Genomic DNA, 72,089 nt, shown 5'->3' on the forward strand with positions numbered 1-72,089 from the left:
CGGCTCAAATCTTCTTGAGATAGGTCAGAGGCATCTAGGTAATAAGAGAAAAATAGCGAAACAATAAGATGGTGATTTGGTTAATTGAAAGGAACCATAGTTTGCAGGGAAGGGAGACGCGTTTGCAACTCGGCGCTCAGCCTCAGCATAGCCGTCAGGTAGCAAGAATTTGTGCACGTGCCTGGATCCTCTTATTCCCATATCATCTACTCCCTATTCCCCATACCGCCACATCCACGAGCTATAGATATTTGGGGGAGCAGACCACTACTGCTTCTATGCTGAAGGTACTACAACTGGTAAAACGACATCATGAATTAAATTTTATGAAGAAAAGTAACCTTTAGCAAAAGAAGGTATTTAGTCTATGCAGAAATCATACTACTGTAAAATACATGATAAATATATGATAATGCCTAGTCGAACTGATGCATCTAGGAGCTACAAATGGCAATAGGACAGTACTAAAAGGACATACTATTCAATTCCAGTCTCTAGAGAACAAAATCACATTGCTCCTATTTTTTCTTAAAATAATAAAACAGTACTAAAGAGCCGATATTTAGAATCTGAGCGCTCACCATTTAAATGAGAATCTAAGCAAAATATGGGAGTGCATGGAGGTCACCATTTAAGTCAAATAGGTAAAATCAACCTTCATAACAATGAAATAGAAATTCTATTTGGAAAGGGTGTTTCCGGGAGCTTCCCACCACTCTGCTTAATGAACAGGACGATATTGTCCTGAATCATCAGCTAAAACATTGTTAACTGGTCATTATTGCTAACTCAAAAGAGAACTGAAGTAAATATAGTGTATTCAGCAAACCCAAATTATAAGGGTGCAGTACAGAAAAATTGTATGCCAAACGGATTAGAAGTTATATGCAAATATTAAGATAATTACACTTGTCGGGGCCGAATGGAGAGTCAGCAAGAGGTAGCAGCGCGTTTGTTGACTTCGATGCACCTAGGCATGTATGTCAGCTCCAAGAATGAAGTACACCACCTGCTAACCTAACGGCGCCACTCTTCCAAGGTTGGTGTTTCCACGCCAATAGTCATCATATCTCTAATACTTGCTGGATAACATAAAGTAAATGCCTACAGTCACAACTTGTACTAAATCATAGGAAACAGATTAAAGAGAATTAAGAATATGTTCATTTTCTCTCAACTATCAAAGATGGCGAGATTGCATTCAGCAACATGAGCCGTAGTTAAATTACATTTAAAGCTTTTCCTGCTTAATGGCAAATAACATGCCAACATTAATTTAAACGTATGCATAAGGAATCAACAAGAGCCAGCACTGCAAATATTTCACGTGAAGAGTAAAATAGAAGGGCTAGTGTGAAAGAAGAGTACTCACCCAAATGGATATCTGGCCTTGCAGCGGTTGTTGCATCAATAAGGACCGTAACTTTCTCATAGTCCAATGCCACAATGTCGTAAACAGTCTGCCGGATGCAATTTTTCTATCTTGACATGGGTTGAGAAAAGATAATCAGGAAACTAAAGCTGCTAACTGAGAACACAACCAACAAATCATCATATTCCCTGAAATCCCTGAAAATACCCTCCTTCACAGACATATAAAAAATTCCATAGGGTTGTCATATGGATCATTGATGGTGCCAACAATAATCTAATTATGATGAGGATGACTTAGCTATATCATTTGTGCTGCCAACCTAAAGAATATGGTCTGCTTAGTAAGATATCCATTAATAAAAAAGGAGGAGGAAGCAGAGCACATCACACAAGCTTGCATATATATAGACAGATGGATTGTGCGGAGCTCACCTTGGCATGTTGGCATCAGACGTGTTTATTGTTGCTTCGCAGGTGCGCCGTTAGCCGCCTCTCCAGGCTGCTGCACCGTGCAAGCTCACCAGTATCACAACAATAGAATAGGGGTTTGACCACCTACCCTGAGCATGCAAGGCTCCATCTTAACCCATGTACAGAGGGGATTTTTTTCGGAGCAGATGTACAAAGGGATGAATAACGGAAATATGGGAGCTTACCAGCAAAATTGTTTGCGCCTGCAGTTGCATCCTTCAAACGAATATACTGTAGAATCAAAATTGAATCAAGTCAATCAGAAATCAAGGTTGGGGGATGAAAAAAAAAGCTTCAGATGTGAATGTTTTCAGGTTTGAGGAGCTCACGTTTGGCCCTCTGCTGATGCTGACCATGTGTAGGGACAGAAGAGTTCAAGACATCGCTCGGGGCCGCGAAGGAGAGGAGGTCCTCGAGAGGCGGAGTGAGCTCGTGGGGGCGGCGCCCCTCGCCTCGAGTTCGTGAGGCGGCGGAGCTCAGGGCGGAGGCCGGAATCGAAGTTGGTGTCATCTACTCCTCCCTGGACCACCAAGGCTTGGAGGGGCGACGGTGCGCCGGGGACATGGGGTGAGGGACAGGCGCACCTCCCTCTCCCCTTTCCTCTCTCTCTCCCTCTCATCTTCTCTGTACTGCTGACCGAATTGAGCGCCGCCGCCATCTCCCTTTGCCTGCACGTCGTCTTGCCCGTGCTAGTTGGGTAAGGAGGCAGTGGAGGTGGAGGCAGAGGAGATGAGGCAGCCGAGAGGGAGGAGGAAAGCCGCGGCGGCGGCCTAGAGAAGAGGAGCGGGATGAAGAAGAGATGAGGGAGAGAGAGGGTCTGACGAGGTAGATATTTCTGCCTCAATCCATCCACCCAATCCCACGCTGAAGAGTCATGTTCCAAGACTCTAAAAGGACCGGCTGAAGAGTCATATAGATGCATGCGTGTTAATTGGCTACAATCTTGATGGCATGCAACTTTGTAAACTTCTACTTAGAACAAATTAAGTAGCTAAATTAACAACCAAGAGTACAGTGTCGATCCATATTATCCAAAATATGCTAGCTAGCTGCACTAACGAACAAGTCCACTCCAAATTGAGACGACGCAAATCATATTTGGGAGCTATAGCTGCTAGTGGACGCAAATAATGAGCATCGAAGTAAAAAAAAGGGACAGGTAGTGACAGCTGGGTACACTGACAGGAAAATCTGCAAGGCACAATATGAAATTAGGATATGTCACTCGATGACTCTGCACATCTAGAAAAGGATGGCAAATTTTACGTAGAACACCACCCATATTCTTTTTTCTTATCTTGTCTACGGGAGTTAGCTTTGAGAAGTGTAGAATTTGCACACATAATAGTTTGATAATCTGAAATGAGTGTGTGTGCGCCAGAATTGTTATTAAATAGGATAGCATATACATTAGCTTGGAAAAGGGGACTACATATCATTGGACCCGGACCCAGCTCTGAATGGAGAACCTACATTTCGTATCCAATAACTGAAATTTGTGCGTTACATCCATAAAGGAATATTAGCAGGACATGCAGAAATTGGTGGCTGGACATATTGTTTAAGCAAATAAATAGCCACTACTTTCTTGTGCGCAACGGAGCACGGACAAATTCAGGAACTAAGCTTTAGTAACGACCGCATGGTTGATGTGGGAAAAACAACATAGCTATTGCAGCACTGAGCTGTGAGCCTTGCATGATGTGCAGGTAGGCTAGCTTGATGGTGGAAAATCAGTGGCGATATGTCCACATTGGTATTGAAGAGTTTGACAGATGTAATCACTTTCAAAAGGAGACCACATGTGTTTGGATTCAGCTTTGAACAGGGGAGTTTATTTGACACACCTCTCCTCCTTAATCAAATGGTTAAGGTCTAAAAATATATAATGGTGAGCACAAGAGCAGAGTAGTCATGGTTGAGCATGGCCAGTTAACTCTGAAAGAAGAAAGTCTGTGATATTACACTTAATATGTAAAAGAGGCTCAAACAATAAAAATTCAAAAAAAAAATAATGCTCATGCAGGATATTTTGTATTTACAACATCAGATAGTACCATCAAACGCTATATATTAGTTAGCTATAAGTAGGAATCTCTCATCGGATTGTCCTCTAAATAATACCATGGAGGCATGAAACTAAGTATTTTCGGTCAGGAAAACAAAGATGCCAGCTTCCACCATGAATCGCAGAATTTTCATATAGTTGTGCTCACAAAGCTATTTAAACATAAAAGGAAACAGTAGTACCTTGTATATTTGTACAACCTATCAAGAACAGAGTTGTCAATTAATCTCTTTGTATTGATGCCCTCATCACCAGGCCCACTATCACTGATACCTTCTCTTCCGGAACCATAAGTAGTGTGGTCATTGTAGAAATATGACAAGTTATATTCTACTTGTGTCTATCTCTATCTTGTGATTCCACTGCCCACTGCCGTGGTTGCACTGCTCATGTCGGATTAGAGTTATGGTGCCCTGAGAAACACGAGCAAAGTTTGAATAATCCAGTGGTTATATTCTACTTAAAATGGGACCATTATGCATAATATTATGTATGAATCGCTATGAGAGAGAACTGAACAAATTATATAGCAAACTGAGTGTCATATTCAATTATATCCATGGAAAATATATTATGATCTCTAAACTACAGCAGTGTACAAAGAAGCGACAACCAACTAAGGAAGCGGAAGTGGACGCTCACAGAGATGACAGACCCAAGTTTGGGAAGGATGACAGTCGGATAGATATCTCATCTCTGCTTCTGCTCATCTCCGTTTATTAAGATGCGACAACATATGTATATATATGATGTGCACCCAACTCTGTCCTGAGCATTGCCTGCTGCTGAACCTGCACATGAAAAAACTGACAAATGTTCTTATTCTTGTTCTGCCTTATGCAACAGGTCCGATGAACCTACAGCTCAGTAAGTAGGTTATGGAAAGAAATATGGGGAATGATGGGGAAAAAGGTTGCAGCTAACCTGGAAGGGACACCCTGTCACCATCAAAAAGAGAGGCTATTTGTACAGCAACACAACTCGGTGTAGGAATCAACGGTCACCCAAACACTAATCATATATATATTACCTGTTTTCCTGCAATTGTTAAGATCAAAATCAGCATCTGTTAACTAATGCAGAGCGTGAATTTCTCTGTTGACAAAAAAGGCTTTGCAGATTCAGTATAGCTGACACAAACAAAATGCATTACCTGTTTTCCTCAAGAATCCGTGACTGAAAGCTGTGGAGAGCAAATTGCAAAATATGAGCATTAGTATCACAGAAATTCAATGGAACTTCAACAAGACCAGGGCTTGTTTTTCACACTATTGAACGCTCACGTCTTTCATATTTGATCCACCTTTTAGCTGGGCAAAACAACAAACTGGTGGGGGCACAATATCTATTTATGCTCAGAAAAGAAATTACCAAATATCCGTACACGAGGGCGTGCGTGAGAGGACGGAGGCGAGGACGCGCGGACTGATCGCTCGGGTGGATGGACGGCAGCGCAAAAGCCGGACGGAGCCGGCCGTCTCTGCGGCCCACGCTCCTCCTACCGACGCCGGCGCAATGGACCACCGCTGCGGCTCGAGCTCCTCCCGGGGTCGCCGCTGCACGCGTGGAGATGGAGGCGGGGTGCAGCCTCCCGTGCATCGCGCCCGAGCCCCAGCCTCCTCGCAGCTCCCAATCCAGGAACGGATCGAGCCGCCGCCAACCGCCAGGTCGCGCCCGACCTCGCCGGCGCAGGCTAACGCCGGCCGCCACACCTCCCTCCCCTCTTTCCTCTCTCTTTCTCCCTCCTCCCCTCTCCTTCCTTCTCTCTCTCCCTCTCATCTTCTCTCTCTGCTAGGGTTCGTGCGGGAGGAGGGGATTGGGGAGGCTAGGGTGGGGGCTGGGGATGGGCGGTGGCTGGGGATGACGAGACGCCGCCGCGCATGAAGAGGAGAGGAAGGCGACGCGAGGAGCTGCGCCAGCTGGTGGGGGAGACAGGCGGCCGAGAGGGAGGGGGAAGCCGCGGCGGAGGCGGCATGGAGGAGAGGAGCGGGATAGGAAGAGACGAGGGAGAGAAAGGGGGTGACGAGGGAGATATTTCTGCAGCTGCCTCTGTCCGCTCTCGCTGCCAGAAAGGGGGTTCGCTCGCTGTGGCGCACTCTTCCCTCGCGTGGTGCGCTACGCCTTGCTGTTTTGCGGTGGTTTTTTACCCTCGCGTGGTGCGGTGCGCTGGAGGCCTTCATTCTACCTATCAGTCCACCGTTCAATCAGTCCACCGTTCAATCAGTCCACCAGGGTTTATATGTTCAATCAGTCCACCAGGGTTTATATGTTCAATCAGTCCACCAGGGTTTATATGTTCAATGACCACCCCCACAGATCGAGCATTTCGGTTCTCTCCTTTTCTTTTCAGGCGTGTCCCCTCTCTGTGGACAAGTTGTGCTTTTGTGACCAGGGCCACGGCATATAGTGCAGAACCGTGTTCGTTGCAGGGCACTCACAGTGGCATGTCCGTGCGTTTCCTTTTTTGGTTTGCCCTGAAAATATTAATCCATTGCCAAATGTTATATTGTGTTTCAAGAAAACAGATACAACATTTTGGGTAATGATTTTAATGTCAACTTACGGAGTATCCACAGACTATTTCTTGCATACATTTGGTTCTCTCGACGTTCAGCCTACTTTTTCCATATCTTATCCCAAAGCCAATCTCCCACGAATATGGATTATAGAAGTCATATGCTTCTCCAAATGAATCAAAATTGTATCCAACAACTGGTACCACGACGATATCTGTTTTCTTCTCCGCGTATCCTCTTAAGGTTTTTTCAAGGGCACATACTCTTCCAGCGCATGGTGTGCGCTCAATAGGGGCTCGCCCAATTCGAATCCTGCATCATTATTTAATGGATCATTATTTGACTGAAAATGGGTGCCTGATTTGTACTGAAGAATGCAATGCTCACAAGCAACCAATATAGTAGCACTGCTTTAATGTTGAAGATTTATTCAGACATGGCTTACCACACTGTTTTCAGTGTTTATGACGATCCAAGACAAACTTACATTTTGCTCATTTTCTCATCAGGATTTCATTGTTCATACACAAGCAACATGGAGGTGCAGGTTTACTTTCATATTTCTGAAATTATTAAGAATGAAATACAGCCGACTGTAAAAGACATCAGGCTTGATAAGCAACCAAAATGTAAAGCTGAGATTTACATCTGGATATATAAAATTTTCAGACATTTATAACCGTAATACATTCAGAGATGAGCATGGACAACTATGAATTGATGTTTTTTTATATTTTTTGGTTCTTGCTGAAGAATTCAGCACTGACACGCGAGCAATATGCAAATCTGAAGAATTTAGAGCTGACACGCGAGCAGTATGCAAATACACCTTGTGCTTCAGAGTTCTTTTTTTTTTACCAAATATGGCTTACATGAATATGTTTAGAGTTAAGTAGGATCGAAACCAAGAGAGGGTACCTTCTAGTCCAACTGGGGGCTTGAGGGTCATCTTTTCCTGTTGATTGCTGGAATCAGCCGCTGACAAGCTCAGTGCTTTGCAGCCGTTATTGACGGCCAATTGGATTGACAGTGGGTCGTCGCCAACATCTCACATGCTTGATTCAGCAGCCGACTGTGTTTGACAAGTACCTGCCTCACCGGCCGGAGTTAAATCGTTGGTTTCAAGATCCGGCCAGGGGAACCTGTGAGAAGACCCGGCCATCCATTAGTTGGCCCTTGCGAAAGATCCAGAGACACTGCTTCAACGAAGATGAAGTAGCAACCATACCTGTCGACATGATCTTTTAGGAACTCCAGCCTATTGTTGTTCTCTTCCGCCGCCGCCATGGACTCTGTTCTCTGCTGATGGCGCCGCAGAGCACTCGTAATGATCTCTTTAGCTCATCGGCGAGTGTGCTAGAGTTTGTTTTAGGTAAAACAAACGTTTAGTGTGCTAGAGTTGTATTGGTGGTAGATAAAACTTAAGAGATTATTAATTATACCTTTAGCTCATCGTTGGGTTTGACACTCTTATTTATTGAAAAGGTTACAATTGATCCCTTACACTTGTGGGTTTTCAGGCGGCTCCGAGCCCGTCTAATCTGCCTGGACGACTAAGACCCGAGCGACCCAGTTGGGAGGCCCATGACGGGTGGACCACCTAGTGCGCCCGGGGCCAGCGTCATGACAACTGAAGTACGCACACTGAGGAAACCGAAAGATACCCTGACAACAACACAAAGTGGAAGCCGACGACACTGAGTAAGCTTAAAGCCGGTAACGCCGAGTAAGCTCGAAGCCGGAAATGTCGGGTAAGCTTGAAGAAGCGCCCGCAGAATGAAGCGGGAGGAAGGGCAGCGTGCTCCTCGTCCAATAAATAGCATAAAACGATAAATTTACAGGAAAATTAAATCGACCTTGTAGAAAACCAAAACCGCACTCACCTCACCGCGACTCTAAGAGGTCGAGCACCTCACGGCCAGCGGTCACGCCCGACCTGGCTCCCGCGAACGAGGAAGCCCATCGAGAAGAGAATGCACTTCACCCAAGCATACCCAGGGTAAGTGGCACAGACAGACAAACCTGTCTTGCCCGACACATGAGAGGAAGTGGGCTAGACCACGCACACGAGCGCGATGAAAATCCCCGCAGACACGTGGCCCCGATCGTGCTACCGGGGCACGCTTCATGGACCCCAAAGGGAGCATGGTCAGGTGTGGGCCGTCATGTCGATCGGACAGTGCGGACCGCGCCAGGGAGCCAGCCGTGGGAGGCCATCGTGCACCGGACGACACAAATGGCACCCTCACCAACACAGGATCCCAGATGGGCGGCCGCTTGGCGCTAGAGACTCCACCCGGCAGCAGGTGTGCGTCACTGATAGGAGGCGTCAGCCTCGGCTTTCGTGCATGATAGGCCGCAACCAAAACCACCCCATGAAGGTGGCCCATGTGTACCCCGCATTTCACTCGTCAAGGACCACCCAGCCGGGTCGTCCAGGTGCATGCAATCCGAGCAGATCAGATGCCGCGGAGAACCCCCAAGAGGCCCTCATGGCATGCCACTGCGGAACAGATGGCTCGATGCGTATGGCGCAAGAGCGTGCACCACACATCCCAACTGCAGCGACCAAACCAGCTGCCAGGTGCGAAATGCCAACATGCGGGTCCAGCCAGACCATCACGCTTGGGTGCAGGCGCGATGCGAGCTGCTGCATGATTGTGGTCCCGTGCGCACTTGCGGTCCGCCCGTCATGGTCCGCCAAGCCAGGTCGCCTAGATTTGAGCAGTCCGGACAGATCAGATATCTCACATCGCCCTCGAGTGGACCTCGCATCAAGCCAGAAGGAAACAGATGGCGGAGGGCCTCTTTGCCATCGTCGAGCCCACGCTAACATCCTTTATAAGAGTATAAAGCCCTATGGGACATCTCCAAATACATAAAAAATTGAGATAGGGTTTTCACTCCTCTTATTGTTCGTGTTGCCATGCTAATCTACTCCATCCCAAATGTAGGCATGCACTAACGACTTAGAGAGCAGGTCCGAACATCTTGCTCTTGTGATCTTGTACTAGGAGAGGGCAAATTAGGTTTTACAAAGCGCTACACATCTCCTTCCTTCCAAGTTAGGCGGGGACACATCACACATCTGCTTCAACCAGTCGTTGATAACATTGTTGACAATAACATTGCCTCGTCAGTAACCACAACTATTTTCATCTACAAACGATTGCGTATTTCGATCTACTCCCTAATTATGGTTGCTGCTACATGTACGATGTTGTTCAATCCATCTAGTATGCTAGAGGTATACATGCTAATAGTTACTTTAATCATGATTTATATTGTAGAATTAATCATGAAATTGTCTAATATTCCCAGTAGTATTCACATGTATCCAATACAACTAAAAGGACATAGTCCAATTGTATTGTATCTGCTAGCAGTCTTTGATCAAACTTGGATATGCTCTTCCTTGATCACTTATCTCTTTTCAAAGTTAAATAGCTTGACTGAGAGTCCGAAAAGGAAAGCAAAGAGAACAGCAAATAAGACAACCACATTAGCTACTACCCACAGGAAGTCCTGATGGTACCCAAAGTAGCTTTCTACAAAATCAGATACTCGCACTCCATTATCAAATTCTTCTGTTACATCTCCATACTGTGAAGTGACTAGACCATTGAGTGTCCATGCAATATGGTTGAGCCAATAGTACCATCTCCACCATATTGGGATTCTCTGTAGAGCAAAGTAGCCAGTTCACATAGTATCACTTTTTGAATAAGAGTTTGAATAATATTTGGAAAAGAAGGAGAAACTTTTGTTTATTGGTTAGAAGGGGAAGTATAGAAAGTTAAAACATCGAGAGAAACTAGTATACTTACAGTTCTTGGTATAATAAATCCCGAGAAAAGGTTCCAGAGAGCAAAGAACGCCGTGGAAGCAATAGAGGCAACATTGTAGTTTGAGGTCAGGCCCATCGACATCATTCCATAAAATGTGAAGTAAGCTAGAGTGAAGTACATGAAGAACATGTACCAAAAGAACTTGGCAACTGTCCACTCGAACCCAATCATAGCATATACTAGAATACCATATATTAAGGACTGGACAAGGATATATGGAAGTTCAATTACAACCTGCAAAGGGAAGGATGTTAGTTCTTATCATTTTTTTACCGTTGCTTTCCTCTTAGATATTTGTTAAACTATCTATACCATCTTTTCTAGCTGTAATTCAATATTATCTTGATCATTTCACCGAAAATGCTTTTCGCCCCACCTTATATATAAAGCAAATTACCACCACATACAATAATCAATTCAAGTATGGTATCAACCCACTCCAGAACACAAGAAGAAGAAGAAGAAGAAGAATACATGCTTGCATTCATTTATGATGCTATACATGAAAATGCGATGCCTTTTGTTCGTTAAACTCCAAAGTTTTGTTTTTATTTGGCCTATAAAATTACTTATGACATTCGGGTTTAATAGGAATGATAGATTACTCATATCAACAAGGTGCGACTTCTTTTTCGGAAGTCCATCCTCAAGGAACCTCAAAGTTAAGCGTGCTTGACTTAGAGCAATTTAAGGATGGGTGACCGACCGGAAAGTTGACCCCTTGGAGCAATTTGAGGATAGGTGATTGACTGAAAAGTTGATTCCAGATGCACACGAGTGAGGAAAAATACACAGAAAAGACTAATGTTGGTATATGGGACTAGTCTAGATCCCAGGTGCAACAACCAAAAATCGGTGCGGGACCAGTCTAGATCCTAGGTGAACGAGTGAGTTTGGTCGAGACATTACATAACTATGATGAAAGTTAATGCAAAGAAAATTTACCTGTCCCAATGCATATGGCAAAGGTGAGGACATGCGAGCCGCACTTTCCCTGTAAAAGACTGTGCGCTCAACAGCCACAACCGGCTGAACTGAGGTAGAGTTCTGCACCCCCATGAACAGAATTGTGGAATACATGGAACCCATGGCGCTGAATAAGTCTTGTTGATTGTGTCTGCAAGAGTAAAGGTGGGAACCATAAGTAGTCTCCTTAACAAGTATTACCTCTGTACTGAATTAATCTCGACAAATCTAAGACAACTATATGGGATGGAGGGAGTATCATATATACAATCATGTACTTGCTTTAATTTATTATATATGATGTTACCTTTTTCTGCCAATACCCCAGAACATTGTCCCAAACAACAGTGCAAGTATTATAGTATAGAAGTACTTCACAAGGGTATACGGAGGGTTTCTCCAGTATGACAGACTTTGCTTCCACAGGCAAGCAAAACTCTGTGTGATGAAGGTTTGTGAGTATTGGGTTGGAAAGGATAGGTCACTTGAACCTTCAGTAGGTGTGCTTAGCTCCTTTATTAATTTTTTGTTCCTCCTGAGATGCAATAAAACCGATAATATTAGTGCACATTGTAAACAACTATTTTGTCAATTGTCTTTGTCAGACATATAGGAACTTCAGTTGCAGAAGATCAAATTGACACATCAGTATTATCATGCTTTTAGAATGGGTGATCTATGATTTCAATATATTTTAAGTCATGCATATTTGTTAAAATATATTAATTATTGCTCTTTTTTTGAAATATAAGATCTCATGGCTTAAATCAAATTGTATTATGGCTATTGTTTTCAGCATGACATTATGAAGTTATTAAATTATGTAGTTATGAAACAAGAAAAGTACCGATATAATTCAGAATTCTTGTATACATGACTAAAGTTAATCCCGGTTATATGTTCTTGTGTTGTACTGGTAACTTCCAGCATCCATGTTGCAGGATTGTGGCCGTCTTTAATCTTACTGATATTTTCAATAGCCTGTGTAGAACCAAAGCAATTCAGTAACTTTGTTTAGTATGACACTTCATATGTAAACATAGACTAATTTATGTTTCCTTTCATCACCTCTAAATATCGGATCAATTCACACGAGTGCCGACCTAGTGGGCCTACATAAATCTCTTCACCTCCTCGTTTCATTAGGAAGAGCTGCAAAGACACACAAACCATCATGTATTAAAACGGTTCAGAAACATTATGAATTGCTCATATGTTGCTTTAGTTTTTTTACCCTTTAATGTGTGTACACACTGTATTTAGTACCTCATCAAAAGACTCGAATATGTCGATGCTCGGTTGGTGAATGGTGCACACAACAGTCCTTCCTGTATCTACAGTATTCCTTATTGCTCTCATGACAATGGCTGCTGCCCGTGCATCCAGTCCAGATGTTGGTTCATCCATGAAAATAATAGAAGGGTTAGCAACTAGCTCCACTGCTATTGTTAGCCTTTTCCTCTGCTCAGTTGACAATCCACTCACACCAGGTAATCCAACCAATGTATTTTTTAAGGGGTTAAGTTCCACTAGCTCCATGACCTCATCAATGAACATCTGCACACGGTTTCATGTGTTCAAGTAGATAGTAGATATGGTCTCCCTTACCAAGATATGACTAGTACGTAAATGTGATCGACAAGCACTTCCAAATATGTTTCTCGGACATTTCGACTTAAATTCTATTGTGATCCAGTTTTCACTTTACATGGCATTACCTTGTAATATCAGTTGACAATTCTTTTTACTGAACCTTGTTAGTTGATAATACAAGTCTTCTCAATTAACCATGTTTCATATACTTTTCTAATATATGTACTTCTATACTATGAAAATATTCAAAGAAAGTATTTTTTTTGTTCTTTGCAAACCTTTCTTGTTGAGGACTCAACATTGGCAGGTAATCGAAGCCATGCAGAGAATGCAAGTGATTCATACACAGTCACATTTGGTGAATGAATGTCGTTCTGCTCACAGTAACCTGATACACGAGCAAAAGTTTCTTGCTTCTTTGGATATCCAGAGATTGTAATGTTGCCCTCTATCTATCCAGTGGTCTTCCGTCCAACCAACACATCCATCAGTGTTGTCTTACCGGCACCACTGACCCCCATAAGAGCTGTGAGTACTCCTGGCCTAAATGAACCACTGACACCTTTCAATAATTCCAGTCGGCTCTCCGCCACACCTTGTTCTTTGATTTCCTATAGTTTATGTTGGATAAAGAAATGATGTGTGATGTTTTTACTCATGTATGTTCTACATATTGGACATATGAGTATAACTGTATCCTAAGAAGTTCCATAAAGAAAATACCTCTGGCATGTCTACACTGTATTTTATATCATCGAATGTGATAGAGAGAGGTACAAAATGGAGGACCATTCCTTTCTTGCATGGACTAGAACTCACAGTTGTGTGGTTGGAATTTGATTTGTCATTGCTCTCGTCCGCAGTATCTAGTAGGCATATGCAAGTGTTATAATTTTGAATTAAACCTCAACTATCAGATTTGGAAGTCACGTTATTGAGCTTTTCTAGCTGTCCATTTTTATCTTATATCTTCCTTAGATTGATTAATATAGAACCAATAAGTACCTCTAGATGCCATTGTACTGTTGTTAACCCATCGTCTCGATGATGCTTCTAAAAGTTCACCAATGAGATTAGCTTGTTTTATCTTTAATGTTTCTTCAGATACTGTTGGCTGGTTGTTGTCAAATGCTGCAGATAGGAGAATGTATGAGATTAGAATTTACAGCGTTGTTTGAAAAATTGCAAGTTAGCTATCTATTTGCATTCTAAATAAAATTTATTTTGGACTCACGATCGAGGAATGTGAGGCAAACACTGTAGAGGATATTAAATAGCAGCACATATCCGAGCAAGGCACCAACACCAATCCAGTACCACTTTGTATCAGGAAAAATCCCTTGAGATTCCAGAACTAGTCTTCCAAGTGGTCCTTTGAAACTGGGGTTTGTCTGTAGTATATCATTAAAAATATGCTTTAGACATACATATTCAGAGACATGATTGTTTATCCTTACACATAAGTCTATTTACCTTGTTCCAGCTATGACCTAAGAACTCATTCACCGATAGGGCATTTTGTGCATACATCAAGGGTGATATCCAGTATCCCCATATCCACAAATTCTTCACATTGTCTGTTAAATCATACAAATATTTTCATGTAATTTATGATTGACCGATAACACATCCAATGGGGGCAAACATAACTAAACTCCGGAAATTCTTTCTAAGTTTTCTCAGCTTTTTGTAACTGGGCTAACCCCCTTCCAAGTTTTCTCAGCTGGACACTTCAAACATCTTTTTAGGACTTCAGCTTAACCACTTTTGCATACCTCTTGCCATGACGAATCCACCGGTGAGCATAAAAATTAACATGCAGGAGGAAGCGATGGTGTTTGCAATAACATGCTGCCTTGCAAGGCCAGCAATGAAGCGGAAGAGTCCAGAAAATGCCTCGTTCACTAAGAAGAGTAGTAGGAGTTGTCTAAAAAATCTGTAGCATTGCATTGTTTTCATTAGCTTGTGCAACACATTAAAAAAGAGCATCTCGCCCTTTATTACAAAGGGGTATGGGTAATCTCAACCGTTGATTTGTTTAGGGGGGTGTACCGAAGCATAAGTGGTAAAAAATCATTGATCTTAAAATTCCCACTTACCTTTGTATGTTGGGATCAAATCCAATACCATAGTATGTTATCCCAACCCAAATTGTTGCATTGAGCAAGGAAAGGGGGGTCTTGATGATCCATGACGTCAACGAGTATGTCCATGCTGGAAAGAAGAGAAGATCCCGTTGCTTGAAAAAAACCGGGAGCTTTACAGTAGTTAGACCTACTTCTGCAAACCCATTGAACATTATCATCAAGATCCCAAAGAAGATAGCACCCATGTATATCCGTCCATCTGTTACCGAGTCACGATGCATATTGATGCGCAGAAATACGGTCATTGCAATGATTGCCAAGAGTGTCAACTAAAAAAAAGGATAAACAATAAGATAATGTATGTTATGTTCTTCTATACTTTTCTACGAATACCAAAGAAGTCATTTAGTGTTGAACTTCTGCATATTTTGATTTTAGAATCATCACCTGAGTTGCCTTGAATATATACACAAAGGAATTCCTCTTCATGAGCAATATCTCTCTGTTGATATTAGCTTTGAGTAGTTCCTTCATGCTGGCACCATATTGTGATTTTTTTAGAGCTGTGGGATGACTTTTGTCCTTGTCAAATAGCACATCTAACTCACTCCTTATAGCTTGACCAACGTGGAAAGATTGAAATGCCTCCGCAAACTCCTTGACCGGAACAAATCTGTATGTCTCATCATCGTTTATCCAGTATTGTCCTTGATCTTTTATTGATGTAACCTATACATTTCCAGTTATAGTTAGTCAAACTTTAACACGTTAGCCATTTATGATTCTGCTATTACAAAAATCCCAAGTTTTTTTGGACGAAAAAAAATCAAAACTTATCACAATTTTCTAGAACTATTGCAACTTGCCATATTTTGCTAAAGACGCAAACCGTAAGAAATATAAAAATATGTTGATCCATTTGTTTCACTTGTGAGCACACTTCTGCATTATGAAAATTCCTAGAAATTTAAAGTTTTATATTTTGAAGGTAATTCACGATAATGCACTTTAAAATAGAACCATGATCATGGAAAACTTCATACAACAAGTTGATTACACTCACTTCTTGCAGGAAGTCAGCTACGCCTTTTCGCTTGGGACATTTGAATCCCATTATTTCAAAGAACTCAAGAACATATTTTCGAGGGCCATTATAGACAACATGACCATCCGAAAGGAGAATTATATCATCAAACAATTCATATGTCTCTGGTGCAGGTTGTAGTAAGGCAATGACTGCTGTTCCACCAATAATGTGGATTGTTTGTCGGATGGAGTTCACAATCTGGAAGGTTGTCGAGCTATCAAGTCCAGTTGATATCTCGTCCATGAAAAGGGCTCGCCCGGGTGTGACAAGCATCTCAGCTGCAGAACCATGTCGTAGAATGGGTGAGTTTGATTGTATAGGAGTACAAAGTAATTTAGTTATGTAATAACACATAAGCATCTCATAAGTTTCTTATTTTCAGACTACATTTACCTGTAGTTACTCTCTTTTTTTGCCCTCCTGATATGCCTCGCAACATATTGTTTCCTATCATTATATCGGCACAGATATCCAACCCTAAGACCTTCAATAATTCAAACGAGTGAAATTAAAGAATTAGTAGTGTGATCACTTTTCATTTCTTAGAACTTTTTGTGAAATTAAATAAAGGAACTTGGTATCACTCTTATTATAATTGTGTAATTCAATGTAAATTACAACTGAGCTATAAATAAGTAATTCGCATGCACCTTTAGTATGTGATTTGTGACCACCTCAGCTTTCTGATCTCCTGTTGCAGCAGCCTAGATAAGAAAAATGAAAGATTGATATGCATAAAACTTTACATATAAACGTACCATGTCTCAACCATTGAATTAAGTGAACTAATGAAGTGAACTAGCTATGAGAAATTGGATTGTGTGTAGTGTTGAGTTGGAGCAAAAAAATCTCTTGTGGCGGTATAGGCCTTGCAAAGGCTACTTTCTCATCACACACCACTTTTTTTGGACTCCGGTGAGGTCCGCTAACATAAGGAACGAAGCAACTTTCTCTTTTGAGCTATTGTGGTTAGAGAGGGAATGCTTCGTTCAGATGATGGACAAAGAATGAGAAAAATAAACACGTGGTGGAACTAATGTAGGAAGGTGACAATTTAAAATCCGGCATATTACACAATTCTTACGAGGTTGGCTAAGAATTCTAGCTGTGCTTATAAAAAATAAAATTAAAGGTTCCTTCAACTTACTGATGTTTTAGATATTAAGGCTGAATGAACCCACCTCATACCGACAAAATGTGCTGCCAAACACGAGGCTGAGGTGAACATTGGCAAACTCACAAGAGAGGAATAAACCAAATGACCAGACCGTGCCAAAGTGAGGTACGTTAGGGAAGGTGACAATAATACTAAATTCTTCCATTTGACCATGAGCCACACCCCAAAAAGAAAACTGTCCAATTAGTGCAAGACAAGGGGATGATTGTGGGGTAGGAAAATCTCAAATCTTATCTCTAATTATTATATAAGGCTATTTGGCTCCTCAGAGTCCACCTTCATGTTGATGGATGAGGACATTACTCATGATATTCCACAACTTTCGCCGGAAGAGAGACGTGGTTTTTGCAACGCCTTTTATGGGAATGAAGATGTTTTAAGCCATCTCGCAAATGAAGAGCAATAAAGCGCCATGACTAGACGGGTTCTCGATGAAATTCTACCAGAAATGTTGGGGGACTATAAAAGGATAATGTATGGCATTGTTTGTGGAATTATTTAATGGGTAATTTCGACTGTTTATGCTCAACTTTGATATCATCATGTTGTTGCCAAAGAAGGAGGACGCCATGCGGATTTACACAATTTCGTCCAATTTGTCTGCTCAATGTTAGTTTTTTTTACCAAAGTGGGTATAAATAGAGACTAACTGCAATAGAGCACATTGTGGTCTCTCTACTCAAATTTCATTCATGCCCTGGACAACATATCCTAGAAGGGGTAGTAGTCCTACAAGAGAAAATTCATGAGTTACGCTTGAAGAAACTTGACGGAGTTATCTTTATAGTGGACTTTGAGAAAGCCTATGATAAAGTCAAATGTTCTATCTTCCAACAAGCTCCGTGCATGAAGGGTTTTGATATAGCCTCACGGCAGCAAGTGCATAAGTTTATTCGGGGTCAGCATTGGGGTGAAAGTAAATGACTACGTAGCTCATTACTTTCAAGACCGGGAGGGGTTGTTAAAAGGGGATCCTATATCTCCAATTCTTTTCAACATTATTTTCGACGCCGGGGGTCCTTGTAGAAAGGGCTAAAGAGGGTGGAAAGGTGGGTGGTCTCATCCCGGGCGTCTCCATCTTCTAGTATGCGGATGAAACTATTGTTTTTATAGAGTATGATATGGACACAGTCGTAAATATGAAACTGATACTTTCCCTCTTTGAGCAATTATAGGGGCTTAAAATTAACTTCCACAAGAGTGAAGTCTTCTATTTTGGACGTGCCAAATAATAGAAGAATCACTATAAGAAACAATATGCGCGGTTGGTAGGTTCCATTTCGGTACCTCAGAATACCTGTTCATTTTCTGAAACTTACAAACAAACAGTGGAAGTGTATTGAGGATAGGTTTGAAAAGAAGCACAATTATTGGAAACTAAAACTCATGGCCTTTTCTTCTGGTTAACCTTTACAAACAAAGAGTGGAAGTGTATTGAGGATGATTAATTATAGTTAATTCTATGCTCAAGAGTTTACCTATTTACATGCTCTCGTTCTTCAAAATACCAAAGGGGTATGAAAAAGACTTGATTTTTATCGCTCCAGATTCTTTTGTCAGATTGATGAATATAGAAACAAAGTACCACTTGGCATAGTGGGATATCCTATGTATGCCAAAACACCAAGGGGGGATAGAAATTGCACACCTTGAAGTTAAGAACAATTACTTACCTAGCAAGTGGCTATATAAGCTTCTAATAGAGGAAAAGATGGTGTGTGGTTAAAGTTGCTACGCAACAAATGACTTTGCCTCAAGTAAAGGCGCAACCGACAAACTCACCATTATGGAAAGGCTTGTTAAGTATCAAGTCTACATTCTTTTGTAGAGGCAATTTTATTGTGGGTGATGGATGTACCACGAGATTCTAGGAGGATACATGGCTGGAACATACACCTTTGGCCTTGCAATACCCAAACCTATATAATATTGTGCAATGAAAAGAGGCTTTTGTTAGTACATTATTAGGTACAACCTCGTTGAGTGTCGAGTTTCTTCGATCTTTGATCGGGGATAAGTGGATTTCGTGGCTCCATTTATTAAGATAGTTGATGTAAGTCAACTTAAGCAACAAACCGAATTCTTTTGATGGTGGTTGCATTCTTCTGGAGTCATCTTGGTACGATCTTTGTATGTGGATCTCATAAATACCGGCCCCATCTTTCGTAGGACATATATTTGGAAAATGAAGGTACTGCTCAAGAATAGGATAACATGTCGGCTTTGTATGGAGGGGCTATCCTAATGAAGGATAATTTTGGAAAACATGTGTGAAAAGAAAGTAAAAGAATGTTACTTTGTTCATCAAAAGGAAACAAATCAACATCTATTTATTTCGTGTATATTCACCAACCTTCTTTGACGTATGATTCTTTTAGCTTTCAACCTACTAGTATAGTTTGTTCAGCAACTGGTTGGATGGGGTTCGTCCTAAGATTAAAGCACACATCATGTGGGAGTGTGCACTTTTCTCTGGGATTATGGAGGTGCTGTATTGACTGTGCTTTTAATAGAACAAAGATACCAACTTATTTGTAGGTCACCTCATACGGTCCTTACTTCAGCGTGCGGAAGCGCATGAGCATATGGAGTTTCGATTCAACCGATGGGAGATGATTGCAGTGGACATATTCAACTGATTTGGATGGCGTTTTATTAATACGCAATGTGTGTAGGCATGTTTCTTATTATAAGTCGGTTGTGGCATTTATCCCCGGATGTTTCATAATGTACTGGATGATATGACTTGTTCTTTGTTTATTTCAGTAGATATGGCTGTGTGCATAGTAATGATGTAGATGCCGTGGGGTTAAACCTCCTTTTTACGAAAAAAAGATTTAAAATGTAGTAACAACTGTAGTACCTTCATGTAGATATCTATTTCTGGGTCTGGTTTGATGTGTTCTTCCTTCTCTCTCCTGGATAGCTCCATTAGCATATCTGATCATTCAGTAGGAAATTTGATATAAGTTACTACTCAATGCGATATGTTTCTGTGATGAGTCTTGAGGTTTCCATGTTACTTGGTCTTACCAAAACGGTGACCAATTCCTTGACATTTTGCAGAGAAGTTGACAGTCTCACGGACAGTCAGTTCGGCCATATGCATATCATGTTGGCTGACATAAGCGGCTGATCTCCGTGGCACAAACTCATCCATAGTATGCCCATTGTAAGTTAAGTCCCCTGTCATCTTTTGCGATTTAAATGTTTCCTCGTGTTAGTAAAAAAAGTGCAAGTTATTATAATTATGGTGCACCAACAACAGAATTAGCTTGATGAAAAAGTAAACCTTAAGACTTGAAGGCAGAGTTCCGGCCAAGGCCAAAAGCAGTGAGGTCTTCCCGGCGCCAGGGGGGCCCAAAAGCAAGGTCATCCTAAAAATGGAAGGGATGAGGTTGAACGTATGGTCTAATGGAGATGATTTGGCAAGTGCACAGCATGTATAGATGTTACATGTGGGGCTTGATGATTCCACTGACATTGTGAAGGATTGGTATTTTCTGCTTCCTGTTTGGTGTTAGGTGAAGAGCATTTGCCAGGCCCTGTTTCAAGACGGTCACCAGCATCTAAGCACGCATACAAAGTAGAAACGCCTTGCATTTTCTATACTACTATATAGTGTACGAGTCTTGAGTAGGACTAAGAACATCAATCATAACTGTTGGTCTTTTAAATCCAACGGCCAATATCAGCGGGATTCGCATGAACAGTACACTGCTGCTACCTCTACTGCGTTCTAGAACAATCACGTGCTGGGCACAGAAAAAAATGAAGCCCATAACTGGCCCCAATGGGCCGTGTTGCCACATGACCACCAGATGGTTTGATTGAGCCCAGACGTGATGGTTTAGTAGAAGAATGTGGAGATTTCTCAAAAAAAAAGGACGTGGAGAAAGTGAAGCAACATGCAGTTCTTTCTAAATGAACAGTTTTATGGCATGAATACTACTTCCTGCTTTTACAATACTTAACTAATATTGGCATTTATACATCACTATAATTTCATTTTCTTTGAATCTATTAGCACATGTGTCACTTCTTTTTCTTTTTATGAAAATCACTCTGTTATATTAAGACATGCGTTGCACGTGTATACATACTAGTAGAAATAGAGGTACAATAGTACTTTTCTTCTTGTGTTTGACGTACCTCCGAAAATATAAAATAGCACAGCTGCACCGGGGCCCTCTCTATCTAACCATCCATTCTGCGCATCGCGATTCGTGCAAACACATTTTTCTTTTTTGTTTCTCTCACATAAAACATATTTTGAAGTTCAAACCTTTGCAGCGTAGCAAAGTTTTCTATCTAGAATCTAGGATAAATCTTTTAGATTTTTTTGTCAAATATAAATATACAAAAATGATTTTTTTAATGTAAAAAATCATTTTTTGTATATTTATGTTTGACAAAAAATTCTGAAAGATTTATCCTAGATTCTAGATGGAAAGCTTTGCCACGCTGCAAAGGTTTGAACTTCAAGACATCTTTTATGTGAGAGAAACAAAAAAGAGAAATTTTCATACGAAAAGTTAGTTGTGTTGCACAGATCTTAAAGCAATATTGGACAACCAGGATACAAGGGCCGGGGTGCAGCTGTTCTAAAAATCCACGTCCTTGTTCCCACTCCTCGTGAAGGTAGAGCAATCCAGAAGCGACGCCTCTGATGATCTTAAACCTTTGAGCCCAGTTCAGAGCAGGCTGCAGCTTGTTGTCGTCGTCCTGACGACGATGATACAAGTACTTGTCAAGGCTTCCGTTGGGCATGTAGTCGTACACCAGGAACAGTTGGCCTTTTCGCCGGCAGTAGCCGAGTAAGTGCACGAGATTACGTTGTTGGAGCCGTCCTATGCTGACGACCTCAGCGATGAACTCCTTCATGCCTTGCTTGGAGTCGTGGGACACCCTCTTGACGGCTATCTCAAGTTTTGATTTTGGCAGCACCCCTTTGTAGACCCTTCCGAAGCCGCCAACCCCAAGCAGGTTCTTGTTTCTGAACCCTTGTGTGGCGTGGTAGAGATCCTTGTATGGGAACCGGTGAGGCCCGAACTCCACTTCCCAATCTTCTCGTAGCTCGGCGTACCTCCGATGCCTTCGCACGAGCAGGAAAATGGTGACTCCCACGGCGAGGACAGAAGTGGCCGTTGCTAATGGCAACACGATCTCCAAGACCTTGGACTGAGGCTTGGGGCCAAGACGAGGTAGCCTTGGCAAATTTCGGATGTCGATAGCCGGCGCAGGTCCTCCTGATGAAGAGAAGCTCCAGCCAAGTAGGTAGTGCCGGCTGCCATCCCTGCCCGCCGAGGAGCCGAAGCCGAGGTAGGCGTCCTCGGTGATCACCGTGGAGAGGTCGTAGATGGCAGAGACGAGCGGCCTCGCTGGCTTGGCCATGCCCAACGGAGACATGGTGACGTTGATTCGCGTCGGCTCCCTCTCGTAGTCTACCCAGAGCTGCAGCCTCTCGCCGCTAGTGAGGTTCAAGGCGTTGAAGGAGCCGGTGTCGTCGTGGTAGAAGCCGGCGGTGGTGGACTTGTTGGAGACGACGCTGTTGACGTTAATCCCGACGTGGTTGGCGTCGATGTCGTGCAGGTCCCTGTTGTTGACGGTGTCCAGCTCGACGGCGAAGACGTGGTTGCTGGCGTTGCCCTGGGTGGCGCTGTTGAAGACGCCGAACCACTGCGTGGGGAGAGCGGAGGAGAAGTCGGTGCTCTTGGCGATGAAGAAGGCCATGCCCTGGCTGGGCCGGTAGTTGGGGTAGATGGCGAACACGAATGAGACGGAGAAGGATTTGACCGCCGTGCCATTGGAGGATTCGTGGAACCGTAGCGGAGCAGGGTAGAATGCATGGCCTTTGAGAGTCTCCTGGCCAGTGGTCAGATCGACAAGGCCGTTCCGGGTCACCGTGGCGACGCCGTCCACGGTAATGTTGGCTCCCTTGAAGCCCGAGAAGACGAACCCATCTTCTCCGGCAGCCATGGCTGCTAGGTTAAGGGCTACGGCGCTGAGGAAGATGTTTAGAAGCAGCACTGACATGGTGATTGTTGGATATCGATCGATCTGCTGGCGATGCAAATTATAGTCTCTCTGCAGCTGAGCTGATGAACTATGGCGACTTGTCAAAAGTCAAAGCCAGAACGAATCATTCATTGACTTTTTTGGTGAGTATGGATATTATTAGCTTGACACTAGCTAGCTGCTCGATACGATCCGCTCGTTTCTTCCCTTGTTGTAATGTTTGTTGAAATGTGAGATGAGCCTAGAGCCCATATGACAATTTCAGATTTGATTTCTAAGGGCCCATGTAGGTGGCATGACAAGGTGGTGGGAAGTTTAGTCCCACCATGCTAGTGGAAGGAAAGTTGGAGTGGTTTATAAGGGTGGCTCTTCTACATGCTATTGGAGCTTGAGAAGAGAAGAGGCCCTCGCGCCGCGCCGCGCCGTCTCTCCACGCGGCTGCGTCTATATAAGTGTGCGGTGTCCCCTAACCCTAGCTGGCTCACGCGCACGCCCACCGTCGTTCCTTTGCTGTTGCTGCCGCCGGTGACTCCATCCCGTCCGCCGCGTACACGGTCGACGGGAGAGCAGGTCTCCGAAATCACGCCCTTCTGGTTCCTGTACGGGGTGAGGAGCGAATAGGTTTTTGGGCAGCGATTACGCGACTGATCGCTTCCGATCGTCTACTTCCTCTACGTCCGCGTCGCCTTCATCATCACCATGTCCACCGACCCCGATCGTGCCGCCGACAAGAAGGCCGCCGAGGACGCCGCTGCTGCCACCAAAGCCGCGGCCTCTGCATGGCCTACTGGAGGGTATAACTCGTTTATCCCGCTCCTGATTATTTTCATATTAGCAGTACTAGCAGTATGTGTAGATTTGTCTACTGTTTGCTTAGTACGTGCATGTTTAGATCAAAGTCAGTACGTCATCAATTTAGTCAATGCCATGCTAGTGATTTACCCGTGGATTAATTTAATCGAGAAATTGCCTATTTACTCAACAATCCAAAAACCTATTATTTGTAGGAATTTTTCGGCAAGTGGCTTTGCCGCAGCACTGAAACCGGATAAGTTTACCGGTACGTATTTTAAGCGTTGGCAGACAAAGACCACTTTATGGCTCACGGCTATGAACGTGTTCTGGGTCACCGGTGTGTCCACGGGAACGATTGCTCCTGAACAGGAGAAGGCGTTCAGGGAGGCAACCACTGTGTTTCTCGGAGCAGTTCTTAGCGTGATCGAAGATAAACTGGTCGACGCATATTTACATGTGCATATCGCCAAGGACTTGTGGGAGGCGCTCGAATCTAAGTTCGGGGCCGCCGATGCAGGGAGCGAGATGTATATTATAGAGCAGTTCCACGACTACAAGATGGTTGAGAACCGTCCTGTACTGGAGTAGGCTCATGAGATAATATGCATTGTTAAGGAGCTTGAGCTTCTGAAGTGCGAGTTACCGGGCAAGTTTGTCGCGGGCTGCATAATCGCTAAGCTCCCCAATTCCTGAAGGAACTTTGCCACCACTCTGAAACATCAGAGGCGTGAATTCTCTGTGGAGGATGTCATTGGCCATCTGAGTGTCGAGCAGAATTCGAGGGCAAGGGACTCGCACGGAAAAGGGGCCGAAGGGACTTCTGTTGCCAACATGGTGAACCAGAGGAACCTCAACTCCCACAAGTTCAAGGGAAAGAACGGTGTCCAACAGAATACCGACTTCAAGAAGAAGGGTAAGAAGACCTTCAAGAAGAACAAGAAGGATGAGGGCTGCTTTACTTGTGGTTCGACTGAACATTGGGCCAACAGGTGCCCAAACAAGTTTAAGAAGTCAGGACAGGACTCCAAGTCTGTCAACATGATTGTGGGCAACAATGAGAATGGTGCATCTGGGTACGGTAATCTATTTACTGTTTTTTCAGTGTTTCAGCCTACCGATTGGTGGGTGGATACAGGTGCAGGTGTTCATGTGTGTGCTGACATTTCATTGTTCTCTTCTTACCAGGTCACAGACCACGGGTCCGTATTGATGGGGAATGGCGCAAGTGCTTCTATCCATGGTGTTGGCACGGTCGATCTGAAGTTTACTTCGGGAAGGATCGTGCAACTGAAGAACGTGCAGCATGTCCCCGCCATCAAGAAGAACCTCGTTAGTGGCTCCCTTCTATGTAGAGAAGGGTTTAAGTTAGTATTCGAGTCTAATAAATTAGTTGTTACTAAGTATGGACTATTTGTTGGAAAATGTTATGAGAGCGGAGGGATGTTCCGCCTTTCCCTCGCAGATTTCTGTAATAAAGTCGTGAACCATGTTCATTCGAGTGTTAATGAATCTGAGGTTTGGCATTCACGTCTTTGTCACATAAGTTTCGGTGTTATGACGCGGCTAGCTAAGTTGGATTTAATCCCGAGTTTCACTTTAGCCAAAGGTTCTAAGTGCCTGTCATGTATGCAAGCTAAGCAACCTCGCCAGCCTCACAAGGCTGCGGAGGAGAGACACTTGGCACCATTAGAACTCATACATTCTGATCTTTGTGAGATGAACGGTGTATTGACTAAAGGTGGAAAGAAATACTTCATGACATTGATAGATGATTCCACTAGATATTGCTATGTGTATCTGTTAAATACTAAAGATGAGGCTCTACACTACTTTAAAATCTATAAGGCAGAAGTTGAGAATCAACTTGAAAATAAAATTAAACGATTCCGTTCAGATCGTGGTGGAGAGTACTTCTCGAGTGAGTTTGATTTCTTCTGTGCGGAACACGGCATTATTCATGAGAGGACGCCTCCCTATTCACCCCAGTCAAACGGGGTTGCCGAGCGGAAAAACCATACTCTAACTGATCTGGTTAACGCCATGTTAGATACGTCGGGTTTATCCAAGGCATGGTGGGGCGAGGCTATATTGACGACATGTCATGTCCTGAATAAAGTTCCGATAAAGGATAATGATATCACTCCCTATGAGAGATGGGCAAAGAGAAGGACAACACTCTCGTACTTGCGTACTTGGGGCTGTTTGGCGAAAGTCAACGTACCGATCCCCAAAAAGCGTAAGCTTGGACCCAAGACTGTGGACTGCGTTAATTTGGGCTACGCTAAGAACAGCGTTGGCTATAGATTTCTAGTAGTGAAATCTGAGTTACCTGACCAGAAGGTCGGTACAATCATAGAGTCTAAGGATGCTACATTCTTTGAGGATATTTTTCCTATGAGAGATATGCAAAGCACTACTAGACAGGAATCTGAGGAGACTCCTGAGCCTGCCATTCCTATGGAATATTATGAACGAACACATGATGAAAATCCTGAGGAGGATGACGAGGAAACCCTTGGTAGGGGCAAGAGACAAAGGACTGCAAAGACCTTTGGTGATGATTTCTTCGTGTACCTCGTGGATGATACTCCCACTTCTATCTCAGAAGCGTATGCCTCTCCAGAAGCTGACTACTGGAAGGATGCGGTTCGTAGCGAGATGGATTCCATCATGGCTAACGGGACATGGGAGATCACTGAGCGTCCCTATGGTTGCAAACCATTGGGATGTAAGTGGGTGTTCAAGAAAAAGCTTAGGCCCGATGGTACGATTGAAAAGTACAAGGCCAGGCTTGTGGCCAAGGGCTATGACCAGAAAGAAGAGGAAGATTTCTTTGATACTTATTCACCTGTGGCTAGACTGACCACCATTCGAGTATTACTCTCGTTGGCGGACTCACATGGTCTTCTCGTCCATCAAATGGATGTTAAGACGGATTTTCTGAATGGAGAGCTAAATAAGGAAATCTACATGCAACAGCCAGATGGCTTTGTGATAGATGGTCAGGAAAGGAAGGTTTGTAAGTTGCTGAAATCTTTATATGGCCTAAAGCAAGCACCTAAGCAATGGCATGATAAGTTCAATACAACTCTGACATCTGTTGGTTTTGTTGTTAATGAGGCTGACAAATGTGTATACTATCGCCATGGTGGGGGCGAAGGAGTTATACTGTGCTTGTATGTTGATGACATACTGATATTCGGAACAAACCTCAAAGTCATTGAGGAGGTCAAATCGTTTCTGTCTCAGAACTTTGAGATGAAGGACCTTGGTGTGGCTGATGTTATCTTGAACATCAAGCTACTGAGAGATAATGAGGGTGGGATCACACTTCTGCAATCCCATTATGTTGAGAAGGTGTTGAGTCGTTTTGGATATTCGGACTGCACACCATCTCAAACACCATATGATCCTAGTGTGTTGATTCGAAAGTCCAAAGGCATGGCTAAAGATCAATTGAGATACTCTCAAATCATTGGTTCACTGATGTACCTAGCGAGCGCAACGAGGCCTGACATCGCGTTTGCTATGAGCAAACTGAGCCGGTTTGTTTCCAAACCGGGTGATGTACATTGGCATACTGTTGAAAGAGTTATGCGCTATCTGAAAGGTACTATGAACTATGGACTTCACTATACCGGAGACCCGTCGGTACTTGAAGGGTATAGTGATGCGAATTGGATCTCTGATGCTGATGAGATGAAGGCCACAACTGGGTATATGTTTACTCTTGGAGGTGGCGCTGTTTCCTGGAAGTCTTGCAAGCAAACGATCTTAACGAGATCGACAATGGAAGCAGAATTAACAGCATTAGACACTTCTGGTGTTGAAGCAGGATGGCTTCGAGATCTTTTGATGGACTTGCCACTAGTTGATAAACCTGTTCCGGCTATCCTTATGAACTGTGACAATCAGACTGTCATCACCAAGGTGAAGAGTTCAAAGGACAACATGAAGTCCAACAAACACATAAGAATGAGATTAAAAGCTGTCAGAAAATTAAGAAACTCCGGAGTGATAGCGCTGGACTATGTCCATACGGCTAAGAATCTGGCAGATCCCTTTACGAAAGGGCTATCACATGTCGTGATAGATAGTGCATCGAGGAAGATGGGTATGAGACCCACATGAGTTGCCATGGTGGTAACCCAACCTATGTGATCGGAGATCCCGTGAAGTAGGACCTAGGAAACAAGCCAGTGGTGAACTGAGGAGAGTAACTTTACTAACCCACTCCGTTGGAGATGCAATACTCTCGGAAACTGTATGGAAGGATGACTACTGTCTTAATGTGTTCCAAGGCTTATATGTATAAGCAAGATGCTATCCTACAGAGCGATCTTTGGAGGAACACACCTATGTAAGCCCGACTGCTAGTCACAGTCTATGAGATTGGGGTGATCTCTAGTAAGCTCATGAATAGGCCAGGAGTGTGACTTATATGCTCCACCCGAGGGGTCAGCCTTCGGCAGCCCAGTACTAGTAAGACATGTGGTGAAACTTCTTTACGCCAAACTGACAATTCAAGGCACAGTCCATTGTTCAGTTGTGAAGGAGTGTAGCTACTTGCTCTAGGTGAAGCTCAACCTTAACAGTCTTCACTGAAACACTAGTATATATCAAAACAGCGTTTGGAACAAAGGACAAAGTGGGCCCCTGAGATCTGGTGGGGGATTGTTGAAATGTGAGATGGGCCTAGAGCCCATATGACAATTTCAGATTTGATCTCTAAGGGCCCATGTAGGTGGCATGACAAGGTGGTGGGAAGTTTAGTCCCACCATGCTAGTGGAAGGAAAGTTGGAGTGGTTTATAAGGGTGTCTCTTTTACATGCTATTGGAGCTTGAGAAGAGAAGAGGCCCTCGCGCGCTCCTCCTTCGCCGCCCGCCTCGCCTCGCCTCGTCACGACGCGACGCGACGCGACGCGGGTTGCGGGAATGAGCCGAGCCGAGCTCACACCTATGCGCTTATTTTTGCCAGTCACTAACGGAGAGGTTCTGACAGCAGGACCACGATCCGAGATGTCGGATCGTGGGCTGACACGGACTCGGACGTGGGTCAAGCCCACGTCTCTCCACGCGGCTGCGTCTATATAAGTGTGCGGTGTCCCCTAACCCTAGCCGCCACGAACAGATCACATATGCTCACGCGCACGCCCACCGTCGTTCCTTTGCTGTTGCTGCCGCCGGTGACTCCATCCCGTCCGCCGCGTACACGGTCGACGGGAGAGCAGGTCTTCGAAACCACGCCCTTCTGGTTCCTGTACGGGGTGAGGGGCGAATAGGTTTTTGGGCAGCGATCACGCGACTGCTCGCTTCCTATCGTCTACTTCCTCTATGTCCGCGTCGCCTTCATCATCATCATGTCCACCGACCCCGACTGTGCCGCCGCCGAGAAAGCTGAAGCCGACAAGAAGGCCGCCGAGGACGCCGCTGCTGCCACCAAAGCCGCGGCCTCTGCATGGCCTACTGGAGGGTATAACTCCTTTATCCCGCTCCTGATTATTTTCATATTAGCAGTACTAGCAGTATGTGTAGATTTGTCTACTGTTTGCTTAGTACGTGCATGTTTAGATCAAAGTCAGTACGTCATCAACTTAGTCAATGCCATGCTAGTGATTTACTCGTGGATTAATTAATCAAGAAATTGCCTATTTACTCAACAATGTCTTCGTTCAAAGAGAAAAAATACTCTACTGTTGCTACATATTCTTGCCAGGTTAAAAGTCAAATACAACTAATTAATTGAGATTTTTACGATACATCATTCTTTCTAATTACACTGTTTTGCTATTTCGTGTATGCAAGTGAGAAATAACTATTTCTAAGTCACCACCGTTTGATCCTCGGGAGTAAGATGTCAAGATCAAGGTGCCAGCAAACACTACATTTCAACAATCCGCCCGGCACTAACACATCAATTTCAATAATGAATAATCCGCCGCTGTCTTGGTCGATCCAAGTGTGCATCAGGCTGGTGTAAGAGCATCTTCAACAAACGCGCTTTGCCTTCGCATGGTATAATTTTTTGCTGTGTTAAAATAGTCCTTTTGCGTCGGGAAATGATGAAAAGGTTTTTCAGATGGCGGGTGTTAGGCGCCGGTCGACCGGCCCAAGCCGCGCAAGCGTCCGATACACCCCTCTTTAACCGTCCAGATTAGTTGCTAATCGCACTGAAAAAGTCAAACACACTGGAACCATCCATATGAATCGCTAACAGACTCCTCTCTAACACAGAAAAAAGCCACGAACGCACATGCCGGACTCCACGCTCGCCGGCCGCCCGTACTAGTCCTCCGCTTTCCGGCGACCCTTGCCAGCCGCTCGTACCAGCAAGCTTAACGGCCGCTCGGACTAGTCCTCCGCTTTCCAGCGACCCTCGCCAGCCGCTCGTACCACCGCGCTCGCCGGCCGCCCGGACTAGTTCTCCGCTTTCCGGCGACCCTCTCCCATACTACCGCGCTCGCCGGCTTCTACCATCGAGTTTCAGCAAAAAAAAAAAACAAATTCAGCGACAAAAATGATGCCGCCGGTTGTAGCAAAAATAATAATCGGTCTCAGCAAAAAACATCACCGGTTCCAGCAAAACATGCAGTGCCGCCGACAGTCGCAACAAAAAATATCACTGGATCCAGCAAATATTATTACGGATTGTAGCAGAAAAATAGCCGGTGCCAGCACAAACGATTCGGTGGTCGTCCGGTTCCAGCAAACTTACCACTGTCTCCACCGCCAGTCGCCTTGAACGCAACACCATGAGTCGCTGGTTCCAGCATCTTCAAAACATGGTTGTAGCATTCCTCGCGTGGCAGCGACGAACTCAATACACCGCGGCCTCAGAAAAACACATTTGCCGGTTCCAGCAAAACAAAACCCGGTTCCAGCAAAACAGATCATCGGCCGCAGCAAAACATCGCCGGGCAGGATGAATGGGTGTTTTGTTTGTACCATCTTTGCCCTCTGGTTCAAGCATCTCCGCTTGCCGGTTCCAGCAATTCAGATCACGGTCGCAACAAATTCACCGGGGGATGCATTGGTGCTGCCAGCTATATGCTACAACCCACGATTGCCGGTTCCAGCAAATTTTGGTGCCCGTACCAGCACGGGGCAAGGCCGGTTCCAGCTCGCGCCCTGGAGCTTGCAGCATAAAGGCGTTTCGCTCATCCCCTACGACGCGCCGCAGTTCGACCATGACGGTGTGGATCTTGCAGCACGGGGAGGACGAGGGGGGTGGATGGCACACGACCATGGCGTCGCTATGCACGGAGAGGACGACAGACGACTGTCTGTTGATTCCCACCGCTCACAGACACAACGTGCAACCATGGCTGGTGGGATGGTTGTAATGGAACTGGTACGGGGGTAACGGCCAACTAGCCGGAGTGAAAGCCAGGGGTGGAGGTGGGTTCCGGCATGGGATGGGACATGGAAGAAAAAGAAGGCCGGGATGCGGTGACCAGATGGATCAGAGGATAAGGGAGAATATGAGTGGACGAGGCTTTTGCGAGTACGTGGACCCATGTGAATACTGAATGCGCGAGGAGCAAAGCGATACGGCCGGCCAAAAAGTTAGCCGGTCAACCGGATGCAATCGTTTCCCTTTTCAGATGCACAAAAATATGGCGCCCAAGCCGGTGGCCTCACCTGCAGCAGCCAGCGCGCACAATCCAGCGTCCCTAAATTGCAGCAGAGCAGCCTGCGCGCACACCTATGCGCTAAAGCTTTCTGTGTGCACTTTATTTTACAGCTTCTGCTGGAGCGCTGTTTTCTGTCTCGGCGCACAAAAACGACTGTTTTTAGCGCGTGAGGCATTTTTTGAGCGTATGTTGGAGATGCTCTAATGGAAGTATCATAACTAGTATCATGCATTACAACTAGGCAATTTTGACGAGGTGGCATAGAATTAAATTTGATACTCCCTCCATTTTTATTTACTCTGCATATTAGAATTGACTGAAGTCAAATTTCATAAAGTTTGACCAAGTTTATAAAAAAATATAAACATTTATCATAACATATCCATATTATGTGAAAGTACATTCAATAATAAATCTAATTTTATTGATTTGTTATTGCTTATGTTATATTTTTTATAAACTTGTTCAAAATTTATAAAGCTTGACTTTTACCAAAGCTAATACGCGGACTAAATAAAAACAGAGGGAGTACTGTATCATAATAAGTGCTATGCTAGTACTCCCTCCGTACAGAAATACTTGTCTTCGAAATGGATAAACTTGACATACCTATAACTAAAATAAGTCTAGATACAACCATTTCGAGGACAAGTATTTCCGGACGGAGGGAGTGTGTTATGCACAATAAATAAACTACTAGATGATATTAATGTATAATATTGTACATTTAGGCCCCTCCCAATGCTCCACCTTGTACAGGTGCTAAGCCTTCCACGTAGGCAAAAAATCTGATGTGGCAAGTTATTTAAGAGGAGAGAGATGAGTGCAGTGACCCCAGGAAGAAACAGTGCTAAGCGCGTGAAGCTAGACAAAAAATTTAAAAGAAGGAATCCCACCAATACATGAAGAGTTTTAGTTGCTAAATCATTAAATGAAGCAAGCTTAGAAACCATAAGCTAAGCACCTATGCTTTGGGGATATTTTTTTGGAAGTGGAGGTATACCCCCGGCCTCTGCATCATGATGATGCATGCACCCTTTTATTAAAAATCCAGAAAGTATCATCACAAAGGTCTTACAGCTCGCAAACGGAGCAAAAACAAAGCACATAGAACTGAAAAATATAAGCGGACAAAGACAACCGGTACGTTGATAATAAGGACAAGCTCTCTAGACTCCTATCCTGTTATGCGAACGCCATCCGAACCGGTTGAATATAACCCGAGCCACCATCTCTCATTGGTTGCACCCAGTAACCAAAGGCTCCCTGGAGTCCGTAGGAGTGAGTAAGGACCACGTACGGATCCAAGCTGTAGCTCTGAAGATAACCTGCAAAAAAGTTAAGTTGTGTAGTCTGTTAAAAATCATATCATTTCTGCAGTTCCATATAGCCCATAATACCGCACATATTCCAATCTGAATACGAGCTGCCGTGATCTGTTCAACCCCAGCTAACCACGTCCCAAACAAAGACGCAATATCTACTGGAGGATTGATATTAAAAGCTATATGAATCGTTCTCCAAAGTAACTTGGCAAGTGGGCATTCGATAAATAAATGTTGTATTATCTCATCCTTAGTACAAAACCAACACCGCGAGTTACCTACCCATGGCCTCTTAAGTAAGTTGTCCTTTGTGAGTATTATTTGCTTGTGGACAAACCACATGAAAATTTTAATCCGCAAAGGAACCTTAACCTTCCATATATGAGTTGACCTTGGGATGGGGCCGGAATTAATACGATCCGTATAAAAAGATTTCACTGTAAATATCCCATTTTTAGTTAACTTCCATTGTGTGGAGTCCGGCACGTCAGAGAGTCGAACTTCAATCAATCTCCGAACCAAGTGCATCCAGGTTGTCCATCTCTCACCCACTAACGTACGTCTGAACTGGATGTTCAAGGAAATAGTTTGAAGGACGATACCTACGTAATCTTCCTTACGTTGCACAATATTGTAAAGGGTAGGATATCGTAAGGCCAGAGGTGTCTCTCCTAGCCACGTATCCTCCCAAAATCTTGTTGACATCCCGTTGCCAATCAAGAATTTGACCCTAGGAAAGAACATATCATTTGTTCTCATAAGTACCTTCCAGAACAGTGAATCAGTCGGTCTGATGATTACCTGGGCTAGCGTTTTCGAGTGCAAATACTTATTGCGCAGGATTTGAGCCCACATGCCCTCCGGCTCTGTCTCTAACATGTAAAACCATTTGCTCATAAGGCATTTATTCTTAATTTCCAAGTTCTCAATACCGAGGCCCCCTTGGTCTTTAGGTCGACAAAGGATATCCCATATGGCGAGACGGTATTTCCTCTTGGCCTCATCAGACTGCCAAAAGAAACGAGATCTAAAGAAATCAAGTCGCTTTCGGACTCCTTTCGGAATTTCGAAGAAAGAAAGTAAAAACATTGGCATGCTAGTCAATACTGAGTTAATCAAAACTAGTCGACCTCCATATGACATCAACTTGCCCTTCCAGCAGCTGAGTTTTTTTCAATTCGTTCTTCAATACACTTCCATTCCTTATTGGAAAGTTTACGGTGATGAATCGGAATACCCAAGTAACTGAATGGTAATGCACCTAATTCGCATCCAAACAATTGTCTGTAAGTATGTTCCTCATCTTTGGCTTTCCCAAAACAGAACACTTCGCTCTTATGAAAATTGATTTTTAATCCAGACAATTGTTCGAATAAACATAAGATAAGCATAAGATGCAACAACAATAAGCACACAAGCAAGTAAGGGAAACAACACAAGTAAGCTTGCAAAAGTAAAGGCACGAGATGACCAAGAGTGGAGCCAGTGGAGACGAGGATGTGTTACCGAAGTTCCTTCTTTTTGAAGGGAAGTACGTCTCCGTTAGAGCGGTGTGGAGGCACAATGCTCCCCAGGAAGCCACTAGGGCCATCGTATTCTCCTCACGCCCTCACACAATGCGAGATGCCGTGAATCCACTATTGGTGCCCTTGAAAGCAGCAACCGGACCTTTACAAACAAGGTTGGGGCTCTCTCCACAACTTAATTGGAGGCTCCCAAGGAAACCATGAAACTTCACAACAATGGAATATAGCTTCGAGGTGACCTCAACCGTCTAGGGTGCTCAAACACCCAAGAGTAATACAATCCACACTAGAAAGTATGGGGGAAGCAAATATCCTTTGGTGGAAGTGAAGATCTAGGTCTCCTCCTTCAATCCCTAGAAAATCAACAAGTTTGAGTGGCTAGAAAGAGAGATCGGGCAAGAGAGCTTGAGAGCATTAATGGTGGAGTGAGAGAGGTAAGAGGTGAGAGTGGTAGGTGGAAGAACCACCTTATATAGCAACCCTAATAAATCCAACCGTTACTGCGTTTTCAGCACTGCAGCGGTACAACCGCTCCGTGTTCCGGTACAACCGGGGCTCATGGTGTAACGGCAGAATCCTACCAGGCGGTACAACCGGGTAACCAGGCGGTAGTACCGGTTTAAGAAAATAACCGGAACAACCGCCCGGCCACCGCACAACTACCGCACTGAAACAAAACGGAGTCACCCCTAAGGGCGGTAGTTGGGTGGTGCGGGGCTGGTGCAGCTTGGCCTTGAGCGCTTGAGCGGCTAAGGTCAGAGCGGAAGAACCGCTCGAACCTCCGGTGGTACCGGTTGACGAGGAACAACCGGACCAACCGGGCCACCACCGCCCGAGAACCGCATCAAAACAGAAGCTTAACCGGTACTTGGGTGGTGCATGGCCGGAACCACCACCGCAGGTCTTTGCTGAGCCTGGTGGCGGTACCACCGCCCAGAGGCAGCGGTACCACCGCTCGATGAAGACAAGGAAACGCCAAGAGCCAGCGGTACAACCGCTCAGACGAGCGGTACAACCACTGGGAAAACACAGCAGACAGTCAAATCAAAAGGGAGACACTCTCTCTCACACCTGAGGAAGACAAGAGAGGGGTGATGGAGTTGTACGTGAACGGATTCCCCTACTCTTTCCAATGTGGATTTCCTCTTGATAGTACGGGTTCCGTACGACCAAAGAGATAAAAAAGCGTAGAGGACTCCGTCTTCAATCTTTTCCTTCGAGAGAGAACAACTATCCGATGTAGGTCTAAGCATCGAGAACCTGAAACATTTAGCACATGATTAGACCAACAGAGGGTTGTCATCATCTTCGAAAACATAAGGTAAGGAAATGCCCTTTCAATCTCCCACTTTTTGGTGGATGATGACAACAACACGATTTGTAAGATAGAAATCTATAGAATCTAGTCGGAGCTCCCCCTAGATGTGTGCCCCAAGTTGAACTAGCTGTTAGAGAGCATGGGCACACTTTAAGGGCGAGACTCCCCCTAGATTTTATAGACTCGCCACTATAAGAACATAATATGAAGGTAGAGAACATAACGAATAGAGAGCAATGATGAGCAATACTACCAATAATAACCAACAAACTGAAAAAGATAGCAGGGGAGCACAAGTCTCACGCAAAGCAAGCCAAGAAACGAACAAAGTTCAATTGGAGACCACTGACAAAGTTCAACACGCACACGGAAAAAACACACACGCCAAAAACCCATGCAACTCCCGAGTCCTATAACACTCTCTCCCCCTTTGGCATCAAGACACCAAAAAGAAAAGAGTTAAACTAGTGCCCCAGAGTTCAGTCGTCCTCCTCTGACTGCTCGGTAGCATCTGGATCTTCATCATCATCAGATTCTTCATCATCGTCCCAACATGAGTCCTCCATGATATCATCATCATCATCAGCAGCAAAGGAGGTGGAGGGCTGTGGGGGGGGGCTTCATCATCAGTCCAGGTGTTGTGGGAAGATATCCAACGCTCCTACGGTGTGATGCTCTTCTCAGAGCCAGTCTGAACCGACATGTTGAGGTGCTTCATCATTGCAATTTGGCGATGCCGGGCAAGCTTCTCATTGACATGCGCCTCATACATCCTCTTCTGGATGTTAGACTGAAGGCAGAAAGTCTTCTTCACCTTGGCAGCGAGCTTGTCCACCCACGAGGGCTTGGCCCCTGGCTCCAACTCAAAGTCCTCATCGTCAAAAGTGGCATAGACATCCTCAAGAGCATTGGCAGGGAAACGAGGCTCGGCGTGCTTCTTCTTCTTAAGGAGCTTGACTTCATGAACAGTGAGATTATCAGGAGAGGAGAGAGGCTCTCCAGGACGGCGAACCTCCCACACTAAGTTCAGAAAGCACATGACAAAAGGAGCATAAATGGGGACCTTCCTGTAGATGACCATGTTGTACATCTCGTGCCACAGCCAGTTGGACACATCAAACGTCTCCCCAGAGCCCACCTTGGTCTTCATTGCAACCATCAAGTCAACAAGATAGCCATGGATTTCATCTTGATTCCCCACCTTGGGCAGAAGCACATTGCGAAACACGCAATGCATGATGTCATAGACCTTCACCAAATCCTTAGATTCTCCAGTAATACCACGGCCCCGAATGTACAGAGGGGCAAGTTCTCCTTAGGCATGGAGTCAGGATGGTCATGAGGGCGAATGCCACCCCTTCCTTCCAGACCGGTATCATCATACCCAATAGCATTGCAAAAGGTCCTCCAGGGAACTTGAAAGAGCTCATCACGGCACATGAAAGTGAGGGTGCGCGCGTCATCTTCTCCAAAGTGAACGGTGGCATAGAACTGATGGATGAGTTGAACATCAAAGTCACAGTTGACAGACATGAGCTTGACAAGATCAAACTCCTCACAGAGAGCCAAAGCCTCACCAAAATACTCCAGGTTGTTCCTCCAATGGTCAAGATCGATGGTCCACTGCTTGGCATATCTGTTCTTGTTATGCTCAAAGAGTTCATGGACAATCCGCACTTGCATCTCATTCCGAAACTGAACGGTGGTCCAACGAGGAGCTACGGGAACATCATAAGGATTCTTTGAGCGGAAGGCTTCCCAATCCTTGGCTTTCCAACGGTGCAGCGGCATTACCACACGTTGCTTTGCAGCAGTAGACTTTTCACGGCGAGTGGGCTTGGTGGGAATCACAACCTCCTCTTCATCATCAGACACAACTGGGCGCAAGGTCCTTCGAGCCCTCTTCTTGGTCTTGCGAGGAGCAAAGCGAGAACTAGAGCCACCTGAACACACACACGAAGAGAACACACGAAAACCAGCAAGAATGAGAGGAACGCACACAACAAATGCAACAGCAAAGAAGACAGAACAGTGCTGTGTGGTTTGTATATTCCGGTTGTACCGGATCTCCCACCGGTTATACCGCCCATATAGGCGGTAGAACCGCTGACAGTGGCAATACCAGGGGGGTAGATCTAACCAAGATATACGAATCACACAAGTAATATTCTAATTTCTAGGTACTGCAAACTAGATAGGAGAAAAACAACGATCTCTCCCAACAAAAGATCAAACACTAATCTCGGAAGGTCAAGTAATGCCCTAGACAAAGAAAGAAACCTAGAACGAGGAACGAAGAACAAGGGCATTACCACCAGCCATGGGAGGAGATCGGGAGGCCTCCACGGAGAGAATCCACGGAGAGCCCATGGATCCGAAGCGCGAGACGCACTCCGGGGTGGGGCAGTGGTGACCGGCGGCTAGGGCGAAGAAAGGGAGAGCGGGGATGAAGGGGGGAAAAAGAAGAAAACCCTTCACCCCGTCGGAGATAAATAGGCCCATAGGCGCGCAGCGGTAGAACCGCTCTAAGGACCGGTTGAACCACAAATCAGGTACTGACAGGTGGATGTGGGCGGTACTTCCGTTGCCTGAAAGGCACCGGTAGTACCGCTCGGCATAAACCGGTAGTACCGGACGAAGGAAACCACGGGGATTTGAGCGGTAAAACCGCCCAAGCACCGATTGCAAACCTTCTGGGACAGCACAACCAGGTACCAGCGGTAGAACCGCCCGTGACCCCGGTTGTACCGCCCGGCCACCAATGCCCAAACCAAGGACAAAAGAAACAAAACAAGAGAAACAACAACTTAGAGAAACCAACACCTAGAACAAGGAACAAAACGAAAAGAAAAACAACCACACGAAAGCAGAGCGAGCTCTAGCCTCTCTCAAGAGAGGGCGGTGGCCGGAGCCACCTATGTTTGAGTCAATTGGTATGGCACTGCGAAGAATTACCCTTGGGTCCATGACCAAAACTCGTCTTTGAACCACAAGTACCATCAAGAATGGCGAATGTGAAAGAGAGGCTCAATTTATGCATAATGGGGGGAGGAAGAGTTCATTGAGAGAGCAACACTCCCCCTATGTCCATGCCTACACCTAAACTAGACAACAAGTTGTGTGTGGTGGGGGGTGCAAGGGTTCAAGTCACATTGCTCGAATCAATGATATTTAGCTCATGCCTTAACTCGCGAAATCTTGCTTCATCCGAGGGCTTCGTGAAAATATCTGCAAAGTTATCATGAGTGTTGACATACTTGAGCTTGATCTCCCCTCGCCTAATGTGATCCCGGATGAAGTGATACCGAATCTCAATATGCTTCGTCTTGAAGTGTTGCACCGGGTTGAGAGAAATCTTGATGGCACTTTCATTATCACACCAAAGAGGCACTTTGTCACAAATGACACCGTACTCCTTTAAAGTTTGCCTCATCCATAAGAGTTGTGCACAACAACTACCGGCCACCACATATTCCGCTTCGGTGGACGAGAGAGACACACAACTTTGCTTCTTGGAAGACCAACTCACCAAAGAGCAACCAAGAAATTGGCACCCTCTGGAAGTGGACTTCCTATCCACCTTGTCTCCCGCCCAATCAGAATCCGTAAATCCTTCAAGCTTGAAGTTAGCTCCTCTTGGGTACCATAGGCCAAAGTTTGGGGTATGAGCCAAATATCGAAAGATTCGCTTGACCGCCACAAAGTGGCTTTCCTTTGGTGCGGCTTGGAACCGTGCACACATTCCCACACTCAACATGATATCCGGTCTAGATGCACAAAGGTAAAGCAAGGAACCAATCATAGAGCGATATACCTTTTGATCCACCGCTTTACCATTGGGATCAATGTCAAGTTGGCACTTGGTGGGCATCAGAGTAGAGGCCGACTTGACATCACTTAGCTTGAATCTCTTAAGCATGTCTTGAGTGTATTTGGCTTGGTTGATGAAGTTACCTTCTCTTCTTTGTTTGGTATCAAAACCAAGGAAGAACTTCAACTCTCCCATCGAAGACATCTTGAACTTAGAGGTCATGAGAGTGGCAAATTCTTCATTGAAAGCATTGTTAGGGGAACCAAAGATAATGTCATCAACATATAGTTGGCACACAAACAACTCCCCTTTGACCTTCTTAGTAAAAAGAGTGGGATCGATTTGCCCAACTTCAAATCCACGATCTTGTAACAACTCGGTAAGGTGGTCATACCATGCACGTGGGGCTTGTTTAAGGCCATAGAGTGCCTTATCGATTTGATACACATGATCCGGGAAGTAAGGATCCTCGAACCTGGGAGGTTGCTTGACATAAACCAACTCATTAATAGGACCATTAAGAAAAGCACTTTTCACATCCATTTGTTGTAACTTAAAGTTGTGATGGGAAGCATAAGCAATCAACAAACGAATGGATTCAAGGCGAGCAACGGGAGCAAAGGTTTCACCATAGTCGATACCCTCGACTTGGGAGTAGCCTTGTGCTACCAATCTTGCATTGTTGCGAATGATGTTCCCATGAGCATCTTGCTTGTTCTTGAAAATCCACTTGGTTCCAATGATGTTATGGTTCTGCGAAGGCCTTGGCACCAACCTCCACACCTTGTTGTACTCGAAGTTGTTGATTTCTTCATGCATGTCATTGAGCCAATCCGAGTCTTCGAGTGCCTCATAGACCTTTTGGGGTTCAACACAAGAGACAAACACGTGATGTTCACAATAGTTTGCGAATTGTCTATGAGTGCTTACCCCCTTTCTTAGGCTTCCAACCACATTCTCCATGAGATGGCCTTTGGTGGTGAGTTTGGAAGCAATCTTCACGGCACGACGCTCTAATTCCTCCTCGGATGTGGAAGGAGGAGGGTTAACTTGATCATCTTGAGCGCCGTCTTGAGCTTGTTCTTGATCTTGAGCTTGCTCATGATCTTAAACTTGCTCGAGGGGGAGAACTTGACCTTAGGCATCATTTGGAGGTTCACCACATCTTGAGATTGATCTTGCCCTTTGAGGGAGTCCCGGACTAGGGGGTGTCCGGATAGCCGAACTATCATCATCGGCCGGACTCCAAGACTATGAAGATACAAGATTGAAGACTTCGTCCCGTGTCCGGATGGGACTTTCCTTGGCGTGGAAGGCAAGCTTGGTGATAAGGATATGTAGATCTCCTACCTTTGTAACCGACTCTGTGTAACCCTAGCCCTCTCCGGTGTCTATATAAACCGGATGGCCTTAGTCCATAGGACGAACAACAATCATACCATAGGCTAGCTTCTAGGGTTTAGCCTCCTTGATCTCGTGGTAGATCTACTCTTGTAACCCACATCATCAATATTAATCAAGCAGGACGTAGGGTTTTACCTCCATCAAGAGGGCCCGAACCTGGGTAAAAACATCGTGTCCCTCGTCTCCTGTTACCATCCGCCTAAACGCACAGTTCGGGACCCCCTACCTGAGATCCGCCGGTTTTGACACCGACATTGGTGCTTTCATTGAGAGTTCCTCTCTGTCGTCACTGATAGGCTCGATGGCTTCTTCGATCATCAACGACGATGCAGTCCAGGGTGAGACCTTCCTCCCCGGACAGATCTTCGTATTCGGCGGCTTCGCACTGCGGGCCAATTCGCTTGGCCAGCTAGAGTAGATCGAAGGCTACGCCCCTGGCCGTCAGGTCAGATTTGGAAGTTTGAACTTCACGGCTGACATCCGCGGGCACTTGATCCTTGACGGATTCGAGCCACAGCCGAGCGTGCCGTACTGTCACGATGGGCATGATTTAGCTCTGCAGCCGGACAGTACCCTGGAGGCCGCACTCGAACCCGCTCCGATCTTCGACTCGGAGCCGGCTGCGCAGACCAAGGATGGATGGCTAGACACCACCTCGGGGGTACAACCCCTATGGCAATAGAGCGGAACACCGATCTTGTCCCCCATGAAGTTCGTGACTCCGAGGTGCCGGACTCCTCGCCGGACTCTGGTCCTCCCGCGCCCCCTCCAGTCGAATCCGATTGGGCGCCGATCATGGAGTTCACTGCGGCGGACATCTTTCAACACTCACCTTTTGGTGACATCTTGAGTTCGCTAAGGTACCTCTCGCTATCAGGAGAGGCCTGGCCGGACTACGGCCAGGACGGTTGGGATGCGGACGGTGAAGAAATTCAGAGCCCACCCACCACCCACTTAGTAGCCACTGTCGACGATCTAACCGACATGCTAGATTACGACTCTGAGGACATCAACGGTATGGACGACGATGCCGGAGACGACCAAGAACCAGCGCCCACCGGGCACTGGAAAGCCACCTCTTCATACGACATATACATGGTGGATATCCCAAAGGATGGGAACGGCGAAGGAATAGAGGAGGATGACCCCTCCAAGAAACAGCCCAAGTGCCGGCGTCAGCGGCGCCGCTCTAAATCCCGCCATAGCAAGAACGAGGATTCTGGCACCGGGGACAATAATACACCGGATAGCGCCGAAGACAACCCACTCCAGCAAGATCCAGCACAGGAGGAGGGGGACGCCAGCCCTCATGAGAGAGCGGCCGAAGAAGAGGTAGAGGACTATATGCCTCCCTCCGGAGACGAGGCAAGCCTCGACGACGATGAATTTGTCGTGCCTGAGGATCCCGTCAAACAAGAGCGTTTCAAACGCAGGCTTATGGCCACGGCAAACAGCCTCAAGAAAAAGCAGCAGCAGCTTAGAGCTGATCAAGATCTGCTAGCCGACAGATGGACCGAAGTCCTCGCGGCCGAAGAGCATGAACTCGAACGCCCCTCCAAAAGCTACCCCAAACGTAAGCTGCTCCCCCGATTAGAGGTGGAGGCATATGATCCTGCTTCACCAGGAGACAATACGGCTGATCGACCACCCCGTGGTCGCGACAGAGAGGCCTCAAGGCCCTTCACTAGACCCGTACCCCGGCATCGCTCGAAAAGCACAAGGCCATAGGGGAACACTCCGGACCTGCACGACATATTGGAGGATAAGGAAGGACAATCAAGATCGATTTATGGATCACGTGGGCGCCCCACAATACGTGACGATCACCGTCACCCCGGACACAGTAAGTCCGGCTGGGCCGAACACAACAGACAAAGCTCTTTTGAGCTCCGTCGCGATATCGCCCAGTACAGAGGCGCCGCACACCCATTGTGCTTCACAGATGAGGTAATGGATCATCAAATCCCAGAAGGGTTTAAACCCGTCAATATTGAATCTTATGATGGCACAACAGAACCCGCGGTCTGGACCGAGGACTATCTCCTCCACTTCCACATGGCCCGCGGAGACGATCTCCACGCCATCAAATATCTCCCACTCAAACTTAAAGGACCAGCCCGGCACTGGCTTAACAGCTTGCCAGCAGAGTCAATCGGGAGCCGCATTCCTCGATAACTTCCAAGGCACGTACGTGCGACCACCAGATGCAGATGACCTAAGCCACATAATTCAGCAGCCAGACGAATCGGCCAGACAATTCTAGACACGGTTCTTAACCAAGAAAAACCAAATCGTCGACTGTCCGGATGCCGAGGCCCTTGCGGCCTTCAAGCATAACATCCGCGACGAGTGGCTTGCCCGGCACCTGGGACAGGAAAAGCCGAAATCCATGGCAGCCCTTACATCACTCATGACCCGCTTCTGTGCGGGTGAGGACAGCTGGCTAGCACGCAGCAACAACCTCAACAAAAATTCTGGCAGTCCGGATATCAAGGACCGTAGTGGCAGGTCGCGTCGCAACAAAAAAAACGCCACATTAACAACGATAACAGTGAGGATACGACAGTCATTGCCGGATTCAGAGGCTCTAAACCCGGTAAACGGAAAAAGCCATTCAAAAGAACAACTCAGGGTCCGTCCAATTTGGACCGAATTCTCGACCGCTTGTGCCAGATACATGGCACCCCTGAAAAGCCAGCTAACCACACCAATAGGGACTGTTGGGTGTTCAAGCAGGCAGGCAAGTTAATTGCCGAAAACAGCGACAAGGGGCTACATAGCGACGACGAGGAAGAGACCCGACCGCTGAACAATAGAGGACAGAAGGGCTTTCCCCCACAGGTGTGGACGGTGAACATGATATATGCCACGCACATACCCAAAAGGGAGCGGAAGCGTGCACTCAGGGATGTATACGCGATGGAGCCAGTTGCCCCGAAGTTCAATCCATGGTCCTCTTGCCCGATCACCTTTGACCGAAGGGACCACCCCACCAGCATTCGCCATGGTGGGTTCGCCGCATTGGTTCTAGACCCAATCGTCGATGGATTTCATCTCACCAGAGTCCTGATGGACGGCGGCAGCAGCCTAAACCTGCTTTATCAGGACACGGTGCACAAAATGGGCATAGACCCCTCAAGGATTAAACCTACCAAGACGACCTTTAAAGGCGTCATACCAGGTGTAGAAGCCAATTGTACAGGCTCAGTTACACTGGAAGTGGTCTTCGGAACCCCGGATAACTTCCGAAGCGAGGAGTTAATCTTCGACATAGTCCCGTTCCGCAGCGGCTATCATACCTTGCTCGGACATACCGCGTTCGCAAAGTTCAACGCGGTGCCGCACTATGCATACCTCAAGCTCAAGATGCCAGGCCCTAGAGGAGTCATCACGGTCAACGGAAACACTAAACGCTCCCTCCGAAAGGAGGAACATACAGCGGCTCTCGCGGCAGAAGTACAAAGCAGCCTTTTAAGGCAATTCTCGAGTCCGGCTGCCAAGCGGCCGGACACAGCTAAGCGTGCCCGGAGTAACCTACAACACGACCACCTGGCATGTTCGGAGCACGCGTAGCAGTGCGGCCCCAACCCCAACCCCTGTAAAACATTAAGACAGACCCTTTGCGTACTCCATTACGCTATGAAGATACCATGGGCATGGGGCAAGGGGCTCGACCACGATAAGCCCAAACTGCGGCTCAACCGCACCAGGGGCTCTTAAGTGTGTCGTTTCTTTTTCTTTTTCCTTTTATTACAGGACTCCGTTTGTCAGAGGCCCTGTCCAGCAGCAGACATGCCGAACCCACGATGCAACAGCCAGGGAAGGAGAAAGGCTACAACGAAAACCCAGGTGGTCTCCATCATGAGCATTAAATCTGTTTTATGCATTATTCCGTAGCCTACCCCTGGAGGGGGACCTGTTAAACAGTCCCATCCCTTGCTTACCGCACCACTTGTATCGTCCTGCACTTACAGCAGTTTTTATTGAATAAAGCAATGCAGCACATTTTTGCATCTAATTGCATTTCTTTCTTACACATATGTTCATCTATGACATGTTGCATCCATACGTTTTGGTACGGCTAAATACACCAGGGGCTTATGTTTCCCACGTTATGGTGTGATAAGTCCGAACACTTTCACAAGTGCGGCACCCCGAACTTATAGCATTATATGCATCGGCTCCGAATCATGTTCTTGGGTCAATAGTTGGGTTTGCCCGGCTTCCATGTTTTGGTACCTTACGTTCCGTTTTATCGGCTAAGGTAGCACTGGGAGAACCACTGCGATTGCGCCCCAGTTGAGCTGGGTTAACGCCTCAGTGGAGAAAGCTAAAACTGACCGTCATGATGAGGCGAGAGCTGGTCGCTGTTTGAGAGGTTCTTTGCGAGTCCCTAAAGACTTATGCCGCTTCGAGCGAGGAGCCGGATTCTGTCCGGCCAAGGCGTGGATAGCGCCCCAAATTCGGCCTTCCGAAAACTAGGGGCTTCGCCGAAATTTAAAATTATAGAATTCTATCGCTAAGTGAGAGTGTTCAAGCATTATAAATCCGGTTGCCTTGTTCGTTGTGTTGAGCGCCTCCCTAGATGGACCCAAAAATGGGAACAAGAGCGCTTGAGTTTATCCCGAACACCCCAGCACTCGTGGCATGGGGGCTGAAGCCGACGACTTGCCATCTCTCAGATTTGGTAAACGTCCGCACAGAAGGTAATATTTTAAATTAACAAGCGTTGCTTAGCGCATATGAACCAAGTTTTCAGCGCACAGGATAACAAAATGCGAGTCTACTCAAATATTACATCTTTGGAGCACTCACCCGCAATAGTGCGGGCGCCCTTCAGCACACTCCTATAATACATCTCGGGCGTGCGATGCTCCTTGCCCTCTGGTGGGGGGTCCTTCACAAGCTTCTGGGCATCCATCTTGCCCCAATGCACCTTTGCGCGGGCAAGGGCCCGACGCGCACCTTCAATACAGGCGGAGTTCTTGATGACTTCAACCCACGGGCACGCATCCACCAGCCGCCGCACCAGGCCGAAGTAGCTCCCAGGCATGGCCTCCTTAGGCCACAGCTGAACTATGAGGCCCTTCATGGCCTGTTCGGCCGCCTTGTGGAGCTCGACCAGCTGCTTCAGCTGGTCGCTAAGGGGCACCGGATGTTCGGCCTCAGCATACTGAGACCAGAAGACCTTCTCCGTCGAGCTCCCCTCCTCGGCCTGGTAGAATGCGGCAGCATCGGACACGCTGCGAGGAAGATCTGCGAATTCTCCTGGAGAGCTCCGAATTCGGGTAAGCGACAGGTAATTAACACTCACATGCTTACTTTGCATGAAAAATGCCTTACCTGCTGCTATTTTCTTTACCGCCTCGATCTCCTGGAGGGCCTTGTAGGCTTTGGCCTTAGCGGCTTTGGCACTCTCATGAGCCGTTGCAAGCTTAGACTCTCGAGTCTTCGAGTCACGCTCCAGGCTCTCATGTTTCCTCATGAGATCCTGGAGCTCTTGCTGTACCTCCGCCACCCGCGCCTCCTATTTCTCTCGCTCGGTGCGCTCCGCCGCCGCATTGCGTTTGGCCGTGGCCACCGCCTCCTTCAGGGTCGCCACCTCGTTAGGGGCCCCTGCAATACCCTAGTTATCCTTGTCATTTTTCTTGCAACCAAAATCCTTTTCTGTAAGGTACAATTTTCATAAGGTATTACTCACCTTCTTTTTCCTCGAGCTGCTTCTTGGCATGGCCGAGCTCGTTCTCGGACCGCTCGAGGTTTTCCTTCAAAGTTTTGACCTCCGCAGTCAGTGCGGCAGAGGTCGGCAGCACAACCTGCAATCCCATATTGACATATTTTCATGACTCCTGCGATTATCTTTCTAAAGATCCTCAGTCCGGCTTTTCTTTCTGAACACCGAACCGAGCATCAGGAGCTACTGTCTATGCGGTACCATTTTACATATATTGAAATTCTTACCTCAAAGCCTGTTAGAAGGCTGCTGCAGGCTTCGGTCGGCCCGCTCTTGGCGAGCTGAACCTTCTGAATCACCGCACTCATAACAGTGCGGTGTTCCTTTTCGATGGAGGCGCCGTTGAGCGCCTCCAGCAAATTATCCGGCACCTCCGGTTGGACGGAGGCAGCCGGCGTCGCGGTCTTGCCCTTCTTCCGAAGGGGTCGCCCGCCGGACTCCGGAGCCACTATGGGTTCCGGGGCTGAGTCCGGTGCAAAGTCCGGGAGGTTGTCCTGCGGCACCTCCGAGGCCCTCTCCTCCTGGTGGGTCCCTTCCTGGGATCCCACCTCGGCATCATCCGCATCACGGGGGGTGGAGGCAGTCGGAAGAGAATCCATATCCGACGCCCCTAAGGACCCGCTCGACGAAGTGGGGAGATCATCCTTAAGCGGACTGCAGGGTTGTATGCGGCATTAGAAAGACATAATGTGGCGGAAAACGAAAACCTTGAAGTTATTCGGGAGTCCGGATACTTACGATCTCGCCAGAGGCTTGGCCCTTGGAGGCCAGTCCTCGTCGTTGTCACAGGCGTTGGCGGAACAGTCCGGGGGGAGAGTTTTTCCCCTCTTGGACCCTTCGGCCTCCCTTGTTGGGGAGGCCTTCCTTTTCTTCCCTCCCCCCGCTGGGGGAGAGGCTTTCTTCTTCTCCTCCTCGCCTTGGTGGGAGGAGTCGGCCTTGGATTCATCGTCCGATAGCACCTGAAAAGGGGAACTCTTTCGAGTCCCCGTGGCCTTCTTCTTGGCCTTCTTCTCCAGCACCACGTGGGGTGCCGGAGCCAGCAGCCCCGTTAGGCGGGCGTCAGCTGGGTCCTCTGGCAATGGGGCCGGACAGATAGCCTGTGCGGCCTTCTTCAGCCAGTCCTGTCAAAGGAAAGGGAGTTTAGATCCCGCATAGAGTCAAACTATGAATAACAAGCGTCCCGTAAAGGACGATATCAATTACCTCGTCAGCTGGATGCTGCGAGCTGAATCCGCGATCTTTGGTAGCGGATGCGGGAGCCTTGGCGCCCTTGAACAGCACCTTCCAGACCTCTTCGTACATAGTGTCAAAGAGCCCATTCAAAGTCTGGTGCTGCGCCGGATCGAACTCCCACATATTGAAGCCCCGTCGTTGGCACGGGAGAATCCGGCGGATGAGCATGACCTGGACTACATTGACAAGCTTGATCTTCTTGTCCACCAGCTTCTGGATACAGGCTTGGAGTCCGGTCAGCTCCTCCGAATCCCCCCAGATCCGGCCACTCTCTTTCCAGGAGGTGAGCCGTGTAGGGATGCTAGATCTGAATTCGGGGGCCGCTGCCCAATCAGGGTCACGCGGCTCGGTGATGTAGAACCACCCCGATTGCCACCCCTTAATGGTTTCCACGAAAGTACCCTCCAGCCACGTAACGTGGGACATCCTGCCCACCATGGCGCCTCCGCACTCCGCTTGGCTGCCCTTCACAACCTTCGGCTTGACACTGAAGGTCTTGAGCCACAAGCCGAAGTGGGGCTGGATGCAGAGGAAGGCCTCGCACACGACGATAAACGCCGAGATGTTGAGGATAAAATTCGGGGCCAGATCATGGAAATCTAGGCCGTAGTCGATCGTCGGAGATGGGGATGAGCTCTCATGGGGCCTAGGGGTGGGGATGAGCTCTCCCTCGTCAGAGAGCCGATGCGCGATGTCGCTGGACAAGTATCCGGCACTGCGCAGCTTCTGGATATGCCCCTCCGTGACGGAGGAGGCCATCCACTTGCCTCCCGCTCCGGACATGTTTGGAGAAGGTTAAGGTGAGACGTGCGGGCTTGGGCGCTAGAGCTCGAGTTCGCAGAGATGGATAAGCCAAGGAGGAAGAAGGCGCATGTAAAAAGGTTGGATCTTTATCCCCTTATATGGGCGGACAGAAACACGCGTCCCCACCGGCCTGGTAAAACTCGCTTATCCCCCAAGCGTCGCGATTGATGGCGCGGTTGGGTTACCCATGTCCGTATTAATGGGAATCCCGGAATAAGGGGAACACGATCTCTGCTTCGACAAGACGTGCCAAGGAAACCGCCTTGCTAAACGCGCTGAGATGGAACAATAAAAACAATTCGAGGGCTTGGTAGTGGTGCGATGTTACGCCACAAAATACGTCAGCAGATTGAACTTGTGTAATATTATTCTCTCTACGGTGTTATGTGGAATTTATTTTGCAGAACCGGACACTATCCTGGTGTTCACAATCTTCTATAAATTATTCGGAGGAGGAACCCGCCTTGCAATGCCGAAGACAATATGCACGCCGGACTCGTCGTCATTGAAGCCTGGTTCAGGGGCTACTGAGGGAGTCCCGGACTAGGGGGTGTCCGGATAGCCGAACTATCATCATCGGATGGACTCCAAGACTATGAAGATACAAGATTGAAGACTTCGTCCCGTGTCCAGATGGGACTTTCCTTGGCGTGGAAGGCAAGCTTGGCGATACGGATATGTAGATCTCCTACCTTTGTAACCGACTCTGTGTAACCCTAGCCCTCTCCGGTGTCTATATAAACCAGATGGCCTTAGTCCATAGGACGAACAACAATCATACCATAGGCTAGCTTCTAGGGTTTAGCCTCCTTGATCTCGTGGTAGATCTACTCTTGTAACCCACATCATCAATATTAATCAAGCAGGACGTAGGGTTTTACCTCCATCAAGAGGGCCCGAACCTGGGTAAAAACATCGTGTCCCTCGTCTCCTGTTACCATCTGCCTAAACGCACAGTTCGGGACCCCCTATCCGAGATCCGCCGGTTTTGACACCGACACCCTTGGTCTTGTTCACGAGGTTGAGGGCCTACACTTTGTTCTTCGGAAGCGTGTGGGTCTTGAGTAGGTGAAGGCTCCATTTGAGTGGAGCATTATCCTTCTCCTTCGCCACAAGGGGTTCCTCAATGGGTAGAATATGACCAATACCCATTCTTCTTATGGCTTGGGGAGGAATTTCATCACCAACATCACAAGTACCACTTTGCTCCACTTGGGAGCCATTATTTTCGTCAAACTCCACATTACACGTGTCCTCAATGAGTCCGGTGGACTTTTTGAGAACACGGTAAGCATGAGAGTTTGTAGCATAACCAACAAATATGCCCTCATAAGCTCTAGCCTCAAATTTAGACAAACGAACACCTTTCTTGAGAATGAAACACTTACACCCGAACACCCGGAAGTACTTGAGATTGGGCTTGTTTCCGGTGAGTATCTCATAAGGAGTCTTGTTCAAGCCTTTGCGGAGATAGAGCCGATTGGATGCATGACATGCGGTGTTGATGGCTTCGGCCCAAAAGTTGTATGGAGACTTGAACTCCGCCATCATGGTCCTTGCCGCATCCATCAACGTCCGGTTCTTCCTCTCTGCAACACCATTTTGTTGAGGTGTATGTGATGCAGAATATTGATGCTTGATCCCCTCATCACTAAGAAACTCATCCAAGGTGTAGTTCTTGAACTCGGTGCCGTTGTCACTTCTTATTGTCAAGATCTTTGCATTATGTTGATGTTGAGCTTCATTTGCAAAGTCGATGACAGTTTGTTGAGTCTCACTCTTCCTCTTGAAGAAGTATACCCAAGTGTATCTTGAATAATCATCCACAATCACCAAGCAATATCTTCTACCCCCAAGACTATCAAAGGATGGAGGCCCAAAGAGATCCATGTGAAGGAGCTCCAAGGATCTCTTCGAGTAGATGATAGTCGTGGGAGGGTGAGCCGTCTCATGAAGCTTTCCTTCGATACAAGCACCGCAAGTACGATCTTTGGCAAAACTAACATTTGTTAGTCCACGGACATGGTCCCCCTTGAGAAGACTTTGCAAAAATCTCATATTGACGTGGGCTAAATGGTGATGCCAAAGCCATCCCACATCAACTTTAGCCATTAGGCATGTCGCGGTCTTAGTGGGTTGCTCCGAAAAGTTAATCACATAGAGACCGTTCTCGACATGCCCAACAAAGGCTACTTTAAGAGTCTTGCTCCACAAGAGGGTCACGGTATCAATATCAAAGAAGGTGGCAAAGCCATGAGTGCAAGTTGATGAACAGAAAGTAAATTGAACGCAAGGGACTCAACAAGCATGACTTTCTCGATCGTTAGATCATGAGAAATGACAACCTTGCCAAGACCCAATACCTTAGAATGTGAGGCATCACCCCACTCGACATTGGTGGGCATATATGGGATCTTTTTCACGTCCACCACCAAGTCCTTGCTTTCGGTCATATGATTTGTTGCTCCACTATCGAGCAACCATGATCCCCCACCGGAAGCAAACACCTATAAGAGATCAATGCTTGGTTTTAGGTACCCATTTAGTAATGGGTCCTTTCATGTTAGTAACAAGGGTCTTAGGAACCCAAATAGACCATTCAATGTACTCATAAGAAGAACCAACAAATTTAGCAAAAACATGCCCATCACTAGCACGTCACAACACATAAGAGGGGTTAAAGTCGTCGGCTTTGTTGGGAGAGATGTCTTTGCCCTTTTTGGCATCACCACTCTTCGCATTGTTCTTCTTCTCCTTAGGAGCACCCTCTCCCTCCTTCAAAAAAGTTTGCTTAAGCGGGGGAGGTCGTTTGGTCTTGTTATTCTTCTTCTCGTTCTTCTTCTTGTTCTTGGACTTGGGTGAGAACCCAACTCCCTCCTTGCCCACAACTTCCTTTTGATTGCTCAAAAGGTCATTTAGGTTCTTCTCACCTTGTATGCATGACACAAGACCTTTCTTGAGTTGTTCCTTCAACTTGGCATTCTCCTCCACAAGATGCACATGCTCACAACACGGGTTAGAAGCATTTGCATTATCAATTAAGACCATGTGAGGAAATGTGGCCTTTTCCTTGGTTAGATTAACTTGGAGTTGAGCATGAGACTCCTTGAGGTTTGCATGAGAACCTTTCAAAACCTTATGGGCCTTGTCAAGTACATCAAACTCCTCCTTGAGTCTAGCATGATCAACCCCAAGTTTAGCCTTCTCAGAAGTTAGCACACGAGACACAACAAGAGCATGATCAAGATCTTTCTTTAATTTGGCATGGTCATCGTTGTGTGACTCCTTGTTGGAAATATGCCCTAGAGGCAATGATAAATTAGTTATTATTATTATATTTCCTTGTTCATGATAATCGTTTATTGTCCATGCTATAATTGTATTGAAAGGAAACTCAGATACATGTGTGGATACATAGACAACACCATGTCCCTAGTAAGCTTCTAGTTGACTAGCTCGTTAATCAATAGATGGTTACGGTTTCCTGACCATGGACATTGGATGTCGTTCATAACGGGATCACATCATTAGGAGAATGATGTGATGGACAAGACCCAATCCTAAGCCTAGCACAAAGATCGTAGTTCATATGCTAAAGCTTTTCTAATGTCAAGTATCATTTCCTTAGACCATGAGATTGTGCAACTCCCGGATACCGTAGGAATGCTTTGGGTGTACCAAACGTCACAACGTAACTGGGTGGCTATAAAGGTGTATTACAGGTATCTCCGAAAGTTTCTATTGGATTGGCACGAATCGAGACTGGGATTTCTCACTCCGTGTAAACGAAGAGGTATCTCTGGGCCCACTCGGTAGGACATCATCATAATGTCCACACTGTGACCAAGGGGTTGATCACGGGATGATGTGTTACGGAACGAGTAAAGAGACTTGCCGGTAACGAGATTGAACAAGGTATCGGCATACCGACGATCGAATCTCGGGCAAGTACAATACCGCTAGACAAAGGGAATTGTATACGGGATCGATTGAGTCCTTGACATCGTGGTTCATCTGATGAGATCATCGTGGAACATGTGGGAGACAACATGGGTATCCAGATCCCGCTGTTGGTTATTGACCGGAGAACGTCTCGGTCATGTCTGCATGATTCCCGAACCCGTAGGGTCTACACACTTAAGGTTCGACGACGCTAGGGTTATAAAGGAAGTTTGTATGTGGTTACCGAATGTTGTTCGGAGTCCCGGATGAGATCCCGGACGTCACAAGGAGTTCCGGAATGGTTTGGAGGTAAAGATTTATATATGGGAAGTCCTGTTTTGGTCACCGGAAAAAATTCGGGTTTTATCGGTAACGTACCGGGACCACCAGGAGGGTCCCGGGGGTCCACCAAGTGGGGCCACCGGCCCCGGAGGGCTGCTTGGGCCAAGTGTGGGAGGGGACCAGCCCCAGGTGGGCTGGTGCGCCCCCCCACAAGGGCCCAAGGCCCCTAGGGTTGGGGGAGGGGGCGCACCCACCTAACTTGGGGGGCAAGTTTCCCCTCTCCCCCCTTGGCCGCCACCCTAGATGGGATTGGGGGCAGCCGCACCCCTTGGGGTGGAAACCCTAGAGGGGGCGCACCCCCTCCCTCTCCCCTATATATAGTTGAGGTCTTGAGGGCTGCCAACACATGAGTTTTGACTTCTCCCTGGCGCAGCCCTACCTCTCTCCCTTCTCCTCTCCCGCGGTGCTTGGCGAAGCCCTGCAGGATTGCCACGCTCCTCCATCACCACCACGCCATTGTGCTGCCGCTGGATGGAGTCTTCCTCAACCTCTCCCTCTCTCCTTGCTGGATCAAGGCATGGGAGACGTCACCGGGATGTACGTGTGTTGAACGTGGAGGTGCCGTCCGTTCGGCACTAGGATCTCCGGTGATTTGGATCACGACGAGTACGACTCCTTCAACCCCGTTCTCTTGAACGCTTCCGCTTAGCGATCTAAAAGGGTATGTAGATGCACTCTCCTTCCCCTCGTTGCTGGTTTCTCCATAGATAGATCTTGGTGACACGTAGGAAAATTTTGAATTTCTGCTACGTTCCCCAACAGTGGCATCATGAGCTAGGTCTATTGCGTAGATTCTTTGCATGAGTAGAACAAAAAGTAGTTGTGGGCATTGATTTTGTTCAATATGCTTACCGTTACTAGTCCAATCTTGTTTCGACGGTATTGTGGGATGAAGCGGCCCGGACCGACCTTACACGTACACTTACGTGAGACATGTTCCACCGACTGACATGCACTTGGTGTATAAGGTGGCTAGCGGGTGCCAGTCTCTCCCACTTTAGTCGGAACGGATTCGATGAAAAGGGTCCTTATGAATGGTAAATAGCAATTGGCATATCACGTTGTGTTTTTGCGTAGGTAAGAAACGTTCTTGCTAGAAACCCATATCAGCCACGTAAAACATGCAAACAACAATTAGAGGACGTCTAACTTATTTTTGCAGGGTATGCTATGTGTTGTGATATGGCCAAGAAGAATGTGATGAATGATATGTGATGTATGAGATTGATCATGTTCTTGTAATAGGAATCACGACTTGCATGTCGATGAGTATGACAACCGGCAGGAGCCATAGGAGTTGTCTTAATTTATTGTATGACCTGTGTGTCATTAAACAACGCCATGTAATTACTTTACTTTATTGCTAACCGGTAGCCATAGTAGTAGAAGTAATAGTTGGCGAGACAACTTCATGAAGACACGATGATGGAGATCATGGTGTCATGCCGGTGACGATGATGATCATGGAGCCCCGAAGATGGAGATCAAAAGGAGCAATATGATATTGGCCATATCATGTCACTATTTGATTGCATGTGATGTTTATCATGTTTTTACATCTTATTTGCTTAGAACAACGGTAGTAAATAAGATGATCCCTCATTAAAATTTCAAGAAAGTGTTCCCCCTAACTGTGCACCGTTGCGAAAGTTCGTCGTTTCGAAGCACCACGTGATGATCGGGTGTGATAGATTCTTATGTTCACATACAACGGGTGTAAGCCAGATTTACACACGCGAAACACTTAGGTTGACTTGATGAGCCTAGCATGTACAGACATGGACTCGGAACACAAGAGACCGAAAGGTCGAGCATGAGTCATATGGTGGATACGATCAACATGAAGATGTTCACCGATGATGACTAGTCTGTCTCACGTGATGATCGGACACGGCCTAGTTGACTCGGATCATGTAATCACTTAGATGACTAGAGGGATGTCTATCTGAGTGGGAGTTCATAAGATGAACTTAATTATCCTGAACATAGTCAAAAGATCTTTGCAAATTATGTCGTAAGCTCACGCTTTAGTTCCACTGTTTAGATATGTTCCTAGAGAAAATATAGTTGAAAGTTGACAGTAGCAATTATGCGGACAGTAGAAAGCTCATGTCCTTAATGCACCACTTAGTGTGCTGAACCCCAAACGTCGTCTGTGGATGTTGCGAACATCGGACATACACGTTTTGATAACTACGTGATAGTTCGGTTAAACAGTTTAGAGTTGAGGCACCAAAGATGTTTTCGAAACGTCATGGAACATATGAGATGTTTCGAGGGCTGAAATTGGGATTTCAGGCTCGTGCCCACGTCAAGAGGTATAAGACCTCCAACGATTTTCTTAGCCTGCAAAATAAGGGAGAAAAGCTCAATCGTTGAGCTTGTGCTCAGATTGTCTGAGTGCAACAATCACTTGAATCGAGTGGGAGTTGATCTTCCAGATGAGATAGTGATGTTTCTCCAAAGTCGTTGCCACCAAGCCGCTAGAGCTTCGTGATGAACTATAACATATCAGGGATAGATATGATGATCCTTGAGGTATTCGCGATGTTTGACACCGCGAAAGTAGAAATCAAGAAGGAGCATCAATTGTTGATGGTTGGTGAAACCACTAGTTTCAAGAAGGGCAAGGGCAAGAAGGGGCACTTCATGAAACGGCAAATCAGTTGCTGCTCCAGTGAAGAAAACCCAAAGATGAACCCAAACCCGAGACTAAGTGCTTCTCTAACAAGGGGAACAGCCACTGGAGCAGAATTACCCTAGATACTTGATAGATAAGAAGGCTGGCAAGGTCGATAGAAGTATATTGGATATACATTATGTTAATGTGTACTTTACTAGTACTCCTAGTAGCACCAGGGTATTAGATACCGGTTCGGTTGCTAAGTGTTAGTAACTCGAAATAAAAACTACGGAATAAACGGAGACTAGCTAAAGGTGAGCTGAAGATATGTGTTGGAAGTGTTTCCAAGTTTGAGGTGATCAAACATCGCACGCTCCCTCTACCATCAAGATTAGTATTAAACCAGAATAATTGTCATTTGGTGTTTGCGTTGAGCATAGACATGATTGGATTATGTGTATCGCAATACGGTTATTCATTTAAGGAGAATCATGGTTACTCTATTTGTTTGAATAATACGTTCAATGGTCTTGCACCTAAAGGAATGGTTTATTGAATCTTGATCATAGTGATACACATTTTCATGCCAAAAGACAGAAGATAGTAATACCACTTACTTGTGGCACTGCCATGTAAGTCATATTGGTGTAAAACGCATGAAGAAGCTCCATGTTGATGGATCTTTGGACTCACTCATTTTGAAAAGTTTGAGACATGCGAACCATGTCTATTGGTGTATACGCATGAAGAAACTCCATGCAGATGGATCGTTTGGACTCACTTGATTTTGAATCACTTGAGATATGCAAATCATACCACATGGGCAAGATGACTGAAAGCCTCGTTTTCAGTAAGATGGAACAAGATAGCAACTTGTTGGAAGTAACACATTTTGATGTGTGCAGTCCAATGAGTGTTGAGGCATGCATTGAATATCGTTATGTTCTGACTTCACAGATGATTCGAGTACATGTTGAATATATTTGCTTGATGAAACACAAGTCTGAATTATTGAATGGTTCAAGTAATTTCAGGGTGAAGTTGAAGATCATTGTGACAAGAGGATAAAATTTCTATGATATGATCATAGAGATGAGTATCTAAGTTACGAGCTTTGGCACGCAATTAAGACATTGTGGAAATGTTTCACAATTAATATCGCCTGGAACATCATAGTGTGATGGTGTGTCCGAACATCATAGTTGCACCCTATTAGATATGGTGCGTACCATGATGTATCTTATCGAATTACCACTATCGTTCATGGGTTAGGCATTAGAGACAACCGCACTCACTTTAATAGGGCACCACGTAATTCCGTTGAGACGACACCGTTTGAACTATGGTTTGGAGAAACCTAAGTTGTCGTTTCGTAAAGGTTTGGGGCTGCGACGCTTATATGAAAAAGTTTCAGGTTGATAAGCTCAAACCCAAAGTGGATAAAATGCATCTTCTTAGGACACCCAAAACAGTTGGGTATACCTCCTAATTCAGATCCGAAAGCAATAGGGATTGTTTCTTGAATCGGGTCCTTTCTTGAGGAAAGGTTTGTCTCGAAAATTGAGTGGGAGGATGGTGGAGACTTGATGAGGTTATTGAACCGTCACTTCAACTAGTGTGTAGCAGGACACAGGAAGTTGTTCATGTGGCGCCTACACCAATTGAAGTAGAAGCTTATGATAGTGATCATGAAGTTTCGGATCAAGTCACTACCGTACCTCGTAGGGTGACGAGGATGCGTACTACTTCAGAGTGGTACAGTAATCCTGTCTTGAAGGTCATGTTGCTAGACAACAATGAACCTACGAGCTATGGAGAAGCGATGGTGGGCCCATATTCCAACAAATGGTTAGAAGCCATGAAATCCGAGATAGGATCCATGTATCAGAACAAAGCATGGACTTTGGTGGACTTGCCCGATGATCGGCAAGCCATTGAAATAAATGGATCTTTAAGAAGAAGGCGGACGTGGACGGTAATGTCACCGTCTATGAAGCTCGACTTGTGGCGAAGAGTTTTTCACAAGTTCAAGGAGTTGACTACGATGAGATTTTCTCATCCGTAGCAATGCTTAAGTCCATTGGAATCATGTTAGCATTAGCTGCATTTATGAAATCTGGCAGATGGATGTCAAAATGAGTTTCCTTACCAGTTTTCGTAAGGAAAGGTTGTATGTGATACAATCAGAAAGTTTTTGTCGATCCTAAGGATGCTAAAAGGTATGCTGGCTCCAGCGATCCTTCTAAGGACTGGAGTAAGCATCTCGGAGTTGGAATGTACGCTTTGATGAGATGATCAAAGATTTTGGGTTTATACAAAGTTTATGAGAAACTTGTATTTCCAAAGAAGTGAGTGGGAGCACTATAGAATTTCTGATGAGTATATGTTTTTTGACATATTGTTGATCAGAAATGATGTAGAATTTCTGGAAAGCATATAGGGTTATTTGAAAGGTGTTTTTCAATAGAAAACCTGGATTAAGCTACTTGAATATTGAGCATCAAGATCTATGAGGATAGATCAAAAACGCTTAATGGTACTTTCAAAAGAGCACATACCTTGACATGATCTTGAAGGTGTTCAAAATGGATCAGTCAAAAAAAGGGAGTTCTTGCCTGAGATGTAAGGTATGAAGTTAAGACTTAAAGCTCGACCACGGCAGAAAAGAGAGAGAAAGGACGAAGGTCGTCCCCTATGCTTTAGACGTAGGCTCTATAGTATGCTATGTTGTGTACCGCACCAGAAGTGTGCCTTGCCATGAGTCAGTCAAGGGGTACAAGAATGATCCGGGAAAGGATCATCGGACTGCGGTCAAAATTATCCTTAGAGGGATAAGGAAATGTTTCTCGATTATGGAGGTGATAAAGAGTTCGGCATAAAGGGTTACGTCGATGCAAGCTTTAACACCTATCCGAATGACTCTGAGTAGCAAACCGGATACGTATAGTGGAGCAACCATTTGGAATAGCTTCAAATGGAGCGTGGAAGCAACATTTACAATATGACATAGAGAATTGTGAAGTACATACGGATCTGAATACTGCAGACCCGTTGACTAAAACTTCTCTCACAAGGAAAACATGATCAAACCCCGGAACTCATTGAGTCTTAATCACATGGTGATGTGAACTAGTTTAGTGACACTAGTAAAATCTTTGGATGTTGGTCACATGGTGATGTGACCTATCAGTGTTAATCACATAGCGATGTGAACTAGATTATTGACTCTAGTGCAAGAGGGAGACTGTTGGAAATATGCCCTAGAGGCAATGATAAATTAGTTATTATTATTATATTTCCTTTTTCATGATAATCGTTTATTGTCCATGCTATAATTGTATTGAAAGGAAACTCAGATACATGTGTGGATACATAGACAACACCATGTCCCTAGTAAGCTTCTAGTTGACTAGCTCGTTGATCAATAGATGGTTACGGTTTCCTGACAATGGACATTGGATGTCGTTGATAACGGGATCACATCATTAGGAGAATGATGTGATGGACAAGACCCAATCCTAAGCCTAGCACAAAGATCGTAGTTCATATGCTAAAGCTTTTCTAATGTCAAGTATCATTTCCTTAGACCATGAGATTGTGCAACTCCCGGATACCGTAGGAATGCTTTGGGTGTACCAAACGTCACAACGTAACTGGGTGGCTATAAAGGTGCATTACAGGTATCTCCGAAAGTGCCTATTGGGTTGGCACGAATCGAGACTGGGATTTGTCACTCCGTGTAAACGGAGAGGTATCTCTGGGCCCACTCGGTAGGACATCATCATAATGTGCACAATGTGACCAAGGGGTTGATCACGGGATGATGTGTTACGGAACGAGTAAAGAGACTTGCCCGTAACGAGATTGAACAAGGTATCGGCATACCGACGATCGAATCTCGGGCAAGTACAATACCGCTAGACAAAGGGAATTGTATACGGGATCGATTGAGTCCTTGACATCGTGGTTCATCCGATGAGATCATCGTGGAACATGTGGGAGACAACATGGGTATCCAGATCCCGCTGTTGGTTATTGGCCGGAGAATGTCTCGGTTATGTCTGCATGATTCCCGAACCCGTAGGGTCTACACACTTAAGGTTCGACGACGCTAGGGTTATAAAGGAAGTTTGTATGTGGTTACCGAATGTTGTTCAGAGTCCCGGATGAGATCCCGGACGCCACGAGGAGTTCCGGAATGGTTCGGAGGTAAAGATTTATATATGGGAAGTCATGTTTTGGTCACTGGAAAAGTTTCGGGTTTTATCGGTAACGTACCGGGACCACTGGGAGGGTCCCGGGGGTCCACCAAGTGGGCCCACCAGCCCTGGAGGGCTGCATGGGCCAAGTGTGGGAGGGGACCATCCCCAGGTGGGCTGGTGCGCCCCCCCACAAGGGCCCAAGGCGCCTAGGGTTGGGGGAGGGGGCGCGCCCACCTAACTTGGGGGGCAAGTTTCCCCTCCCCCCCCCTTGGCCGCCACCCTAGATGGGATTGGGGGCAGCCGCACCCCTTGGGGTTGAAACCATAGAGGGGGCGCACCCCCCTCCCTATCCCCTATATATAGTTGAGGTCTTGAGGGCTGCCAACACATGAGTTTTGACCTCTCCCTGGCGCAGCCCTACCTCTCTCCCTTCTCCTCTCGCGTGGTGCTTGGCGAAGCCCTGCAGGATTGCCACGCTCCTACATCACCACCACGCCATTGTGCTGCTGCTGGACGGAGTCTTCCTCAACCTCTCCCTCTCTCCTTGCTGGATCAAGGCATGGGAGACGTCACCGGGCTGTACGTGTGTTGAACGCGGAGGTGCCGTCCGTTCGGCACTAGGATCTCCGGTGATTTGGATCACGACGAGTATGACTCCTTCAACCCCGTTCTCTTGAACGCTTCCTCTTAGCAATCTACAAGGGTATGTAGATGCACTCTCATTCCCCTCGTTGCTGGTTTCTCCATAGATAGATCTTGGTGACACGTAGGAAAAATTTGAATTTCTGCTACGTTCCCCAACACTCCTCAAGAGCCAAACGATGCCCACGCTCTTCCTCAAGAACATTAGAGAGATCCGATATCTCATCGGCATAGTCACGGCTCTGACCTTCCATCTTAGAGATGGTTTCTTCGTGAGCCTCGATCATGTCATTGGCTTCACCAAGTTGTTCCAAGAGAGCAACGAAGTGCTTCTTGGATTTTCCCTTGAGCTTACTCATGAAGGACTCAAATTCATTTACCTCCTCATTAGACCCCTTACCATCATCAAAGCCATCCGCCAAAGAAGGATTAGGAATAATGGTGGTTTTGATGTTGGGGGTTACCTTGTTGGTGACTTTAGCCATGAGGCACTTGGCGGTGATGTTCTCGTTGGGTGAATCGAAGAGAGACACCCGGGGAGTTGTGGCAATGGCAACGGATGCCATGGCCATTGCTTCACTATCTTCATCATCATCGTCATCCTCACGGTATTCTTCTTGAACCACCAACCCGCGAGTAGGAGTCTTCTTGGTAAAGGTGTTCTTGTTGGGGAAGGACTTGGCTTTGTCTTTTCGGATGAACTTGCCACCATTGTCTTCCCGCTTCTCGTAAGGACAATCCGCAACGAAGTGACTCACGTTGCCACAGTTGAAACAAGTTCTAACTCGTTGCTTACCCTTGAGGCCACTTGAGTTGTTCTTGTTGAAGTTGGGTCTTGCATTCTTCTTGCTCCAAAATTTTCTTGAGGCAAGAGCCATGTGCTCATGATAATCATATTTCGTGTCTTCGGGGTTGCTCTCCTCATCTTCCTCTTCTTCCTCTTCTTCCACACTAACCTTGGCCTTCAAGGCAAGGTTGGGCTTCTTTGCCCTTTGAGAACGGAGCACCGCATTGTCTGCGGTCTTGTCCAAGATGCTCATTGCAACGAACTCATCCAACACTTCACTTGAGGTCATGGAGTGGAAGTCCGGTCTTTGATGAATGACGGAGGACATGGCCTTGTTGTAGGCCATCATGGCCTTGAGGAACTTGCGCTAGATCCAATTGTCATCCGTGTCCTCGCTCCCATGATCTCGGAGTGAGACCGCGAGTTTGGTCACTCTTCGGAAGAGCTCGCGAGGTTCTTCGTCTTCTTTCATTGCAAACTCATCGGCTTCATCTTGCACCACTTCATAGTTGGAGTAGTGAATGCTAGCACTTCCTCGATAGAGAGGCACAACACATTGCCATGCGTCTTTAGCCACGGCATGAGGTCGAAGATGAGGGAGATCTTCGGGAAGGATTGCATCTTGGATGATGAAGAGAGCACTCTCATTGAATTGATTATCCACGGCTTCTCGAGGGGTGAAGTTGCTTGGGTCATGTGGATAGAAACCTTCTTCAATGATTCTCCAAAGATTAGTATTCACATGTTTTAAATGACGCTTGAAATGATAAACCCAAGAATCAAAATCCTCATTTTTCACAATCTTAGGAGGAGGACCGGCATGATTTAAATGAGTAGAGGGAATCGGTCCACCATAAGTAGGAGGTTCCATATGGGCATAGATGTCGGTGCCATTTCTACCACTAGTAGAAGGACCCTTTTCACTATTAGCTTCCCCCTTGTCGGAGTTAGCATCCGTCACCTTGTTAGTGGGATCACCCACTTTCATCAGCGAGGTGGATAGTTTAAGTCCTTCTAGGAATTTAGTAAACATGCTTTCAACCTCGGTCGTCATGGAGGTTTTCAATGTGTCTAAAGCCACATTGAATTCCTCACGGGAGACCAAGGTTCCCCCATCGGCCGTAGACGAGATAGGATTCACACCGGAGTGCTCCTCCGCACCGTCATTGGTGTCAACCATACTCTTCGGACGGCAAATTCCTTAATAAAGAGATGAGGCTCTGATACCAATTGAAAGGATCAATATGGTTGACTAGAGGGGGGGTGAATAGGCAACTAACAATTTTTAGGTTTTCTTTACCAAATTAAACTTTGCATCAAAGTAGGTTGTCTAGATATGCAACTAAGTGAACTACCTATATGATGCAACAACAATAAGCACACAAGCAAGTAAGGGAAGCAACACAAGTAAGCTTGCAAAAGTAAAGGCACGAGATGACCAAGAGTGGAGCCGGTGGAGACGAGGATGTGTTACCGAAGTTCCTTCCTTTTGAAGGGAAGTATGTCTCCATTAGAGCGATGTGGAGGCACAATGCTCCCCAAGAAGCCACTAGGGCCACCGTATTCTCCTCATGCCCTCACACAAGGAGAGATGCCGTGAATCCACTATTGGTGCCCTTGAAGGAGGCAACCGGACCTTTACAAACAAGGTTGGGGCTCTCTCCACAACTTAATTGGAGGCTCCCAATGAAACCACGAAGCTTCACCATAATGGAATATGGCTTCGAGGTGAACTCAACCGTCTAGGGTGCTCAAACACCCAAGAGTGATAAAATCCACACTAGAAAGTATGGGGGAAGCAAATATCCTTTGGTGGAAGTGTAGATCTAGGTCTCCTCCTTCAATCCCTAGCAAATCAACAAGTTTGAGTGGCTAGAGAGAGAGATCGGGCAAGAGAGCTTGAGAGCATTAATGGTGGAGTGAGAGAGGTAAGAGGTGAGAGTGGTAGGTGGAAGAACCACCTTATATAGCAACCCTAATAAATCCAACCGTTACTGCATTTTCGCTCATGGTGTAACGGCAGAACCCTACCAGGCGGTACAACCAGGCAACCAGGCGGTAGTACCGGTTTAAGAAAATAACCGGAACAACCGCCCGACCACCGCACAAATACCGCACTGAAACAGAACGGAGTCACCCCTGAGGGCGGTAGTTGGGCGGTGCGGGGCCGGTGCAATCGCTTGGCCTTGAGCGCTTGAGCGGCTAAGGTCAGAGTGGAAGAACCGCTCGAACCTCCGGTGGTACCGGTTGACGAGGAACAACCGGACCAACCGGGCCACCACCGCCCGAGAACTGCATCAAAACAGAAGCTTGACCGGTACTTGGGCGGTGCATGGCCGGAACCACCGCCGCAGGTCTTTGCTGAGCCTGGTGGCGGTACCACCGCCTGGAGGCAGCGGTACCACCGCTCGATGAAGATAGGGAAATGCCAAGAGCCAGCGGTACAACCGCTCGGACGAGCGGTACAACCGCTGGGAAAACATAGCATGTAGTCAAATCAAAAGGGAGACACTCTCTCTCACACCTGAGGAAGACAAGAGAGGGGTGATGGAGTTGTACGTGAACGGATTCCCCTAATCTTTCCAATGTGGATTCCCTCTTGATAGTACGGGTTCCCTACGACCAAAGAGATAAAAAAGCGTAGAGGACTCCGTCTTCAATCTTTTCCTTCGAGAGAAAACAACTATCCGATGTAGGTCTAAGCATCGAGAACCTGAAACATTTAGCACGGGATTAGACCAACAGAGGGTTGTCATCATCATCCAAAACATAAGGTAGGGAAATGCCCTTTCAACCTTAATTCCGACACTACCTTTCTGGACTTGAGTATCCACCTGGTGCCTCCAGGTTTCACTAAAACCCTTCATACGCATTGCCTGCTGAAGAAAAGGCCATTTGACTTTATCATAAGCCTTCTCAAAATCCACTTTTAAGATAACCCCATCTAGTTTCTTCGAGTGAATCTCATGAAGTGTTTCATGTAGGACGACCACTCCTTCGAGTATGTGTCGTCCAGGCATGAAAGCTGTCTGACTAGGTTGAACCACTGAGTGAGCAATTTGTGTCAATCTATTGGTTCCTACCTTTGTAAAGATTTTAAAACTCACATTCCGCAGGCAAATGGGTCAGAATTGTTCTATCCGGGCTGCCTCATTCTTCTTCGGTAATAATGTTATCATACCAAAGTTGAGGTGAAACAACTCCAAATGGCCATAAAAAATCATGAAACATAGGCATAAGATCATCTTTAATGATATGCCAACATTTCTTATAGAATTCAGCTGGAAACCCATCTGGTCCCGGTGCTTTATTCAGCTTCATTTGAGTTATGGCCAGATGAACTTCTTTTTCAGTAAACGGTGCAGAGAGAACATCGTTCTCTGCTGCCTATAATTGAGGTATATCATCAATCACAAACTCATCAAGAAACACCGTCGAAGTATTCGGAGGTCCAAAAAGGCCTTTATAATAGTTGGCAACATATGCTTTCAGATTCTCATGCCCCACTATTGTTCCCTCGTCCTGTTCAAGCTGTATGATCTTCTTCTTCCTATGTTTACCATTTGCAACATATGGAAGAACTGTGTGTTGTCGTCCCCTTGGACAACCTTAAGCGTTTTCTCACGCAACGCCCACTTGAGTTCCTCCTCTCTCAAGAGAGCACGTAGGCCTTGCTCAGCCTCGGACTTGGTTCGATGCTCATTAACAGAAAGAAGAGTGGTTTCAGCCTTTACATCTAGTGTCTCAATGAGCTGAGTTAGACGTTCTTTTTTCTGCTTATAAATCCCACTCTGATTCCTGGCCCATCCTCTCAGAAATTGTCAGAGGTGTCTAATCTTATTCTGCCATCTCTCGACATGTGTCCTTCCTATAACTGGCTTAGCCCATTCGCGTGCAATCATCTCCATAAATCCTTCTCGCTCAAACCAGCTTTGCTCGAAGGAGAAGATGTTTTTGTTTGCAACATGGGTAGCCTCACCCGAATCTAAAAAGAGTGGTGTATGATCTGAGATCCCTCTATGCATCGCATGGACCAACACCAATGGATATTTTTGTTCCCACTCCACACTAGCAAGTACCCTATCCAACTTTTCATAAGTTGGAACAGGTAACGAGTTGGCCCATGTAAACTGTCTACCGGTGAGCTCAATTTCTCTCAAATTGAGGCTATCGATAATCATGTTAAACATCATAGACCAACGTCCATCGAAATTGTCATTATTCTTTTCTTCTCTTCTCCAAATGATATTAAAATCACCTCCAACTAGTAGTGGCAGATTTTCATCTCCACAAATCCGCACTAGATCGGCAAGAAAATCGGGTTTAAATTCAGGTTGCGCTGCCCCATATACCGCAACTAGCGACCATCGGAACCCATCCAATTTTGATCTCACCCTGAATTTAACCGAAAAGTCTCCCCGCACCACATTAAGCACCTCTAACGTCTCACAATGTACTCCTAATAAAATCCCGCCGGATCTTCCTCTAGGTGGTAAAATGTGCCAATCAAAATCTATACCACTGGTGAAAGGGTTTGAAGGAATTGGGATGTGAAATTATCTCATCCAGTTTCCAAAAGTGCAACAAAATCTAAGTGGTGCTCTAATGTTGTCTTTGCTAAGAATCATTGTTTAGCCAAGTCTGCTAGACCTCTGCTGTTCCAAAAGAGTCCTTTCATAAGTCATCATGAATTTTTTTTCTTAAGTTTAACTCTAGCACTTCTGTGTACTGCCGAAGTAGGATAGATTTTCCGCTTCCAGGGTCGTTTGGGCTTCTCCTCAACACCCTGCGGGACGATAGAATTAGCTATGACAGACACTGCCTCCTCCATCAAGAGAGGCTCTACCGTATCTGTGTTCTCAACATCCTCCTCGTCTTCAGCCTCGACACTAGGCAAGAGATTATTACAGATATTTGCAAGATTATTAATTCCTAAATTATTCATGTCATTGTCATTCATAGGTTGGATAGAGGCAAGATTACGAATGATCTCAGAAGACCTCTCCGCTTCCATATCTAAAAGATCATTAGCGGATTTGACGACCTCGGTTTCATTTGATCCCAAAGAAATGCCTAAGTCGTTTGCCTTATCAACAATATCATTCTCAGATAAGTGTAAAATTGAACAACTAATATCAAAGGACGTACCTGCAGTAGTCTCGGCATGACGAAGCATGGCGGCCCTCTTGGCACGCGCTAGCTGCCGGTCGTCCGCGTCCGGCTGTCCCTGGATCCGGTTGCTGACACGCCTGCCAGCCGACACCGGATCCGCAATCCCGCCAAAAGCGATGAGGTCCTCCGTGGTCCTCTCGCAAAAGGTGCGGTCAGGACTCCCACGCCCCTCCCTTATCGTCGGTGAAGTAGGGTAGGGTGTGGTGGAGTGAATCTCCGCTGCGAGTGTCAAGGGGGAGGAGGACCATGGAGACGCCTGCTCGCTGATCCCGACCCCCTTATCACCCGCAGGGACCGTTGTCCCACGGCCACCCTGCTCGGCGCGATATTGCGTAGGGGTTATGACACGGGACTCCTCCCCGCATATCACCCCCGGCTCGCCACTGAGGATGGTGTGGTCCTGTGGGGGGTTATAGCACGGGACTCCTTCCCGCACCTCACCCCCAACTCGATTGGAGACGTCGAAGTAGGAAGGACGCCATAGACCTCCTGTCCAAGCGCCCCTCTCGTCGATGAAAAGTCGGGCTCTGGTATCTGGGTGTGATGGGCGTCCTGCCCATGGCCCCCACAATCCGCGGCCACCCCAACAGAAACCACCCTCGCACCGGGAGTAGGCTCCGCGATCGTCACATCACCGACTAGTGGCAACTCAAGCTCTGTCGGGTCGTCTGCCTCGACCCTAGTGCTCCACAACCGGCTAGGAGCGGACCCCGATGCAAATGAACCAAAGCGAAGCGTGTTCATCGGAGTAGTGGACGGGGCGCCTCTTTGGTAGAACTGTCTGCCTTATCTGGCTGTGTAGCAGGCCCTTTGTCCGACTCCGGCAGTGTACCATCAGGCCCCTTTTCCTGGTTCCCGGGTGCGCCGCCACCCTCAGTCGTATCCATGTCTTGTGTCCCATCCCCCTCCTCGGAAACTGCAGTATCCTCAATCTCAAGCTCTAAGACATAAGTGACTCCAGCATGTGTCCATCTGGCTACATCTGGTATATGCTCAACACTCGCAACACTGACCAATAGCCTCGCAGTGTTATGTGCGCGTGTGAATGGCATGTCAACCTTTCCTGTCTTACCAATCAAAACACCCAAGCTCCAGGCAATCAGAAAATGTTTTACATATTTAGGTGGCACGCCATAGAAACGAACCCACACCTTCTCCAAAGGTGTACCCTCAGGTTCCCTCCTGCTTCCACTCGTCGAAAGCGATAACAATGTTTGTGCTCGTAACTCTGCATAAACCCCACTTAAGAAAATGCATCTGATCCTCTTTAGTGGGAAAATCAACCTTATAAGACTGACCTTCTAACTGCTCCAGGTGCCACTGATAATTACCTGGCACTAACTCACGTAGTTGTCTGACGATCTGAGCCTCGGTAAACTGTCCATTAGTAACTTTGATAACTGCCGGGAAGGAACTCTCAACCATCTGTGGTAGAGGCTCCATCTTCGGTGTCTCAAAAAACATCAACTCCTTACAGCAGACCCCAAAAATTTTAATGCCAGGCTTAGGACCGGAAAGAAGAGGGCATTCCCCGTCACATGTTGGGAGCGAAGACAATAATCACACAGCTCATTCGTACACTCTGCCACGAAATGACCCGGTTCACCACATCTATAGCAAGGCAACTTTTTCTTCTTAATTGCCCACTTAGAGAGCTTTTCGCCCTCTGCTTTCTCCGGTCCTTTATCAGACGTACCATCCCTAGACTTAGCACCTCCAGTAGTCACCGGAACATGCACTGCTGCTAGAGCCTGAACCGTGTCCACTGCCGCCACGGGTAACATGGATGTGTCTCCCACCCCATCAGCTGAATGCTCGAGCTCCTCCTCCGAGGCCATATCCACAGCAGGTGGCGGTGGCGGCGGATAATGTCGAGGCGGTGGTGGTTGTCTCCCTCTCCCACCGCGACGATAGCCACCTCGGAGTCGATCCCTGGGTCCGGCGACACCTTCAACAAAATTACCGGGTGGACCTTGAAAATGTCCAGAGTCCTCAGCATTGTATCGGTTATAACCACGGCCGCCACCGGATGAAGATCCACGGTGCAGTCGCTCACCGTAAGCATCATATCCGTCATCTCCCCACTGACCGTATCGTTTGTAATTCTGACCATCTCTGCTATAACCAGTGTATCCATCACGCCCTTGCACGCCGCGACCCCTTCCTAGGGCCAGCGCCTTGGCTGCTGGTGGCTGCGCCGCTTCCTCCGGCTGATGCGCGTTGGTTTTGGACGCGTGGGTCGTCGACAGCGCACTTGAAGCATCAGCCCCCGGTCGCCCTGACGATTGGGCGCCCCGACCAGTCCCGGCTCGGGGTCGCACCGCCGTTGCCCCCGGTCCCGCGGCCACCTGCCTTGGAGGTAGTAGGCCGCCCCGTCCGCCCCCACCGACCGATATGGCACCACGGCCAACACCACCAGCACCAGCGACTGGCGGCGCTGCACGACCAGCCGCGCCTGCCGCGGCAGCATTTGCCGGCAGAGCGCCACGACCAGCTCCGGCAGAAGCCGAGGCCCCAGCGGCGGTAGGGGGCCCTCGCTTGGAGGACGACAAAATTCTTTAATGTGCTTAGCACCTCATCTAAGCACCCATGCATTGGCAGCAGCCTTAGGGAGGGAGTATCATGCAACCAGCCTCAAGGCATCATCAACACTGAAAATGAGGTTGCATTAATTTGTCCCGAGGACAGGCCTTACATAGAGCCAAACTGCTAACCCCTCTGTACCGGTGCATTGGGCATCTTAGGTGATGCATCGTGACCAAGACAAAACAAAAATGAGCGAATTTGATGTTTATGTGTTAACTAATCCTCTTGCATGCAGAATATCCTGCAAAACTGATTGCTGCATGTCGTGCTCGGTATACTCAAGTCATTGAAGGCTTGTACGTCCCATGTTCCTTATTGGTTGGTTTCTTTGTTCGTGGCAAGAAACAAATAGCGATGCGGAGTGTTAATGCATTGTGCCTAAGTGTATTGGACTTACCTGGTTTTCGTAATGTGCCTACTGCATTGATGCGGAGGGAGTAAGTTTATTTTCTGGGGAATAACTTAATTTCCGGTACATGTTGCTTGATGCATGAGCACATCACGATCTAATAGTATGGATTGCGACAGGCAAAGCCGCCGGCGGCTAGCTAGCCTGCAAAATTCTTTCTTTCCCCTCACGTGATTTGACAAAGTTAAGATATTGTGTTTTGATATTCCTCGAGTTCCTTGGTTAAGAGGATTCATTAGACGAAGCTCTATCATAGAAGATTCTCAAAAAAAAAAGCTCTATCATATATTCCTGCCAGCTTCTCGGGGCAGTGATGTTAAAGTTTCTTGTCGTGCGTATGTGATGGTGTATTTGCTGGTTCTTCACATCGGTTCAAGGGTTCAGTGACGACGACTGCGGCTCCGGACCATTGATCCTTAAGGGCACAAGCACGAAGATTTTCCGGCTTTCATTGACAAGGTCAGAACGGCCAGCTTCTTGGGGCAGTGATGTTAGAGTTTCTTGTCGTGTGTATGTGATGGTAGTATTTACTGGTTCTTCACATCGGTTCAAGGGTTCAATGACGACGACTGCGGCTCCGGACCGTTGATCCTTAAGGGCACAAGCACGAAGATTTTCCGGCTTTCATTGACAAGGTCAGGACGGTTTCAGTATGGGAGCGGCGATAGCGACGTAACGACAGCTCGTTCTGGTGACAAGTGGTTGTTCGGTGGTATAGGGACCTTTGGTGCAATTTTTATTATGTTTGGTATGTTTTGTACCTTGGTGAATTTTTCTACTAGATCTGAGTCCTTTTCATGGAAAAAATGGGCAAAAGACTCTGATTCTTGATCGATCCGAGCTCTCTTCAACAATATTGATTGACACGAACTGTCAACCACTCGTCACGCCGGCCGGCACGACATGTGCACACCTATCACGGGAAGTTTAATTGCGGTCCTTATGTCACAAAATCTCTCCAACTCTTACCTCAGCAGAGAATTTTTCAAATATTATTTATTTATTCCTGAAAGTTTGACAATTGTACATGTGTATACAATACATAATTTGTCAAGAATATGAAGCTGTCGGATAACCAAAACCGAGAAAGAGCTTGTTGGCTAATCTTTGCCAGCAAGAAGGCTAGTCGGCGCTGTGAGTGGCCTGTAGGCTGTAGGTGATCATTTAGCCGAGTAGCACCTTGTCGGCTAACAGTTATCGGCTCTGTTAGAATCTTATGACAAAAATTGCGTGTTGTGTTAGTTTTAGCGCGTTATAGTAGACACATTAAATCTACTGTGGCTGTTTATTTACTCTTAATATTATTATTAATTAACAAAGTTTAATGAGCGGATCACCTCTGGATATGATGCCGCTGAGTCCAGTACGTCCGTTCTCCGAAAGAGAAGAAAACGGAACAAGAAACGCCTCCCTCCTTTTCAGAGCTTGCCGGATCAGGGAAAGGCAGCCCAAATCTAGCATGGGCAACGCGCTTCCACTGACAAGTTCTGCACCACAACCAATCAGTTTCATTTCAATCTCGAGGCAGAGTACAGGAGGAGGACAAGCCAAAACTACGAGGTACAGCTGCCATTTCACAGATCTACAGCACCTAGCCAAAATCTGGTAAACCCACCCATCAGAAAAAAAATCTGGTAAAGCTGCATTGGCAGTGCACCACTGTCCCGAATTGCACCAGCTACACTTTCCAACACCGGTCACACATGACACGTCAAACATTCTGCCGGAAGATCTTCGGTGCGTCAATCGGGTTATTGCTGCTGGTGGCGAGGCAATCCGGCCCGAAATCAGTGATGATATGCTGAGCATGTTTCTTAGTGAGCCGCCTCGGATCCCTCACTCCACCGGAGAATGCGCGTATCGGGACCCTTCAGGTTAAGGGGGGCAACTGTTTCAGGGATGTGGTTCTCTGCTCAAACCAGGTCGGACTCCACCGCGTCTTGCCGCCACCAAGGGACCCCAGCCTTGTAATAGTGGTGCTCACCTTCATGATCCCACGAGATCTCAGATGCTTGCAGGCCAATTACGGATTTTGGTTCCTTGCCATGGCAAGCAACCCATGCTTCAACAGCAGCAGCTTTTTCCTCTTCACTGCTGTAATTCAGGCTCACCCTGCCATACGGGTTTATGCTTGGGTTAGCCATTGCTGCGATCGCTCCGGTCATGTATGCAGAATCCCCTAGGATCGGAGCGCCTATAGCAGCCAGCTGTGCCCTAATCTGCATATCATTGAATTTACGAATTACACACTTGTGTGGTTGTAAGCAACATTGTAGAGAAAGATTGTACCAATAAATGAAACAATTGCAACACTGACAAATTGTTCAATTTACAAGGAACGCTGTACTCCAATGTAAGACAAGAAGATAACTGCAGATTTAGCTTAAGAGCAACCACAGAATCACATTGGTACTCTTTATTATGTGTCCACGCATCAAGGAGGGAACACAGGGAACTTCCTATACCAGTTTAGAATATAAGAAGTGTCAGGGCTATATGTACTGTCAAGATTAACCAAAGCATTCTTGATCCATGAAACTACTATCCTATATGATCCACCTAAATGTTCTGATTACATTAAATAAGACAAGCAG

The 72,089-nt window shown here is 46.4% G+C and overlaps 3 protein-coding genes and 1 pseudogene across 39 annotated transcripts in view; all 4 read right to left on the reverse strand.

Moving 5' to 3' along the window:
• The window catches only part of LOC119362608, a 5,207-nt gene extending 2,480 nt beyond the window's left edge, over nucleotides 1-2,727 (reverse strand). For 15 of the 37 annotated variants that reach the window (XR_005173519.1, XR_005173508.1, XR_005173512.1 and 12 more), the window contains exons 1-6: nucleotides 2,175-2,724; nucleotides 2,031-2,076; nucleotides 1,807-1,934; nucleotides 1,373-1,482; nucleotides 908-1,082; nucleotides 1-34 (exon numbers count right to left, since the gene is read on the reverse strand). The exon at nucleotides 1-34 is cut by the window's left edge. Coding sequence is in view for 1 of the 37 variants with exons in the window: in XM_037627851.1 (XP_037483748.1) it covers nucleotides 1,822-1,929; nucleotides 2,031-2,061; nucleotides 2,175-2,503 (468 nt within the window). In the remaining 36 variants the exon portion in view is untranslated. Of the gene's footprint in view, nucleotides 35-907; nucleotides 1,083-1,372; nucleotides 1,695-1,806; nucleotides 1,935-2,030; nucleotides 2,077-2,174 lie in introns of those variants that run through there. The other 22 variants (XR_005173522.1, XR_005173514.1, XR_005173513.1 and 19 more) reach the window with 15 other exon arrangements.
• Nucleotides 2,728-9,566: 6,839 nt separating this feature from the next.
• LOC119360672 lies at nucleotides 9,567-20,756 on the reverse strand (annotated as a pseudogene).
• Nucleotides 20,757-21,622: 866 nt separating this feature from the next.
• LOC119360673 (L-type lectin-domain containing receptor kinase SIT2-like) lies at nucleotides 21,623-23,223 on the reverse strand. The gene is made up of 2 exons (XM_037626208.1): nucleotides 21,771-23,223; nucleotides 21,623-21,651 (listed from the first exon to the last, which is right to left on the reverse strand). Exons 1-2 carry the CDS (start codon nucleotides 23,221-23,223, stop codon nucleotides 21,623-21,625), a joined length of 1,482 nt encoding a protein of 493 aa, XP_037482105.1.
• A 47,757-nt stretch (nucleotides 23,224-70,980) lies between these two features.
• Nucleotides 70,981-72,089, reverse strand: part of LOC119362609 (RNA pseudouridine synthase 6, chloroplastic-like) — a 4,488-nt gene continuing 3,379 nt past the window's right edge. Inside the window, exon 9 of the mRNA XM_037627854.1 lies at nucleotides 70,981-71,714. Coding sequence (XP_037483751.1) covers nucleotides 71,409-71,714 — 306 coding nt within the window. The 3' untranslated portion in view covers nucleotides 70,981-71,408. The remainder of the gene's footprint in view (nucleotides 71,715-72,089) is intronic.

This window comes from Triticum dicoccoides, chromosome 2B, assembly GCF_002162155.2.
Source record: "Triticum dicoccoides isolate Atlit2015 ecotype Zavitan chromosome 2B, WEW_v2.0, whole genome shotgun sequence".
Taxonomy (NCBI): Eukaryota; Viridiplantae; Streptophyta; class Magnoliopsida; order Poales; family Poaceae; genus Triticum; species Triticum dicoccoides.

Excerpts from the sequence above, each read along its gene's own strand:
- LOC119360673 (XM_037626208.1), bottom strand. The coding sequence starts at position 23,223 with ATGTCAGTGCTGCTTCTAAACATCTTCCTCAGCGCCGTAGCCCTTAAC. Across the intron at positions 21,652-21,770 it reads ACAGCTGCACCCCGGCCCTT|CGTGGCAAAGCTTTCCATCT; the intron begins GTATCCTGGTTG and ends AAACCTTTGCAG.